Source organism: Eschscholzia californica, unplaced genomic scaffold (genome assembly GCF_041429995.1).
Source record: "Eschscholzia californica isolate CP2 unplaced genomic scaffold, dmEscCali1.0.p SCAF_4, whole genome shotgun sequence".
Lineage (NCBI taxonomy): Eukaryota > Viridiplantae > Streptophyta > Magnoliopsida > Ranunculales > Papaveraceae > Eschscholzia > Eschscholzia californica.
The window spans coordinates 14050122-14119644 of NW_028238461.1; the positions used below are offsets into that span (position 1 = coordinate 14050122).

A 69523-nucleotide genomic window follows, 5' to 3' on the forward strand; every position below is an offset into this window, starting at 1 on the left:
TCATATTTCAAAACTTTTAAGTTCCAGAACATTTTTGTCCCGAGTCTTATAAAAGTTTTGAGAACTTCAACACTACACAACTTTCAAATTCTAGTAAAAAAGTCTTAAAGAATAAGAGGCCCTTAAAGATCTCTAAAATATTAGAGATTCCTGTTGAGGCTTGCATTGGAGATGGATTTTAAAGAGAAATTCTAAAAAATCCTATATGGTACCCTAAGACTCAGAGGGTTGCATTGGAGATGCTCTAACCAACACCTAAGACATCCCAGGTCCAAGGTTGTCTCATCCCTTCTTACGGGATTCTTCTTCGACAACATATGCTTATCTCTTTACAACATTTCACCCACGAAATAACAACAAATGAAGACAGTATTTTATACCTAATCCGCATAAAATAACATCATCAACCAGTCCTTATCAGATCTTAGACTTGCATTTCACTCTTTCAGAATAATGGAAGCTTTCAAGTTTCTACACAACCTGCTCAAGAATATTAAGAAAAAGAAGAAGAGAGACTGAAAAAGCACAAAACTGGCGAACCAGCCCGCCTAAAGAGCGTAAGTTCCTCACCATTTAGTTAATCGATCATCATTCATCAAATTAAGCATGGGAACAGACATTATATTTGATAATTCAAAGACGAAGAAAATAATTCAAATTCTTGATCTAAACATAATTCATTGTCACGGAAATGAGACAGTATTAAAAACAAGGTGAATAAGATGGAGAATATCAGATAGAAGTCAAGAGGAGTGCCCAAAATATAAACTTAATATTCAGAAGAATTAGTCACTACTCACTAAATACTGAAAACAGGATGAATATTTCACTTACTGGAACTCATGCAAAGAAAAATGCTATCAGACGTTCTAGACTAGCATGATTTTGACACTTGAAGAAGTTCTTGTCGAAATCAATAGTTCACTAATACATTCCATCAGGCATGTTCTGGAATGAGGTGATTGAGCCTTGGCAGAAACATAAAGCACCAACTTCTCCAAGACTATGGCATTCTTCATCAAAATTTCCAGAAACACAAGCTCATTCGGGTGTCCTTCAAATCTTCGAATCTCAACAAACTTGAGGTGATAATGAAGGCATTTAGACATCACTTTGGCTACTTCTCTTACCTGAAGAAAATCAGAAAACAGTTGATTAAAATGGCTCTGCTTTTTCTTTCTCTTCCCATGTTGTTAAGTGCGTAAATAAAAATGAAGTGCTCATTCGCTCGATGGTTACCTTATCCTGATATGGACACTCTACCTCTGACTTTGAGCAACTTGGTTTGACTTCCTGGTAATGATCACAAAAACATTAGATGATGATATATTAATGTATACCATGGTGTGTTTTTTAAGGAGAAAAAACATAAACATAGAGACTTGAAACTTGTTACCTTTTCAATTTCTAGATGAAGTGATTCTATTTTAGGAAAGGTCTTGAAAAAGTATGGTACTGAATCAAAATATTTTCTTGAAAGGCATGTTTGCAGCTTCAAATGTCTGAGATTGCAAAACTGAACAGGCTCACTTCCTACTGATCTAGGACACCATGAGATAACCTTGATGACCAAATATAAGAAGATAGAAGAGCAACAGTCACAGTTTATTCTTAAAATCCAAAAATAAAAGATTGACATAGTACGAAAAACTAGGTGCATGGATTACTAGACTGTTGCTAAAAAGAATCATAACGATTCAAACATGTAGTTCCTTTATAATCTCCCCAAAACCGAGTTACTCAAGCAACATATAATGTAAGCATTGGACTGTTAGATGTATCCAAATACTTTACTTTGATATTGAAATGCAAATTGAGATACAAATACCAAGTGGTGAGTGATAAATTCTATAAATTATAGAGAAAAGGAGTGAAATTTACCTCAACTGACAAAGACAACAGTGTTAGAGTTTCAAAATTACGAAGAACTGATTGAAATGTCATCATCCTTCCCACATTGTTGTCTTCTTCAAACTGCTTGATTTCAATATCAGCCTTAACTAATACAACGATGTTCGCCAGAGAATATGCAGACAAGGTACCTCGGCAATAAAAGGATAAGAGATTTGGAGCATATATTTTGATATTATGTCCATCTACAGGGGTAGGAAATTTGATACTATTTCCTATAATCAAGTGCTTGAGACTATGAGAAGATATACAGTAATCATCAATACCGAAATCACCGCCAATTAAACTGAATGTTTCCAAAACAGGGCAACTTGACATAATCTTGCTCATATCAGCACCTAGAAGCCAAAAATTCTCAAGAACTAGGGTTCTAAGTCGAGGTAAATTCATCACATTAGGCATCTTAAAAATAGAAAATGGATCATCAGTGTCCAAGAACTTCAACTCCAAAATTGTCAACGAATTGGAAACGAAGAGGCATTCAGGCAAGTAAGGCAGATTATCATGACTGAGATGAACATAAATCTCTTCAACATTCCTTTTTAGTGCAGCAAGGATCCATCGATTTGTATACATATTAAAGTTGCAGCAGAGACGAAAACTTTTAAGATTCGGGCACTCATGGAGACTCAATACCTTACTTATAAACTTTTTAAAGGGCGTACATGTATCATCACCTCTGAAGTTCAGAAAAGGTAGGGATTTCCAGAAGTTCCTCCATGATTTAGATAAAATACAGGTTTGAACAGAAAGTCTGGTGTCAATGGAAGAGAATATCCGATGAAGAATACTTTCGTGTAAACCACTAAGCCTGTCAACCTTGTCCATCTGAAGATTTTTGCAATTTTATAAAAACTGGAACTAGATTATGTTGGTTGTGCCCTTACCAATATATACAGTGATAATTGCCCCTTGGTCACTCGGCCTTTATAGCAAATTGGGAGCTTTCACTGGAAATTCTATTGAAACAACAAATATACAGAAGGTGTTAGTAATCCTAGATTGATTGTTAGAGTTAAAGAGAAGTTAAAAGTTAAATATGCAAGGAATCAAAGATAGATGTTCAAAGTTCATATACTTGAATTTCTAATCAACCTAAACAAGAAAGTGGTAAATAACGCAATTAAAATTGATGTAAAAAATCTTCCTAATCAAATTTAATCTTTCGGAGTATGATCTGAATCCCATTTGAAGACAACCATACCATTTGTTACTAAATCTTTGTGAAATCAAAAGATTTCTTATCTGAATCCTACGATTCAACTCCAACTACAATCAAGGTCTAACTCATTTACCAGTGTTAGGAAAATGATTCGACAAACATTGCCTAGTAGTACTTTGAAATCCTAACACAAGGTGAAAGTCTGACGATCTTTTCTCTATAAACATAATCTTAGTCATTAATAATGTTAGCATTAGATAGACACATACTGAGAAAAAGAGATACCTGATGCAGAATGCTGGTGATAAAGGATCTGATCCAAGGCGAGGGAGTTGATTGAGAACTCCGCCGCAAAGAAACAATCTTGTAAGGATGGGAAACATGAAACCTAGGTTAATAGAACTAATAGTGAAGGAGGGCAAACCCTAGTTAGCAATCCTACGTGGCAAAAAGAACATGGCATGTGGCATGATTTCACTACTTAATACAATCAATACGGTATACGAACTGCACATAGATACTATATTTAGACAAAGATAGCCAAGTTGTGATATACTTCCTTGTAACCAAATCATAATTCAAACACGAGAAGATTAGGGTGCATTTGGTAACTTTATGAGGACCAGGCTTCTTCTTTGAGACCTTATCCCCTTATTATTATTTCTAAAGAACTTCTGACCAAAATGATGAATATAATGTCTCAACTCTTACCGAAAAAAATGAAATCTTCGAATGACCCCACCATCTGGTAACTTGCTGATGATATCTCTAGAACTCAAAGATAGTATGTTTCTATTTCTCTAGTCTCTACTCATTGGGTTCGAGATAAGTAGCCTCAAAGAGAGATACAAATCAACTTTCAATGAAAGTTAAGACAAAAGATTAAGAAAACATGCAATTTAATTAGTATTAAAATCATAAGGAAGATCGGGCTAATCGGGCAGTCAATATCAGTGTCAAAAAATTCTTACTGCAATAACCTAAATGAACCATCTACAGGTCTGAAAGTGAAGAAAGAGAGAGAGAGAGAGAGAGAGAGAGATAGATACCTGAAATGTACGAGTCTGGGATCGTGGGTTCGATTGGTGGTGGAGGGATCGAGCTGGAGCTTATGAGGAATGAGCATATATGAGAACGTTGAGTGAACATTCTCCAGATGCCTCGTGTTTTGGAGACATAGACCACCGATTCAATGATCAATGCATTTCTTGGATGACCACGGATTATAAATTAGCATACTTGTATTCGTTCTTTAAATAATATTTTGGGCTTTCCAAAAAATGCAAATACTATAACCAAGTGTTCAAAAATAAAAGCAGAAGTAAATTATTGAATTCACAGAGAACTATGGTTATTTTTTTTTTTGGAAATTGACTACGATCTACGATAGTCATTACATTGGCATTGATACATCAAAGATGTGATAAGCATGAAACTGCTGAATTCAAATTCTTACAAAGAACGGGCCTATAGCCCAACTAAACTTGGCCTAAAGCCCAACTAAACTTGGCCTAAAGCCCAACTAAACTTGGCCTAAAGCCCAACAACATTATGTATACCTTAATAACCCAAGTTCAACAAACCATGGAAACCACCTCCTCTAGGAATCGAACCTGGGACCTCCAGAATTTTTGGAGTTTATGTCAACACATTGGACCACTTGGGCAACCAATTGTTGACGAAAACAATGGTTATTGATTTCAGAAGTACCAACAGAATGACAAGATTCTATCACTTGTATACGAAGTAAATAAACAGATCACATAAGGTCCAACTCCTAGATGCTTAAACAACCCATTTACATGAAAAATAAAAGATATCACATATTCACCAAGCTTGTCAACAGGTATCCGAATATTCGACATCCGATCCGCATTCGAATTTTATAAAAATATCCGAAATTTCGGATATCGAATACGGATTCGGATATTCCTTATCGGATACGGATACACTAATATTCGATCCGATAAATATCCGTATCCGATAAGTAGGATAAAATGATGATAAAAATTTAAATTTATTCATAATAATATATAAAATGTATGGTTGAGATTTATTATTTAGATCGAATGGTTGAAAATATAAATAAAAATTTTAAAGTTTTGTTAAAGTTTCGGAATATATCCGATATTCGTTAATAATCGGACTCGGATATTGATTTATAATATCCGTCGGATAATTATCGAATATCGGATAGCTTATCGGATTCAGATACGGATATGCCTATATCCGATCCGCTAAGCTACCGTTTACAGACCTAATATTCACCTAGTAAATCACATACTAATTTTTAACTTTTATGGCATTTAATCTCTAGCCGATTTCTAGCTTTTGCCAAAAATTTCTAATCATTTTCATGTTTTTTGCCATGAAATTTTTAGAACATTTCTTGCCACTAGCTACAAAATTTGCAAATTTACAAGACCGAAGAAGAGTCATAGAAGTTTAAGAATCACTTATCTCCTTGTGATGAAACTTCAACATTGGGTGCCTTTGATTTGTTTGATTTAGTTATCTTCGACCATGGATGCCTTGTGATGAGGTTGTGCTAAGATCTTTTCACACTTTCTTTCTTTAAAATAAAATTTCAAGAAGGAACAAGATAAAAAATGGGTAGGTTGTAATGATTAAGTAGTTTATGGAGGGAAATAGAGAGATGGACTTATTCTGAAATATCATAATCTTAAGGATTGTCAGTTATAAATCAGAAGTGTATTAAACTTGAATTCAACACAATTAATTTTTCGTCCACATAAGATTCTTTAGTCGTTAAGAACATCTCCAATGCAAAACTCAAAAAAATCTTTATTCATCCTATGTGTCAAGTTCCAATTGAGATTCTCACTCCTAGGTGGAGTCAATAGAGATCCTCAAATTTTTTGTGTCTCCAATGCAAAACTCTAAACTTATCTTATTTACTTATGTGTCATGGTTATTTTTGTAAATAAATAATTAGTTATTTTAGAAAATATAGAAGACTCGATTTCTATTGGTTGAAAATCAAATACTGATGAGGTGGACAATTAGAGATAGGCCGCGGCTTTGGGGAATAAAGAAAATTCTCCGGGGAATAAATTCTCGAGGGAATCCAGATTTATTTTAAAATTCTCCGGGGAATAAATTTTTATGGGGAATACAGAATACATTTTTTTGAAAGTTCTCCTCCATCTCATCTGTTCTCTCTGCCACTTCATCTTCTCGCCACCTCATCATCTTCTCCGGCGAAGGTCGCCGGCCGGCGACCTTCTAACATAAAAAAAAATAATAATAACTTTTTTCCTCTCTTCCTCTCTCTCTCTAACACTCCGGCGAAGGGAGACCTAATTATCAGTTATGGATGGGTAAAAAACACTAATTAGTAAGAGCATCAATATCTTCCACCCTGTGATAATTAGTGCTCTTTTTACCCAATCATAAGTTCATAACTGGTAATTTTTTAAGCCATTCTTAAGCGATATTAACCTCACATTCAGCTGAAGAAGCATCAATATCTTCCACCCTGTGAGAAGCTGGATCAATCAATCCATTATTAGTAAGAGCTTTGATGGAAAGTCCGATAATTTCGCGTTTATTTCCATCGAAATCGATAGCTAAGAGTTTCACGATCCCATCCCAGACTTTCTTCGATGAAGATGGTGATGATGATGATGATGAAGTGGAAGAAGTTGCAAGGAGGACCTCCATTTGACTCAGTACTCTCCCTTTCACGTTCTCTCCGAAACATATTAACCCACTTTCTCAAGAAACCCTAGTTTAAGAGAAAAAGATGATTACCTCCCAACAATCACGAAACCAAAGATCCAAATCCTTTCCAAATTCTTAGACAAATCCAACTACCCAGAACATAACTTTTGGTAATCCGAGATGGGCATTTCGAATTCACTCTAGAAATTCAAATACTTGACCAAGATCTGAGCTCACAACCAATAATTGAATAAAAGGCATATCATATCAATCAATTAGGTTACGCACCAAAATCCCTAAGGGTATTTTATACTTACTGAGGAATAGAATTTCTAAAACATAAAAATGAGATTTAAAGGATTTTAGGGTTGAAACAAACCAGTCTGTGGCAGAAGTTCTCGAACTACTTTCGGCATAGGTGTTGCAGGCAAGATTTTTTGCCAATAAATTTCAGATGGATGAGAGAGAAGTTCTCGAACTACCTGTGAAAGGTTGTTCCTCGTTCCCCCTTTTCTGCTAGATGGTTGGAATTTAGAGAGAGAAAGAGTTAGAAGAGATTATGATGGTTGAAAATGGTAGAGAGAAATTAAATTAAAAAATAAACGATTTCAGATCATTAGTGTTTTTTACCCAATCATAACTGATAATTAGTGCTTTTTACACTTTCATGCATGGACAGACCAGACCTCCGGCGAAGGTCTCCCTTCGCCGGAGTGTTAGAGAGAGAGGAAGAGAGAAAAAAAAATTTATGTTTGAAGGTCGCCGGCCGGAAAATTGGCCGGCCGGCGACTTTCGCCGGAGAAGATGATGAGGTGGCGAGAAGATGAGGTGGTAGAGAGAGGTGATGAAATGGAGGAGCCTTCTAAAATTTGTTTTATTTTGAACTCTTAAAATTAGAAGCCCCTTAGCAATAAAAAGAAATATAAAAGTCAATCTTATTTGATTAATTTTAAGAAAAATCTTTATTCCCCGGAGAATTTTCTTTATTCCCCAAAACCGCGGCCTTAGAGATATCTCAAGAGGACACTCTAGAAATAGAGTGTCCTCTTGAGATATCTCTATTTCACCCTCGACACGTCATCTTAGAGATCTAAATAGAGTGTTGCATTGGAGATGATTTTTAAGAAAAAACTCTAAAAATCCTAAGTGGCACTCGGAGTTTCTAAGATTGAGTGTTGCATTGGAGATGCTCTAAGGTTTCTCTTTAAGATTTCGTCCACGTAAGAAATCCTTCTGTCCATATATGGGTGACCAAGTTCAAACCCTAAAACAAACCAGAGAACTTGATATCTGGAACAGAGGACCCTTGATACTAGAATCTCTTTTCTTGCATTCAGTTTACTGAGAAAGAAATTGCCTTTGAATCCCATAGATCCTAAATTCCGAAGTTGACACTCGAATGGTTTGATTCGAACTTCAAATGGGTTCTTTAAGTTTGTTCATTTTTGTTGTTGAGAAGTTGATGATAATGGAACCAGATACTAGTGGAAAATATATGGCTCGAAAGGTTGCAGAGTTTGTAGCTTCTAATAAGTCTCATCCTTTGTAGCACTTAAAACTAAGTTGTGTCAGAGGCATGTACCTTGGAGTGTGCGGCGCCTTTTGAGCTGCAGTTGGGCTCACTTCCAGGAGAAAAATCCAGGTACATGGTGGCGACTAAGCGGGGGATAATATCGCACGCCACTGTGGGGTGGGTTGTCAAACCTGCGAATGGCGGAAAGTAGCATAGTTTAGAAATGTAGATCTACGTGACCTAGATAGAAGATACCAAAAGTGTCTATCGAACATGTACCAGACGTGGTATACAAGAGAATGTAACCAAGCTGAACTATACAAAAGATCTAGCATGCTTTTCTTGTTTGACAAACGACCCAAGAATGGCGTAAAGTATTGAAAGTATGGATGATGAACTTATTTTATGTTAATGTGTTGTCTAGATCTACCAAACATTATAAGATAAACACATGAACTGAAGTACGGTAAGAGAGTGAATGAGTTCATTTGGAGCATTCATGGCAGGAATCAAACTTCTCGAGTTCTCCATAGCTGAAACAAGTTAGGAGAAATACAACAATTTTTTTCTTTTGAAAAGGATAACGATACAACATTTACAGAACAGTTGATACCAAAAGATTCAATTTACAAGGTGATCTTGAAATCAATCCTCGAGATTGGTTTTTATGAAGAAGATGAATGTAGGTTTCCTCTTTCATTCATCTGCCTGATTATCTGTGAGGCATCATCTAATCGGTTCCCTCTTTCATAAATACTAGCAGTGACAAGATGCAGTTCTTTCTTATCAATGTTGGGATCAGAGTTTAGTCTCTCAAAAAGTAACTCGACAGCTTTAAAATCCCCTCTCCAACCATAGAGACTAAGCATTTGAAAGTGTACTTCATCGGGAAAAACACAACCCTCATCCTGCATCTCCTTATAGATAGCCTCCGCTTTCTCGAACTCTCTCAATTTCCCATAAGCATTCAATACTAGTGCTATAACATTAGAATCAGGAAAATACCCAGCTCCTCTCATCTTCTCAAATACTTCGATAACATTTACATGCTTCTTATTTCTAGAGAGAAGATCAATCAAACATCCAAAAACAGAAATATCTTTGACTTCCCCAGCATCAAAAGCCTGGCGAAAAACCCAAGTAGCCTCTTCAACTCGCCCGGCACCTGCCAGAATAGTAATGGCGGTCTCTCTAGGGATGTTATCCGGGCGTTTAAGCTCATGAAGGAGACGTTTGGCATGGGCAACCAAACCTGCTTTTTCATAAGCTACAATCATCGTTTGGTAAAGGACTTGATCGATCTCGACACCTGAACTCCTCAGTTTTTGAAATAGGGTTGCTGCTCTATCCAATTTCCCTGCCTTTCCCCATATTGAGATAATCGTAGAGTAAGTAACAGCATTTGGCTCAATCCCTCTATTTTGCATCTCTTGAACAAGATTAGTAGCTTTTTCATGCTCTAAAGATTTTCCATAAATTTTGATCATTGTGTTATAAGTAACTACATTTTGCTCAATATCCTTCCTCTGCATTAACCTAAATAGATGAATGGCTTCCCCAAACAATTCCGCCTCACCATAAACCCTCAAGAGAGTATTATAACTAACAACATTTGGCTCAATTGCCATTTTCCGCATACTCCAAAACAAACGATCCGCTTCTTTAGCCATATCCAATTGACCATATACATCAATCATAATATTACATGTAGTAAGATCAAGTGGACATTGAACTTCTTTCATTTCAGAGAAAATAGACAACGCTTCAACAAATCGTTTATCTTCAACAAATTTACTAAGAAGAGTAGAATAACTTACAGTATCAGGAGCAACCCCATTAGACCTCATCTCATGAAAAAGTTGTCGAGCTTCTCGGAAAAGCTTAGCCTTACCAAAAACATTAATCATAGAATTGTAAGCAACAAGGTCAGGAACGATACCAGCACGTTTTAATCTAGCGAATAAAGAAATAGCTTTCGAATAATCACGAAGTTTTCTTGATAACTCAATTAAGTTACTATACAAAACAAGATCACCCGAAACTCGATCTTGTTCCATTTGTTGAAGCCAAGATAAAGCAGAATCAAAAAGACCCTCTTTACCAAAATGAGTAATAAGAGTTGAATAAGTAAACCTATCAGGAGAAATAGCTCTTTTACGCATTTCATCGACTAATCCAGATGCAAGTTCCCATTGTTTAGCACGAAGAACATTACGAATTACGACATTATAAGCGAAAACAGAAGGTGAATATGAAGCTTGTTCAATCATCCAATCAAATAAAGCTAATGATCTTTGCCAATCTGATTCACGAGAAAGTAAAGAAACCATAAAACGTAATGAAAATTGTCTACCTTTATATGGTGACATTAGGGCATAAAGTTCTTCTTGAGTTGAGGTTTCATTAATGGTGGAAATTAGGTCATCCATATCAACACTATGATCCAAATATTGTTGTCTTCCCTGAGAACGACGATGATGATTATTTTGATTTGATCTCCTCCATACATGTTTGGTCTCATAATTAGAAGAAGAAGAAGAAGAAGAAGAAGCTGAGATAGTTAAAAGAGGGGAACAAAAGCATCTGAACATTTTTCCATTGGAAGAAATTAGGGTTTGGGAATTAGTTTTTGGGATGATGAACAGGAAATTAGGGTTTTGAACTTGGAGAGTTGAATAGAATGAAGAAGAGTTCATCGTCATGGATTAGGGTCTATGGTTTTGGCTTTTAAAAATCTAAAATTGGGTTTTAGGAGGGAGAAGTTAGGGGTTTAAGGATAAACTCTGAACGATCAATTTTACGAGGGAACGAAGAGCGGCCCGCCAAAACTATCATCTCAGAAGATCAACGGTTATAAGTTGGATTGGATCTGATTTTTGTAGGTTTGATTCCTATTTGGGACTCAATTTGTCTTTACTTACTATTTTGACCCTCATATTTTGATGAACTTCAATTTTGATTCCCAATTTGACACTTCCATTAATTAAGTTTTAATTATTATTTTCTTTTTCCAGTTTTACCCTTTTTTTCTTAGAGAAGATAGGATAGGAAAGAGAGGCAGAGGAAGGAGAGAGAGAGAGAGAGAGAGATTATAGCGATGTTTGGTTGATCAACCTCTCCCTCTAGTATCTTTCTATTCCTCTCTCCTGATGACCTCTTGCCATCATCATCATCCACCACAATCATCTACTTCGGGAACCCTTTTGATAAGGTTCGATCAAACAAATAGAAGTGGAACCAATTTTATAGAAAAAAAAGGCATAAACAATATTTATTCTTTGGAGCTTAACAAACAAGGTAGAAGAATCAACCTCAACGAAACCAGTTTTCCGATCTGACTTAAACTGATATTTTTAAATTTCAGGATTAGCTTATCGATTTTGTAAGAATGAATTTTGTTAAGTCTAAATCATTATATCGATTTCTCTAAAAAGACTAAAGCCATACTCTAGGCAGGTATGTTAAATTTTATTGGGAAGTAATTAAGCTAAGAAAAAGTTATGAGCAAAAGAAATTGATCTTTGAGTGAAGATGAGTAAAGTGTGGAAGAAATTGCTTTAGAAGAAACAAAGTTAGAGTGGGTTTATTTGATTTCATGAGAATGTTTTTAACTACAAACAAAGAAATTGATCTTTGAGTGAAGATGAGTAAAGTGGTGATGGACTTGCTTAAGAAGAACACAAAGAAATAGTATGTTTCTTTGATTTCTATGAGAATGTTTTTAATTTCACATTTACTCTCTAAGTATCATCTTTAATGATTTTGCTCAAAAGAAAAGATATAACAAGGTGGTATTTAATTTTTTTAAAACTTCAGATTTGACTTGTCTCAATGATTGACTCGATTTGATGGTAAAACATTCACTTCTTTATTTGATTTGTCTGAATTATTGTCTCGAATTGATTTTTTTTGTCCATCTAAGTATGACGCAAAATTAGAACGGCATTATCTAATGTTAAATAACTACATTTTACCACTGAAAAAAGACCAAAATAGATGAGGCTCGGACCGATTTAGATAAGTCAGACGCTAACAAGCCATATCTTGACAATATAAAACAAACATCACTTATAAATACTACAAGAGAAAAGCTTATTTTTCTTCCAAAGTAATAGAATCATAATGGATAGATAGTGAATATAGTGACAATATCATGACCACTTTGATCGTTTTACTTGATAAAAAATTATAAGAGTTCCTTACATAATATGTATACTTTAAAGAACATATTTTGGAAATTACAGGTGGATAAACAACAAAACGAAAGACAAGAATAGTACGGCGTTATTTCGTGGATATCTCGATCTGCTTTGGGTTGACGGGTAATTAACACGTCTAGCATTTTTACTAGCCGGAAAGCCCGTACCATTTTCCTTGGAGCAGGCGAAATTGCAACGACTAGAACGAACAACTCTAAGCAAAGCCTTATTTGTTAAAATAAAAACATCTTTCTGATTATCGATTCCCATCGAGAAAACATAACCCAATGTGTAAGGACTTCCATCAGGCGGGCTACATTGTATTGGAGAGTCGTGAGAACAAGTAAAACGAAGCTTAGAACTTGTGAAATTCCCACTGTTTTCGGGCCACTCGGTGCCTTCCCATATAAATCCACCATATAAATCTGTATACAAGTACCTGAAATTCCATTCATAAACAAACTCAGACGTGTCGATAAACATAAAATTTGTTAATATAATCCTGTAATATTAAGATTGAAAAAGGAGATGAACTTACTTGCCATACATGCATGGATCAGTATCAGATCGATAAAAATAACCACCTGTTATGGATGCAGATCCTTCATTTGTATTTACATTGGAGTGGTCATATCCCATTACAGGGGAGATGAGGTTCATGGAGGCGATAGATTTGTCTCCTCGAGGAAGATCTTGGGTGTAAGGAGTGATATCGGGGCCCTCGTAAAATTTCCATCCATAGTTTCCACCCTTTGTGATTATATCCACTTCTTCATAGTGATCCTACAATTTTCTACTTGATATAAGCATCAGATATAGGTAACAAACAAAGGGGGTCTGTTCGGGCTTGGGTATAGGCCCGTTAAGCGTAACGGATGAGGCCTAGGGCGAGTATCGGTTACCAAACCTATGTCATGTTATAGTTCTTGAAATGAAACACATTTAATAAGAATACCATCGATAAAACATTACGGTTTTAGAAAATAATGAGAACGAAAGTAGTCTTTGAACCTGGCCACAATCTCCACAGAGAAAGTAAGACGGTCTTTCTGAATCGAAACTACAACGCCATGGATTTTGAAAGCCCATGGCCCATATTTCGGGCAATAACTCTTTGTCATCAGAATGAGGATTATCCCTTGGAAGAGAATAGTTTCCCCAAAGTTCAAGGTTGTTTATTTCTCTTGCACCTGAAAACATAAAGACAAGGTAATTAACATAATATGTGAATATGCATGATAAGATGGTTAACTTGCTAAACACTTTGGATGTTAATAGAAAAGATTTCGGTAAAATATACTCACTTGGTAAGTTATCTATGTCAAACCTCATAATTTTACCAAGCAAGGATTTCTTATTTTGGGAAAAATTGTATGGATCGGCTCTATCTTCATTATCTCCCATCATGAAGTACAAAAACCCGTCTGGCCCGAAGAGAATCTGCCCTCCATGAGGACCCGAATTCGAAAGGCCCATCGTGAATATCCGTCTCACTTCCAACGGATTAGCTCTTGCTCCCTAACAAAACAAACCAACATTCAAGTTTATCGAAGGAGCTTGGAAAAAAAAAATTCAGATAGTTATGAGAATCGAAAAGATGAGTACCAACGACGGATTTGATGTGGAAAACTCTGAAATAACAGTATGATACCGACATGGAATAACTCCATCACTAGGACGAAGCTTCGAAGGATCACAATTAACATCTGTGTTACATGAACATCTTCCAGAACATCCAGACCATTGATTCCTATCACAAATATAAGAAACAAAAAACCGACCATTTCGAGCGAATTTTGGATGAAAAGCAATACTCATTAATCCAAGACTGGTATCAAGATGAACTATATCAGTTATATCTAAAAATGGATCCGATTCATCAAGCACTAAAGTTCCTCCAGATCCTTGTTCCGGAACAGTTGCTAACCATATCTTACCTTCTTGATTCGCCAAGAAAACACGGTTGGATTTATCAGGATGAGGCTCCATATCAATGAAAGATCCATTGTCGATTTTCTCAAGGCATAATCCATTTGGGGGTTTTAGAGCTTTGCTATTACTCAATGAAGCGGCATTTCCATCGAAACACACTAATCCATTGTCGAAAGACCCACCAAAGGCTTCACAGAAACCAGTTTTTGACTCCCAAAGATCAGTCAGTTTGGAAGTAGTAGAATTAACTGAAATTTTAGCTTTACTTTGTAATGAAATGTCAAATGGGGAATTCGATATCAATACACTTTGGCATGTGTCCCAGATCCTTGAACAAAAGTTTATTGTCGAACCTGTGGGTATGCTCGAATTCGCTGAGACGGTGCACAGAACCGGAACCGTTCGAATACCCAATTCAGTTTTAAACAACTCCGCTGAGAACTGATCACATTTCTGCATATCATCAAAAGCTTGAATTAAGAGATTTTAGTTTCCATTAGGAATATATATAAACAGTACATCTTCATAAGCCAAGAAGGCAAGAAGGAAACAAGAAGATGAAGATATTAACTTTGAGCTAACTTGGATAAGTAAGATTTACCGCGCAAAGTATAGATTTCAAGAGAGAAGCACAAGCAAGATCAGTGATGTTCATAGCCTGAAATGATTTCTGCAACTCCAAGTCCTGGTTGGAATCACAACACACATGATTTCCATTGTTTGGACAAAATACTAGGGGAGAGTCTGGAGTAAAGGGTGCTCCTGCAAAACAAAAACAAGTAACACATTATAGATTTCAACAAAAGAATTGCAAAGAGAGCTCAAGAACACCAAAATAGAAGAGAGAGAGAGAGAGAGAGAGAGAGAGAGAGAGAGAGAGAGAGAAAGACCCACTTGAATCAGTACACAAAGGGTAAGCAGAAGATGGTTGTAACAAGTAAGAAAACAGGAGAACAATAATAATGGTAAGTTTCATATCTTCCATATCTCTCTCTGTCTATTCTATGGAAGAGTTTAAGAAGAAAAGTAGAGTAAAAATTACTACTTTTCAGTGTTGTTATAACAAAGTAAAGAGACCCAATTTTAATACTCAAAGTTCACAACATCTTGATTCTGGGTACTCAAATCTAAAACTATTTACTTCCATAGCAAATAATTTCATACTCTCTCTCCCACAAATCCATGGTCCTTCATTTTGTTTTGAGTTTTCTACAGATACCCATGCAAGTATAGGGAAACTTTTGCTTCACTCAACTTATTTTAAGGAGCGGCTAAAAGCACCCGTTAAAAATGTTGTTAGCCCCCGGTGGTGGAGATAGACCAAGGTCAATCTCTTTTGGCCACAAACATCTGTTGGCACCCGCTGAAATTTTTGTACACGGATTGACCCATCCGAAAATCAGGAAATAGGTTCGGACTGGCCGAATCCGAACCTAGTTCGTGATTAGGGTTCTCGGGAGTATTTTTAATGGTGGTTTTGGATCCAGATTCTTTCTCTCTCTAACACCTTATCATAGATCAAGGTTGGTTTGAAATCAAAGTTCTTCACATAATGGTGTTACTCTCTTTCTCTCTCTAAAACAAAGTTCTTTATCTCTCTAACTCATTGTTGATGGATGATGGTGGTATTGGAAACAAGATTTTTTTCATGAAAAAGTGTTGATTATGATTCCAAGAAAGAGAATAGATGAATAAGAAGAAAGAAAAGAGAGAAAAAAAAAAGAGTTATTTCCTTTTTAGCCCCCCTAATTTCTGACCATCCTCTTTTTAGGCCCCCTGTTTTTCATAAATTAAAAAATGACCCCCTTCGTATAAAACTATCATTTAACGCTAAATGTTCAATATTTTGTCTCCTCAATTACCCTTTCCATAAAAATTAATTGCTTCTTCTTATTATCTCTAATTTTCTTCTTTCTTCCTTATTTCTTCTTCTCTCTAAATTTCTTCTTATTCCTCTTTCCAAAGATACTTGCTTCGTCGACTATAACAGTTTGGTGTGTATGACCATTATTATCAAAAGTGGATCAAATTGTAACACAAGATGGGTTTTTTGAGAATTATCCCTCTCGTCTTCCTCAGTTAAAATCAAAAGCCAAAACAGAAGTTAACCCACCAATTCTTATGCTTTCTTCATTTATTGATGGGCTTAAAAACCCAAAATAAACTCAAATTAGAGATCCCAGACCTTCTCGGGCTACTTATGTTATCTTCAATTCAATTGATTGAATCCAAACTAATTCAACTCAAACCCAACAAAGAAATTCTAACATATAAATAAATTTCAACTTTTTTAGAAAAAATTTCCAAGTACCCTTGTTTCATAAGCAAATCAACCCTCAATTGTAAACCAAAATAATCAATAATTATCAATTCTAGGTCTCAATTGAAATAAAACCTAACCCATCTAACAAAGTAATTCATTTATATATAAGTAACCAAATCAAAACATAACATAACAAAGAAATTCATTCTAATAGCTAATTTCAAGGTGTTTAGGTTTGAAAGTTGTAGAGAAATGAAGAGATTAAGGAAGAAATGTTACAAACTTACAGGTACCCAAGCTAGATAGATCCAAAAAGACAAGAAATTTTTTGTCTTTTTACCTTCTTCTTTGACGAATCCCACATGGGTGGCGAAAAAATAGGGGTTTTGCACTCCATTAATTGAGAGAGAGAGAGGGTCTCAATATGTGTTTCAGAGAGGAAAAGAAGTCCACCAGCCGTGGGTGCAAATGTGCAATGGTTGGACACCCCTTAAGTCCGTCAAGTCGTGAGATCAAGTGGAAGCAGTTTGCTATCAAAATTTATCCCATGTAATTTAGGCTGTAAATAATGTAATAATTTGTCGGGCTTTAAGCCTCTTTGTTATTGGGCTTTTAGGCCTCTTTCATTCTTAGTTTATATTAGGCAGTTATCGTGCTTATTCCATCTCCATGATGTATCAATGCCTCGTAACGACTAACGTAGATCCTGGTTGAATTCAAAAAAGAAAAACAAGAGGAAAAGAATAATAAATTAGAAACTTGAAGTAATTGTTAAATTCACTAATAGACCAAATAACATCCTTCTTGTAACTTCAAGTAGACACCTTGATGAGTGTAGCCCGGAATTAAAAGACTCCACTGGCTTCGGGATCCAACAAGAATTAAACATCTGGAGCAGAATTGAACTCCATTAGAAACCTAGACTGTGTTTTTTAAAACACTTTTTTAATCTTGATCCTTATTTCTTTTTCTTGAATGATAAATTTAGAGAAAGAATAAGAGAAGGCGATGAGAAAGAAAGAAGATGAATAATTTCAGAGAGAAGAAACAAAAAAAGGAATTTAGAAAGGAGAAGAAATAAGGAAGAAATACGAAATTTAGAGAAAAGAAGAAGAAATGATTAAGTTTTATTGAAAGGGTAATTGAGGAATGAAAATATTCAACAGTTAACTGACGATTTTATAAAGATTAAAGAGGAAGTCATGTTTGAATTTACGAAAAATAAGGGGCTAAAGAGGAAGCTGGTCACAAACTAAGGGACCAAAAATTAAAGAACTCAAAAAAAAGGTGGGGCTGGGCAGGTGCATCCCTACTAGGCACCCAGTCCGTACCGGGTGCCTACAGAGGCCTGGGGCTAACAGCACTTTTAGCGAGTGCTTTTTATTTCAACAAAAAAAAGTAGGGATGCAACCTTGGAGCTACAACTTCAAGGATTTAAGAACTTTAAGACATCCCTCAAATAAAAAAAAAAAGAGTATTTTAAGACATAATGAAAGAACAAGAACCCATAAAAATCAAGAATACTAAACATATCCTACAAAATGGAGGCTTCATTATACTTGTATCCACGCCTTAATGCAACGATTAGGGCCTTAGGGGTGTCAATGGATATCTGTTTACTGGAGAACAGGACTGAATCAGAATTTAATTCCTATTAATATATATATACATACACACACACATATATATATAATAAGGTGAATAAACAAGATAAAAGATGTAAGAGTTTGTCACATAATATGTATACTTTTTCAAGAACATATTTTGGAAATTACAGGTGAATAAACAAGAGAAAAAAGATTATTAATAAGACGTTCCTTTGTGAATTTCTTGATCCGCTCTGGGCTGATGGGTAATTAACACGTCTTGCGTTTTTACTAGCCGGAAGGCCCATATCCTTTTCCTTGGAGCAGGCGAAATTGCAACGACTAGAACGAACAACTCTAAGCAAAGCCTTATTTGTTAAAATAAAAACATCTTTCTGATTATCAATTCCCATCGAGAAAACATAACCCAAAGTGTAAGGACTTCCATAAGGTGGGCTACATTGTATTGGAGAGTCATGGGAACAAGTAAAATGAAGCTTAGAACTTGTGAAGTTCCCACTGTTTTCGGGCCACTCGGTGCCTTCCCACATAAATCCACCATATAAATCTGTATGCAAGTACCTGAATTTCCATTCATATTCAAACTCAGTTGACGTATGATAAAGATGGAAATTGTTCATATGATCCTGCCAATATTAAGCTTAAAAAAAGAAATGAACTCACTTGCCGTACATGCATGGATCAGTATTGGATCGATAAAAATAACCACCTGTTATGGATGCAGATCCATCATTTGTCTTTACATCGGAGTGGTCATATCCCATTACAGGGGAGATGAGGTTCATGGAGCCGATAGATTTGTCTCGTCGAGGAAGATCTTGGGTGTAAGGAGTGGTATCGCGGCCCTCGTAAAATTTCCATCCATAGTTTCCACCCTTTGTGATTATATCCACTTCTTCATAGTGATCCTACAATGTTCTACTTGATATAAGCATCAGATATGGTTAACAAACAAAGGGGGTTTGTTCGGGCTTGGGTATAGGCCCATTAAGCATAACGGATGAGGCCTAGGGCGAGTATCGGTTACCAAACCTATGTCATGTTATAGTTCTTAAAATGAAACACATTTAAATAGAATATCATCGATAAAACATTACGGTTTAAAAAAGTAATGAGAACGAAAGTAGTCTTTGAACCTGGCCACAATCTCCACAGAGAAAATAAGACGGTCTTTCTGAATCGAAACTACAACGCCATGGATTGTGAAGGCCCATAGCCCATATTTCAGGCAATAACTCTTTGTCATCAGAATGAGGATTATCCCTTGGAATAGAATAGTTTCCCCAAAGTTCAAGGTTGTTTATTTCTCTTGCACCTGAAAACATAGTGACAAGGTAATGATAACATAATATGTGAATATACATGATAAGACGGTTCACTTGCTAAAAGCTTTCAATGTTAATAGAAAAATTTCGATAAAATGTACTCACTTGGTAAGTTATCTATGTCAAACCTCATAATTTTACCAAGCAGGGATTTCTTATTTTGGGAAAAATTGTATGGATCAGCTCTACCTTCATTATCTCCCATCATGAAGTAAAAAAACCCATCAGGCCCGAAAAGAATCTGCCCTCCATGAGGATCCGAAGACGAAAGGCCCATTGTGAATATCCGTCTCACTTCCAACGGATTAGCTCTTGCTCCCTAACAAAACAAACCAACATTTAAGTTTATCGAAGGAGCTCGGAGGAACAAAAAATTTTAGATAGTTATGAGAATCGAAACGATGTGTACCAACGACGGATTTGATGTGGTAAACTCTGAAATAACAGTATGATACCGACATGGAAGGTCTCCATTACTAGGATGAAGCTTCGAAGGATCACAATTAACATCTGTGTTACATGAACATCTTCCAGAACACCCAGGTCCTTGATTCCTATCACAAATATAAGAAACAAAAAACCGACCATTTCGAGCGAATTTTGGATGAAGAGCAATACTCATTAGTCCAAGACTGGTATCAAGATGAACTATATTAGTTATATCTAAAAATGGATTCGATTTATCAAGCACTAAAGTTCCTCCGGATCCTTGTTCGGGAACAGTTGCTAACCATATCTTACCTTCTTGATTCGCCAAGAAAACACGGTTGGATTTATCAGGATGAGGCTCCATATCAATGAAAGATCCATTGTCGATTTTCTCAAGGCATAATCCCTTTGAGGGTTTTAGAGCTTTACTATTACTCAATGAAACGGATTTTCCATCGAAACATATTAATCCATTGTCGAAAGACCCACCAAAGGCTTCACAGAAATCAGTTTTTGACTCCCAAAGATCTGTCAGTTTGGAAGTAGTAGAATTAACTGAAATTTTAGCTTTACTTTGTAATGAAATGTCAAATGGGGAATTCGATATCAATACACTGTGGCATGTGTCCCAGATCCTTGAACAAAAGTTTCTTGTCGAACCTGTGGGTATGCTCGAATTCGCTGAGACGGTGCACAGAACTGGAACTGTTCGACTACCCGATTCAGTTTTAAACAAATAGGCTGAGAACTGATCACATTTCTGCATATCATCAAAAGCTTGAATTAAGAAATTTTAGTTTCCATTAGGAATATATACAAACAATACATCTTCATAAGCCAAGAAGACAAGAAGGAAACAAGAAGATGAAGATATGAACTTTAAGCTAACTTGGGTAAGTAAGATTTACCGCACAAAGTACAGATTTCAAGAGAGAAGCACAAGCAAGATCAGTGATGTTCATAGACTGAAATGATTTCTGCAACTCCAAGTCCTGGTTGGAATCACAACACACATGATTTCCATTGTTTGGACAAAATACTAGAGGAGAGTCTGGAGTAAAGGGTGCTCCTGCAAAACAAAAACAAGATAACCCATTTTAGATTTCAACAAAAGAATTGCAAAGAAAGCTCAAGAACACCAAAATAGAAGAGATAGAGAGACACACTTGAATCAGTACACAAAGGGTGAGCAGAAGAGGGTTGTAGCAAGTAAGAAAACAGGAGAACAGTAATGATGGTAAGTTGCATATCTTCCAATCTCTCTCTGTCTATTCTATGGAAGAGTTTAAGAAGAAAAGTAGAGTACAAATTGCTACTTTTCAGTGTTGTTATAACAAAGTAAAGAGACTCAATTTTAATACTCAAAGTTCAGAACCTCTTGATTCTGGGTACTCAAATCTAAAACCATCCACTTCCATAGCAAATAATTTCATATTCTCTCTCTCTCTCCCTCTCCTTCTCTCTCTGACTAATATACACAAATCCATGCACCTTCATTTTGTTTTGAGTTTTCTACAGATACCCATGCAAGTGTAAGGAAACTTCTGTTTCACGTAACTTATTTTAAACTATATAAAGTCCCTAGAAGATTGGGCAGAGGAGCTCCAATTGAATCAAATTTTGATTCTTAATTAAACCCTCAAAACATAATAAAGAAAGTACTAAAATGTGGAACTTGGAGGTGGAGACTTGTAGTTATTGGTAAGTAGTTAAGTACGAATGCAACATTGTAGCTACAACTTCAAGGACGATACGTATTTCAAGACATGATGAAAGGACAACAATCAATAAAAATCAAGAATAATAAACATATCCTACAAAATAGAGGCGTCATTATACGTGCATCCACGCCTTTATGTAACAGTTAGGGGTGTCAATGGGTATCTGTTTACTCGAGAACAGGACTGAATCAGAATTTAGTACCTGTTAAGAATATAATATATATATGTATATATATGTATATATATGTGTGTGTGTGTGTGTGTGTGTGTGTGTGTGTGTGTGTGTGTGTTCTTTGGAGTCGGTGATACCCCTGTGGTACTCAGAACTTGATTATTCTATAATTTGAACTCGGGATTTTTGTACTACAATATTTGTTATGATGAAGAACAAGCAAACCAAGAACGCAACAACAAAAGTTAACAATCACACAGAACACAAGAGATTAATGTGGTTCGGTTGGTGAGACCCACTCCACGGCAAATAGTAGCGCGATGATTTTTCATTATAAATGAAAAACAAGATTACAAAGATTTCTTTAAAGGTTTTAGTATTTGCAACTCATCAAAACTCTAGCATTCATAAGACTAGGGCAAACATTAGTAACCGGTTCTCTGGTCGCAACTAGATGTAGACCCACATTCAAGGCACTTTCAACAGGATCAAAATACATACATAGTACAACTGTAACTTTCAATAGGTTATGATTCTGGTTCACAAGATACCCGAAATAGAACCAACCCGTTGACACCCCTAACAATATACTCAGCTCATTGCCGGTACTTTTCCTACTGGACACCCGTTGGAGTACAAGGTCTTGCTTTCAAATTGAACTCAAGCAGATCCACGGCCAAAATGCGCACGCGCCTGCCAAGGCAAGGCCATCACCTAACCCATGCACTAGATACTCTCCAAGACTATGAGGGGTATTACATATAGGCAGCTGTGTGAGTGCATAAGATTACAGATAAGTTCGATACTATTGAATAGATATAACGTCTGAGTAAAGGTGTTGGATTCGAGAATCCAAATGCAGATGCTTCTCATTCAACTATATATCAAGCACAAAAAAAAAACTTACTTCATTTAAAAAGGATTGAGTATATTTTACACGCTAAAATCCAGAAAAAGAAACAAGTAAAACGAAAAGAAGAGCCAAAGCTCATATCTTAAAAATCTAAAACTACTCCCTCTTGAAGGAGAAAGACTCTGTTGTGGGTTCTTATAAGCTGTAAATTTCTCTTTTGGACAGGTAAAGTTACAGCGACTAGGACGAACAACCCTAAGCACACCCTGGTTTATTAGAATATAAACATCCTTCCTATTATCCAAACCCATTGAGTATACAAAACCCAAATTTCCTTCCACAAAGCTACATTTGATTGGAGAATTTCGAGCACATTTGAAAGAAAGCTTATGGGAAGTAAAATTTCCACTGTTTTCTGGGCTTTCGGTGCCCGCCCATATAGCAAAACCGTACAAATCCGTATACAAGTACCTAAAATGCCACCCGTAAACAGAGTTTTAGACAAATTGATTCAAGCATTATACGAAGTTGAGAGAGTTAGTAGAGTTTTTATTGAAGAAAATGAACTCACCTGCCATACAAGCATGGATCAGATTTTGACCGATAGAAATGACCACCTGCTATTGACGATGATCCTACTTTCGTGTTTTGAGCAGAGTGATCATATCCCAGTACAGGTAGAATGGTGTTTTTGAGGCCCACAGATGTATCTCCCTGTGACGAATTTGGTAGATGATGGAAAGGAAAGGTACCCTCATAAAATGGCCATCCGTAGTTTCCTCCTTTCTTGATCACATCGACCTCTTCATATTGATCCTACTTCAAGTAAGCAAAACAGCTTTTTAACAATCTAAACAAACTTTATTTTCTTACCTAACAATCACACTCGGAAATAGTAGCAAAAGACCATAATTTCCAAATCTAGCAGAAAAGCTTATAATACGTGATTTACTTCACAAATTCGATAAATATTCTCAAAATGTTACCGTTGTTAAAAACTTAAAATGAATTTTTAAGAAAGAAAAAGCAGTACGGATATAAACAATAATTAGAATGATAATAATCTAGAAACCTTGCCAGAGTCGCCGCAAAGAAAGTAAGATGGCCTTTCTGCATCAAAACTACAACGCCATGGATTTCTGAATCCCATGGCCCAAATTTCAGGCCGCAATTCCTTGTCATAAGAATATGGATTATCTCTTGGGATTGAATAGTTTCCCCATAGTTCAAGTTTACTTATTTCTGCTGCACCTGAAATTTTATTAGAAGGATTACAAAAGCAAAGAAACATGATATAACAATATAAACAAAGTCGAAGATTATTGCAACTTAAGTCAAAGGTGCTCATTAGATTCGAGTGAAATTATAAACTGTTAGAACTTTGGGTCCGAGATGGTAGCAAGGGACTGAATCATTTCCACATTAATATATTATCATTGCTGTGTGTACCATGAGCATTTTAATATTGAATCATTTTTATGTTGACTGAATTTGTTGATGTTCATCTTTTACTGCAATTCAAAATTGTTTATACAAAAAAGAAACAGATAGAAATGGGGGTTGACCTCCATTAGTAACGAGCCGTTTACGAGCCTAATATTTTGTTTATATTGATTTTTTATTGCTCTTTGCTGTTTTTCTTTTACCATTTACGGCTTTCCATGTAAAATAACCAATGTGCTTGTTTGCTATTTCAATATTTCTTGTTTTGTTTGGTTCCTTTAGTGGCTGTTGACTCGGACGTGGAAGACAATCTTCCCCCTCCACAATAGGACCTAAAAGATTTTAGTAAACTCGAGCTCTGATACCATTTGTCAGTGTCATCTTAGGCCTTTGTCCCCAAGTGCTCTTGGACATCTCTCACCCCCAACAACTAGCTCAAGAGGTTAGGTTTTCCCCCCACACTTATAAAGTGGCCAGCACAACGTCACAGAACCAAGATGGGATTACTCCAACACCTTTTTACTGAAAATTGTCAAAGTTGATGCTACATCGGAGAGACCAGGGTTCAAAATCTTCCCATTTCCAAAAAAAATGCTATTTCTATTAAAAATTGGAACTCCATCCAAATAGTTATGTCATAGAGTACTCACTTGGTAAGTTATCAATGTCAAGCCTCATAATTTTACCAAGCAAAGATTTCTTGTTTTGTGCAAAATTATAAGGATCAACGGCATCTTCACCATCTCCCTTCGTGAAGTATAAGTAACCGTCAGGTCCAAAGATTATCTCCCCTCCTGGAGCATTCGGCATTGTAATTCCCATTGTGAATATCCTTCTCACCTCTAAAGGATTTGCTCTTGCTGCCTAAAAACAGATCAACCTAGTATTCAATTAAACTATCTTAGCAAGATTTAGATTGGTAGTAAAGATCTTACGCTAAGTGTGCAAATACTTACCAAAGAAGGCTGTGAGGTGGTACCATTAGCAGTAAACTCGGAAACAACAAGATGATATTGACATGGAGGAACACCATTAAGAGCATGGAGCTTCGAAGGATCACAATTAACCTCTGTATTACATGCACATCTTCCAGAACAAGCAGGCCATCTAATTCTATCACATTGGTAAGAAACAAAGAAACGACCATTTCGAACAAAATTTGGATGAAAAGCTAAACTCATTATACCAACATTTGGGTTTACTATATCAGATATATCAAGAAAAGGGTTTGCTTCATCGAACTCTAATATGCCAATGGATTCCTCATCCGGTACAGTTGCTAACCATATTATACCTTGCAAACTTGCCAAGAAGACACGGTTCGATCCATCTGGATGAGCAGCCATATCAATATAAGAACTATCCCTAATTTGCTCAAGGCATATTCCATTTGGGGGAGGATTTGGATTTCCCACATTATGTGAAAAAACAGATTCACCATTGAAACATGACTTTCCATCATCAGTAAACCCACCAAATTCTTCACAAAACCCACTTTTCGATTGCCAAAAATCAGTGAATTTGGAATAAGTAGAAGATTCTTTAACATTAGCTTTACTTTGTAATGGAGAAAGAAATGGGGAATTTAATATAGGTATATCATGGCATTTATCCCAGACTTTTTCACAGAAAAAACTTGAAGAACTTCTGGCTGAGGTTGAATAACTTGAGTTTGATGAAATAGTGCAAAGGGTAGGAACTGTTTCAATCCTTAACCCAGATTTAAATAAGTTACCAGAGAACTGATCACATTTCTGCAAACCATAAAAATTTTTGAAACCCTAGGATCAGAATCACATAAAATATTTTTTGAATGGTAAAATCAATCAGTATACATGTATCACAATGACTTACAGCACAGAGTATAGATTTGATGAGAGAAGCACAAGCAGGATCAGAGATATTCATGGCTTGAAATGATTTCTTTAATCCCATGTCCTGGTTAGAATCACAGCAAACCTTCCCATTCTTAGAGCAGAAGAGTAATGGTGTTTTTGGAGTAAAGGGTGGCCCTGCAATAATCAAAATAAGGAAAGTTGTTCATGATTTCAGCAATAACAATTCAAAATGTGTGTGTTTGTGTTTGAGAGAGAGAGAGGAAGAAACCTACTTGAATCAGTACACAAGGAATGAGAAGAGGAAATGAGCAAGGAATTAGAAAAGAACAAAAGAATAGTAATAAAACCATTCATCTCTCTCTATACTTGGGAGGAAGTGGGTTTTAAGATGAAGTTATATCATGATAAGTAAAGCTCTTAATTTGGGTGCATGATTTGATCATTGGAGTTAGATTTTCAACCCACTTCTCCCTCTCCTACCATTCAAGTGACCTTGGAGTTAGATTTGTTAGTGTAATTGTACATCATTGTATTTAGTTTAATATTCAAAGGATATATATATGCCTACACCGTATATGAATTACTTTTCTAAATATAACAATACCCTAGTTTGGGTGCCTACACCGTATATGAATTACTTTTCTAAATATAACAATACCCTAGTTTGGGTGCCACGGTAAATGCATATATTCTGTAATGCGGAGGTCCCAGATTCGATTCCACAGAAATGCAAATTCAGAAATATTGAATTTAAGTATAAATAAAGTAGTTTCTGTTGGCTTTAAGTCATTTAATTTCGTCAGGCTCTAGAGCATCTCTAATGCAAGACTCAAACTCTAAATCTTAGAATGCCACGTAAGATTTTTTTAGAGTTTCTCTTCAAAATTCATCTCCAATGCAACACTTAACTTGGATCTCTAAAGTGAGGTGGCGGTAGTTATTTTACAGATCCTTAAGAGGACACTCTAAATTTAGAGTGTCCTCTTGAGGATCTTTAAGTGCCACATAAGCAAATCCATTATTTTGCACTAAAATATAGATTTTTAGAGTTACTTTTGAGTGGTTGCATTGGAGAAGGTTTTCCAATAGAGTATCTCTAAATAGACAAATAGGAAAGAGACCGTCTAGAGATCCATTTTCACACTTGACACATAGGATTTTTAGAGTCTTTCTTGAGTCTTGCATTAGAGATGCTCTTAGGTCATTTAATATCGTGCTTATCACATCGTATCGATGTATCAATGCCTTTGTAATGACCATTGTAGTCAATACTAAAAAAAAAATTAGGATATCTTGAGCCCTCAATTCTTTACATGTATCAAAGCCAAAACCTACTAAAAATCATTTCTCTTCTTGGGTTTCAGTGTCGTCTTTCTTCCTTTTTTCAAGGTCGATTCAACAACACATCTTTCATCCCTTACTTTTCTTTCTTCTGTCCCAAATACTTCTCAGACAATCATTTTCCTGCTCTCTCTAACATTGCAAATTTGGTTTTCATTCGATTGGATAACACCAACTATTTGTTATGGAAGTCTCTACCCATATTTCACTCTCAAGATCTCTATAAATTTGTCGAAGGTTCACACCCACCCCCAGTTGAGTTTCTTCCCTCATATTCTGAAATTTCTTTACAAGATTTTCAATATATTTTACCCTCTCCTAGCTTTCAATTGACTTGCCAGGTCCACTAAGCTACAGCCTACCGAGCTAGTTTTGCAGGGGCCGAAGCCAAATTAATTAATGACGGTTCGGCTAAATCATTGACTAAAGTAGAAACGGAGCCGGTCAATTCGTCAACCGACTTTGGTTAACCTGATTCAGTTTGACTCGTCTAAGTGTAGATTTGTAATTTAAAACCAATTTTTAAACTATTGTGTATTGGAATCTCTAAAAAAAAACAATTTCTTAGTTTGCAATCCCTATAAAGTATTAATCATTAGTCTACAGTATATAATAGTACTGGTGTTGCTTATCGGTTCGAGTCGGCCCAAGACTAGCCCGCTTTAAGCATACTGACTCGGCTTGCTCGTACTGATGACGGGCCAGTCAACCGGAGTTATATCTGGGACCTGGGTGGGTTTCAATTTGATTATGACGAACTAGTCTGCTCGGTCTGGTAGCGGGATCTTATCAGACCAAAACCCGCAAGGCCGAACCGACCCGATCCACGTCAACTTTTTTTCCATATTCAACCAAAATTTTCAAGTTCAAGAAGAACAAAAACTTTGAAATATACAAAAAAGATCTTTATGAGAGGGCAAGAGAAAAACTCATTAAGGGAGTTCATATAGAAAGAGTAACAAAAAGAGAAGAAATGAAGATAAAAAGTTTATAGGAGGAAACATAAAAGACTAAAGTATAAATAAAGGAAAGAAAATGACAAAGAGACACGCTCAGAAAGTTTGAATTTGACTTTGTAGTTAATGCATCGAAAAGGATAACAGATGGCTATTGCAATATTTGTACTAACTTAATGGACCACGTGGAAAGCTGATCATACTTTAGGAGTCAATTGAAAAATAACCAAATGAAAAAAATATCATTTGAGGGCAAAGGCTTATAGCAGATGTTGGTGTCCCACCCTTTACAATAGAAACAACTTCGACCCAATTTTAAACTTTTTTTGAAGTTAAAAAACAAGTTATTTGTGTTAAAACCTATTTTTTGTATTTTGTTTGGTTAAAAATCAAATATTTGTTGTAAAGGTGTTGCAAATATGTTATAAGGTGTTGCAACGCTGTTGTAAGGGGCTCCAAAGCTGGTGTAAAGCGATTGCAAAGTTGTTGCAAGGGACTCCAAAGTTGTCGCAAGGTGTTGCAAAGTTGTCGCAAAACATTACAAAGCGTTACAAAGTTGTCGCAAGGTGTTGCAAATTAAAAAGATACTCAGCAAGCTGAAGACTAAAAAAAATTAACTGATCATTTTTAACCAAAGTCTAAATTTTTTAGGGAATTTGGTATGGGTCATTGAAATGAATCAATAACTCACATTAAAACACCCAAAATTCTAACAACCACCACTACCAAGTCTTACAAATGACTTCAAAAAAAAAAGCAAAAAAATCTTACAAATAAACACTAATAGATGTGGGACGAAGAAGAAAAAAAAAATCAAACTTTAGTGACAGAAGTGGAGATGAAGTTTGGGAATTTCAATCTTATACCATCCACTCACCATCTCTCTCTCCTTTTTTTCTCTGTTTTGGAGGCCAATAAAAACATAAGAAAAAGTTTCTAAAACTAACCGATTCAGATCTAGAATTATTTTTCCGGGGAATGGTCCTCCCTCCGCCGGAATCATTTTATGATTTCTGTTTTGCCTCTCTTTCCTCCTCCTCTCTCTTTACAATTAAACTGTTGTGATGGTACGAATTGATCACGACAAGATCTGGTGGTAGTGGAGTGCATCGGATCTACTAGTTCCTCTCTAGTTTTAGTCGTGGTGGTGGTGATGTGTACGGGTTGTATGACGAGATCTGGTGGTGCTTGGTGATGGTGATGTTGTGGTAGTGGGGGTTCAGTAGTGGTGTTTTGTGATGATGATGATATGATGGTGGTTATGGAGAAGTGGTGGTGGGACGTTGATGATGAAGCAACCGGATATTTGTGGTGGTGGTATGGTGGTGTTTTGTAATGGTCGTGTGGTGGTGGAGTGAATACTGTGGTGGTGTAAGTGATGGTGGTGGTGTGGTGGTGGTGGTGTGATGGTGGAAAAAGGGTGGTGGTTTAGGGTGGCAGGGAAGCTGGAGTTTGTATAATATTAAAACAGCAGCGGCGACGATTTTTCTGTGATGGAGGCGGTTCTCCGGTGATGCGACGGTTTCTGACGATGAAAACGGTTTTCCGGCGACAATGGTGGTTTTCTGGCGAAATTGGCGATTTCCCGGCGAATGTGAAGGGGATGTGAATTAGTTTATTCTTATTTTGTATTATCTGTTATTTTGGTGACCTTTAGGGTCTTTTCATCCGTGATCTATAGGATCCTTTCATTTTCGACCTTTAGGGTCATTTTCTTGAGTCGTGTCTAGTCCAATTTCTTTCTCATTATGAGGCACTTTGCATTTAAAGGTATGCAACTCTCATGATGTTTGAAGAGAGAAATAATTATGATCATCCATGTATCAATTGTGATTCAATCACGTATGAATGAATATAGTTCGCTTGATTTCAAAAAATAAAAAATCTTATACCATCCACCCAAATTTTATTCAAAATAAAAGGTGGCAGAACAATGGAGGGACCTAAGAAGAAAACATATCTTCAACAAAAAAAAAAAGAAAAACATATCTCTATTTTCCTTTTAGAGTGTTGTCCTTCCAAAACATCCATGAATGATGCTGACGTGGCAGTGCCACATCAACAGACTGCCTGGGCGGAGGAATTAATAAAATTATTGTTTCAAAAAATTAGATATTTCTCCCTAACTATTTAGCATGACAACCTTTGAAAAATATATAAAAATATCTTGGAAATTCACAATGTCTCTTTGTTGTCATGTGCTTGTTAGCAAAGGCAAATACATACATTTATGTTTGCCTTGTCACTTATCCCCAGGCTCTTGTCTCTAGTTTATACTCCTCAATGGCATGCTCACATTTTCATCTTGCTCTTAGAAGTAATGGAATATGGATTTCAAATTGCATGTGGCCCTAATTTTGGAGCAAGGTGAGAGAGAAATGGATTGACCAATTAGAACCAGCCACATCACCATTTGATATGTGGTTGACTCCAAAATTCATACCAAATAACACTGCTCTATGGATTTACTTAACTAGACAAATACACTAGACAAATAAACTAGCCAAGTTTTGGAGTCATAATTCATGTCTAAATCATATGATTGTATGAGTATAATAATTTAATGAGTTAATTCCTATATGGCCCCCTACTTTGTGACCAGCTTCCTTTATGGCCCCCTTTTTTTCGTAAATTCAAATATGGCCCCCTATTTTCAAGTAAATGTCATTACTACCCTTCCTTTAAATCTTTTTTCAAAATTAAAAATAAATATAAAATTATAATTCCACCTCATTTTCTCTCCCACCACACATCTCTCTCCATGTCAACTCTCTCTCTCCACATCACCTCTCTTTCCAACTCACCACTCCTCTCTCTCCAACTCAACTTCATCTTCTCCGATTAAGGTCGCCGGCCGGAAAATTTTCCGGCCGGCGACCTTAATCTGAGAAGATGAAGTTGAGTTGGAGAAAGAGAGGAGTGAGTTGGAGAGAGAGAGAGGTGAATTGGAGAGAGAGAGAGAGGTGAATTGGAGAGAGAGAGAGAGAGGTGAATTGGAGAGAGAGATGAGGTGGAGAGAGAGAGGGGTGAGGTGGAAATAACTTTTTTTTAAATGTTTTAAATTTAGAATTAAGAAGGGTAATAATGACATTTACTTGAAAATAGGGGGCCATATTTGAATTTACGAAAAAAAGGGGGCCATAAAGGAAGCTGGTCACAAAGTAGGGGGCCATATAGGAATTAACTCTAATTTAATGAATACAGAAGATAGTTGAAGGAAATTTGGTAGAACCCTAAGTTCTCATGAAACTAATAAAGAAAAAAAGGTTAAACATGATAACACAATCAAATTACGTGGTTCAGTTAGTTTAGATGGAGGCTCATGGCCGACATCAGAGAAGAAGTCTAGAAGACATAATTATTCACAATTAATAGTGGATTAATGAGTTACAAGTTGAGAGATTCACAATTAATAGTGGATTAGTGAGTTACAAGTTGATCTCTCAACTTAATTGAGTTTGATGGTTTAGATTACATTGAGATGATTGTTGGATATTTTCAAATATTTAAATTCCAATTGGTGGGATGTGTTAGTGAATGGATTTATGAATTTGAATGGGTGTAATTCTTCACCAGCAGTAGACTTGAATTAATGGGCACATCCCACCGTAAGAATGTATCAATTCAAGTGGCATCTTTTGATGATTATAAATAATCATCACCCTACCCATTTGAGACATACAAGCATCCACCAATTTCCAGTCTCTTTCTCTCTGTCTCGTTTTCTTTCACATGTGAAGCAGTTCTTTTGGGTATTTCATTATACAAGTTATTTAGTGAATTTGAAGTCGGTTTCTTGGCATTATCAGTTTACATTTCAGAGTATTCTCGATCTTAGTCAAAGCGTACATACTTTGAACTAAGATAGTTGTTAAGACTTCATCGTATCCTGAAGGCATAGTTCCATACCCGTTGTGTACTCGTGGTTTTACCAGAAGGGAGCGAATTACTGTCTAAAAGAATCGATATAATCGAGCTTTGAAGTTTCGTGTATAACAACATATATTTTCTGTTTTCCATTTCAAACTTGTTAGCAATATTTTCCAACAATGATTCAACAGAAAAAAAAAAAAAAAAAAAAAAAAAATTACATTGAGATCCTCAAAATTATAATGTGAACATTGTGAAGGAATGATTCGTTTCCTTGGGCTTCTATACCTATTAGAAAACTACCAAGATTAACATGGATCTCCAAATATTTGCTAATTAACTACTTGTTACACCCAATAATCTTAGAGGATTCTTTAACTGCAAATATCAACCCATTATATTTTATAATCTATAGTTTTAATATTAGAATATTCTATAAGGAATATCCTTAATTTTCACTATTATTTAAATGATTTTAGTCTGTTCCAATGTCGAAGCCAACTTGTTAGATTTTATAATTGTTTTGAAACTCAATTACGTTGTAAACTTTTTTCGAGGACCAAAAAATCACGTGACCTCTCTCATCCTAAAAACGTCTCTGTCACATTTTTATTTTATCATTTCTTTCGAGAATGCCAAAGTTATAGAATGGAAGCCTTCGGATTAGTAAAAGGTTGTCGATTCTTCTTTTGTTTTCCACGAAATCCATTTACATTTGTAGAAATCAAGGCAAATATAGTGAAAAAAAACAAGTAAAAAACTTGGAAAGGTGTTTCTTTTGAGTTTCGAAACCTTGGAAACCTAGTTGGACATAGAAAACAAAAACAAGGTTTCCCAAATGTATATGAAAACAGGGAAGCATCTCTCTAGGAACATATTATTTTTCAATTTTGTATAAGATACAGAGTTTTTTTTACTCAAATTTACTTTTCAATGAAGAAATTTAATACTTATTCGGTTCAATCCAAAATGAAACTCCTACTTTGCTTTTGTAAAAAATAACAAATTGTTTTATGCTTTTGTTGAGATTATAAAAGAAGCCTTAACTATGCCACCCAGTAGACTAGGTAGAAAATTATAAGAAAAACTCATCATAGTGTAGTTGGATGAAAGGTTTGGAGAAAGTTATGCGTAAGTGGCAACAAAGTTTTAAAAAGTACATTTACGACGGCTTTATACACCGTAGGAAATAGTAGGATTTCATGCCATGCAACCACTATTTCCTACGGTATAATGATAGAGAGCAGTCGGAATAGTCTTTTCCATCAGAAAGGGTTCGTCAAAAAATGTATTTTCTACACCATTATTTCTGACTAACTTCGAGAAGGTTTTTGCCATTGAAAAGGACTTTTTCTACAGTTTACTGAGTTTAGTTCCATGAGATATACTCTTTATTTTGCAGTGAAAACACAAAATATACCAAAATTCGACAACATTAGTCATTACATAACTATCCGAAAACCCACTAAGGTTTACTTTGATAAGTAAGAACGCCATCTTCAGTCACTCACAATATAGGAGCTCCTATAAACTATAAGTTGGCAGCCTACCAACCTCCTTTTCAAAAAAAAAATCCAACCTCCACAAAATGTGATAAATAAGTTTAATAAGAAACCTTCTTAAACTCGTTGAACCACCAAAATCAAACAACAAATTGTTGTTTATGATACTTTGTATTTCTAAAATGTAAAGTGTAAAGCAAATGTAAAACACGAGCATGTAATTTAGAATTGTGGTTGTGACAATTGCCACGACCACACCCCCATTTTGATTTCACTCATTTCTTCAAGTAGAGACAGAGGTAGTATAAGTCGCAAAACATGTAGTGTAAAAGGTTGGACGAGCTTTGTTGTTTTTCATTGTTTTGTCACGAGTAGATAATCATTCGAAAGTGAACTAAAGCCTCTATTCTTGTACTGTTTGTAGAAAATATTTTGCTAATATTTGTTCTTCAAAAACAAGATAACCGCAATATCCTAATTTTATAGTTATTTTAAACACAACACACTACAAAAAAAAAGGTACCCAACAGGGATGGTGCAAAACCGTTTCGAAAACTCAAAACCGTCCTAGATAATCTTTTGGGGAGCGATCCCTCTGCCCCAATTACTTATTTAGGGACAGTTGTGTATTATCTCTATAATTGTCTATTATTTGGGACAGATATTAGCTGTCCCAAAGTATTAGCCAAGAATTTCCTCCCGTATATATATTGCCCTACATGCAGTGGCGAGGCCAGCAAATTTTATGAATGGGGGCACTTTTTTGTTATAGTTAGTGAAAGAATTCCATAGTATACGATCAGGCTAGAATCAAAAAAAAAAATTTCAACAAAATGTTATTTATAGTTTAGATATTCTATGGTAATTTTGATGTACAACAAGTAATAATTTTCTCATCAATATGGTTTGGGGATCTTTCTCCCAACTGCATTCCTAAAAAATATTAAAATAAAAAACAAAGGAAGGGATGAAGAGATATAGTGGTGAAGATTAAGAAAACGATGGTGGAGATGATTAAGAGCAAGTAATCGTAATGGAAAAAAATAAAGATAAATTTTTCTTTCTAATAACATGTTAACTATAACAAACGTGTAAAAAAACAATCTTGAAGTCCAAAATACAAGTCACTGAAAAATCAGACAGAATTAAAATTATGGGAGTTATTTAGAAAATTCATCATCTCTACAAAGTCGTTTTATTAAGTTGGTCACTTTGAGGAGGCCAAAATTGAATTAGTTCAATTAATAAGAACCAATTTAGACCAAACATGCACTTTATAAAGTATTATCAATAAGTAGTCATCTTAAACCAACCAATACTTTCAACTAACTTAAATAGTAGACATTCTACGAAAAAAGTGTAAGTAGTGGAAATTCAAGAAAAAAAATGTGTTTTGTGTGGGTCGATCCCAAGACCTTCACAATGTAATCCAAGCATTACACCACTTGAGCTAAATAAAAATTCTATTTAAAATGTGGAACTATAGGTACATAATATAGTGACATGTGAAATTAAACACATACGAGCCACATTAGGGTCGTGGGGGCACGCGCCCCCACGGGCCCCTATGTGGGCTCGCCCCTGCCTACATGTACAGAGGAGGCTCACGTCCGAGGATAGATAAAAACTCTGAGTTATACTAAAGAACAACTAGTCTCACCTGTAATTCAAAGCAAGGTTCGCCTTCATTACTTGCTACATTTATGTACAAAAACGACTTTTTTTTTTTGTTAAGGAAGTACAAAAACGACTTGATGCTCTCTCTCTCTCTATTTACTAATTTAAGACAGCATAATAAGCAAGGGAGATTTTATAGGCAATTTCCAAAGTTGTTATAGGCAATCTTGTTAAAGACAATTCCTAGTTTTGTTAAAAGCAATGTGTGTTTAAGAGCAAAACCAGTGTGTAGGGGGTTGGGGCTCCCAATTTGAATTTGGGAGCCCCAGCCCCCAGCGCACATCGCCCAATCCGGGAGCCCCATGCTCCCAAATAGGAGCCCGGGTTGGAGGGCTCCCAGCCCCAAATAGGGGATCCACTCCAATACTCCTTCACATCTCTCTCTCAATTTCTTGCAAAATCTTTCAATTTCTTGCAATCTCTCTCTTCCTCAATTCATTTTTCTTTCTTCAATGGATAGTCCAAATCCCAATTTCAATAATTTAGGCTATGTAGAAATGTTAAACTCTGATTTCAATTATGATGAAGTAAATTTATTAATGATGTGGTTGAAGAAAATTTTGATTGTGAAACGCCACCATCGTCGGTTTCCGCTAAGCGTTATACTAATGTAGATGATAATGTGCTCGTTAATGCTTATTTACATATTGCCACCGATGCGATTATTGGCAATGACAAAAAGCGGGTACTTTTTGGAACAAGATTGGAACACTTCAACGAGCGTACAAATCAAAATCGTGTACCAAAGGGTCTTAAATGTCGTTGGAGTGAAATTAATAAGCAATGCGCGAAGTTTTGTGGGTATTTGTCATTTTTGCAAAGGAACCAAAGAAGCGGAGAAAATGATAATGATCGGGTAATTACTCTTATTACATTTTGACAACATTATGATTTATTTTTGACAACATATTTGAACTTAAATTTTTTTTTAATTTTTGTAGTTGAAGTCCGCAAAAGTATTGTTTAAACAAAACAGTGACAACAAAAATTTTAAGTTCGAACATTGTTATAAAATTTTGAAAGACCATCTGAAATGGTCATCAAACTTATCTCAATCTTCGTCAAGCAAAAGAAAAACTTCTTTGGACCAAGACGAAGGATCTCCCTCTACAATCCAACGAAGACCACTTGGAAGAAAAGCAAGCAAGGGGGCTAAAGATAAATCCAAAAGTAGTGAAAGTTGTGCAACGACTGAGTTTTGGAAAGAGAGAAATGCGAATCAAGAGACTAGAGTTAAACTTCTCAATGACACCATGATTATGCAAAAAGAAAGTCAACTCTTTCAAGAAAAAGAATTAGTCGTGAAAGCAAATGAATGAGACGTGCAAATAGATACCAACAACGTTCAACGGATGAAAATAGGGATAGACTTGATGGGCAAAGATACTTCAAACATGAATCCCGAACAACTTGCTCTTCATAGGATATTGATCTCAAATTGGATAAAGGAGAATGGGGGTTATTTTAGTTGTTTTAATTATATATGAATTTTAATTATTTATTAAATTTTAATGAATTTTAATTATTTATTAAATTTTAATGAATTTTAATTATTTATTAAATTTTAATGAATTTTAATTATAATAATTGAATATTTTGAATTTTGGGAGTTCCGGTTGGGAGCCCGACGTTAGAATTGAGAAAAGTCCCGGAGCTCCCAAAATTGGGAGCTCGAGCCCCACACTGGTTTTGCTTTAAGAGGCAATGCCACAACTAAAGTTTGACCAACGACACCGTTCGCCGGCCGGCGACTTTGATTGATTTTTATTTCTCTCTTCTTCCTTCATTCTTCTCCTTACTCCATCTTCTTCTTCTTTTTCTCTACTTTTCATTCCCTCTCATTTTTCTCCTCTCTCTCTCTATTTCCGACAAAGAGGAGGACCCCCTTCATGGGCAGTCAGAACCCCAGATCTAGACAAAGGTAACCGATGACCAGGAATTAAAAAGAGATCTCCAGACTCTCCTCGAATATTAGCAAAAAATCATGTGCCCAAACAATCATGTACCCAACAATCATGTGCCTCTGTATGAATCTCCAAGAAATATGTGTAGTGGTATTGATGAGTAGGCCATTAATTGTTGGGGTCCCTCCTTATAATAAAAGGACTCCTAGTTGGAATAGGATTTCCCTTATTCCTTGTTTGGGGAAAAAATAGAAACTTCTATTTTTTCAAGCCTAAAAAGGAATTCCTATTTCTATTGGTAAACCTCCCTATTTATCATTATAAAAGGGAATGAAAGGGAAGAGATTATTCACAACAACTTCCAGAACAAAGAGAAGTCAGAGAAAGAGAGATTTCTGAAGTGGTTCCTTCAAGAGAGATTGAAAGAAAAGAATATTGGTTTGAAGAAAAGAAGATTATTAATCTTGTGAAGCAATTTAGTTTGTGGTTATCTTCTTCAACCTTTAGTAATCTAGGATTTGTTCAAATCCTAAGGAGTAAGAGATTTCTATTTCTTTGTTTCTTTGTTCAGTTTATCCACCATAGTTTTGGTGAAGAGTTGTCCAAGAGTGTTTCTACACATCTTGAAGAATTGGTTTATCCACCATAGATTTGGTGAATAATTGTGTAACCCATTATTTAATTATAGTGGAAGATTTCTGGACTAAGTCCCGTGGTTTATTACCTTCTATCTTGGAGGGGTTTTTTGCCACGTTAAATAATCTTTGTGTCTCTAATTTTACTTTCGCATCGTTTATCTTCATATTCCTGAACAAGTTAATTAGGTTATTTTTCCTAACATTAACAAGGTAGAAATATATGTAGTGGTATTATTCTCATTTTCATCTTCTTTCTCTCTCTAGAAAGGTATTGCTCTGTCTTCTGCCAAACCTTAGCTTCTTTCTGAAAACACATTGAAACCAACTCTTAAACTCTCAAAGACTCCATGAAAAGGCGCCCAATTCCTCTCGGTCTACATTATTCTCACTGTCTATCTCTCTCTGGAAACTAGTCTTTCATTTCTTATGACCTAATTCCTAATTTTTATTTTTAATTTCTATTAAGAATCGGCTTCTTTAACATTCACTCAAGGTCTAATCTGTAGGGCTTCTTTTGCAAGTTCTGAATTCCGATCTTAATTTACTCGAGTCAATGGCTTTTGGTACTGTCTCATTTGAAAGAAGGAAGGAGAAGAAGATGATGAAGAAGGAAGGAAAAAGATGAAGAAAGTCATTTTTTAAGGCCAGCGCTTTTGGGAAAGCAAAATAGTTTCCGGGGTGTGAAGACTTGGTCAAAAATTGGTCAATTTTGTTTGACAATTTTATTTTATAAGTTGTTAGAGGGAAAAATAAAAAATCCCCCACCTCACCTCTCTCTCTCTCTCTCTCTCCACCTCATCTTCTCTTTCCCCACAATTCTCTCTCTCTCTTCTCCGATTAGGTCGCCGATCGGAAAAGTTTCCGGCCGGCGACCATGAAAAAAAAAACATTTTCACTCTCTCTCTCTAGAAACTCCGGCGAAGGGTTCCCTTCGCCGGAGTTTCTAAAGAGAGAGAGGGAATTTTTTTTTTCTTGGTCCCCGACCGGCGACCTAGTCGGAGAAGAGAGAGAGGTGAGGTGGAGAGAGAGAGAGGTGAGGTGGAGAGAGAGATGTGAGGTGAGGTGGAGAGAGAGAGAGGTGAGGTGGAGGGTTTTTTTTTTATTTTGAACCATATTCTCCATAGAATATGTTTCCCCGGAAACTTTTCAAAATTTTGCATATTCCCTTTAAAATTTCACACCCCTGAAAATTATTTAGCTTTCCCCAAAGCGCTGGCCTTTTTTAATTAAGAACGTGGATCGGAGATAGTCGGTTGGCCACTTTTTGATGGATGGGTGAAATTAACTCTCCAAAAATAGCATTATCTTTAACCAAATTTGGTCATGATGAATTGACCAAGTCAAGTTTACAAAATACATTGTCTTTAACAACAAAAAGCATTGCCTATAAAATCTCTCAATAAGCAATTACCTAATTTTCTCTAAGAACTTCAAACAACATTCAGATGCGTGTAAGTACATAGATAGTGAACTATTATCATTTTAACTGCGGATCTCAAACATGTCTCTAGTAGACTTTTTTTGTAGTGACAAATTTATATCCAGAAACAAATTTAATTAAAATCCTGCACACATGTTTAGCCCCTCATTTTAAGCTTGGGGAATGTTTGCACTTATTTTTTCAGACTATTCCATAATATGCCTCTTTTTTTATTTAAATATCTAATAAAATGATGTCGGATCAAATTTAGGACAGTCGAACGATGATGAAGTGATTTAATGTTTCCCTAGTTATTTCGTCTTTGAACTTCAATATTGAGTGCCCTCATGACAGATTTTTTTCCCGATACGTACAAAATTGCAAAATTGATACTTGTTGAATTTGACATATTAAATAAAGGTCTTTGAGATGAGCCCCTTCGCCGGGATCATGTAAGTCACGTGATTTCTTAAAATCGGAATCCGAAAATTCCAGCGTACTCCACCAGTAGTCTCATAAAAGAGAAAGTATGCCCTACCATAGTCTAAAGAGATCTTTACAAGACATTTGGTAACATGGGTTGCTCATGAAGCCCAAGCAAGAAAGGTCGACAAAGTGTCAGTAAGAAAACACACATAAATCGCGAAGGGTGAAAGGTGAGGCAGAGAACCAGAACCGGTTAAAAGTATGATCATAGTTGAGGCCGAAATAGTAGTGCTAGCGAGAATCGAAGCCCATAACACTTTCAAAAGAGTCGATAAAGTTTTCCATGATCAAGTGACTGGCCCAAAAGAAATAGGATCAAGGCCCCCCTGTATTATCTACGGTCGAAAGGAGAGTCCCTAAGGTAAGAAGTCTGATCCCAACAAAATAAAATACATTCAATCTCTGGAACAAGAACTTTTTTTTTTTTTGTTAAGGACCTGGAACTAGAATCTGGACTCCAAGAAGTAGAGACCCACTGTATGGCCCAAAAAACAGGCCAACTCATGAGAGAGAGTCAAACTTTATACTCTGTTGAACAAAATCTTTCACACCCTTTGAAATGATGTAAAAATAAAATAAAACTATCACTTTTCCTATTAACCATATAAGAGGGACCATAGTTTCAACAAAAAAAAAGACCATACATAAAGGTGTGCACGAGATTTACTTAAAAAAAAAATTCTTAGTTAAAATCTTTAGGCACTATCAGTCTTCAAATATGTTACCACTTATTTAAGGGCACCTTGGTCAGCCCCACATACTAATGTATTGCAAAAGTTTTTTATTCAAAAAAGTAAACCTCTTCTATTCTCATTATTATCAAAATATGTCTATATTATAGATAAAATGTACGAGGGGACATTTGTGTGATAATTCACATATTAAAGGTCAATTAATTTTGATAATAGGAGACACATTTCATAAAATGCACGGCTATGACCCTTGACAGCATTGTCTAGCTAGCAATTACACATTTTATCGACTACTTAATAAAAATGGTGTACTTTTTATGATGCTGTAAGAATTTCCAATGCGTTTTCATATTAGTTCCTACAAGCTTTTTAACATGTTCTCGACCAAAGGGTCGTATTAAGATCTGTTTCTATGGTCGCTTGTTAAAAATTTTGTTATCGGCAAGAAGTCTTGGTAAAACAAATCTTCATAACTAGGCTGATGTGTTCAACTTTGAACCACTAAATCTACCAACCCTTATGATAAAAATTTATAGCACAGACATAATACCAGCACCAAACTACAGTCACCCACTTTGACAAGAGTGTGAAACAATTTTCATGTATTACCATTTATTTGTGGAAAGATGTGTTATATGTGGGCTATGTACCAAATAAGGGAGGAGAATATTTTTTTCAAGAACATACATTCTTCTTTTTCAATTGCCAAGATCAGACTTCCAATTTATCTTCAAATTTATACAAGAATATCTTCATTTTTATTTTCACGAAATCGTGCCTAAATTCAATTGTCTGATTTCTCTTTTTAAATTTCAAAATCTTATAGAATTGGGTGTGTTTGGCGGGCACGAATTATACCCTCGTAGATTGAAAAAGAGAAGTTAAAATTTAACTAGAATTTAGAACTATTGACTTTTTTTCTTTTTCTTAATTAGGCAAATCAAATGACAAATGAGTATGTGTGATGAGATTGTAGAGGAAGTAGTCTTCCGGGTTGCTAGCGCTATTGTTCGTTTTGACAGGCCTCCACGGTTATAAGCTGCGTCAGAGAAAAAAATTGATATTGAATCCACACTTCTTCTCTCACCCGATGTGGGTTGTTTTACAACACACCCTCTCAATATCACATCATAGCAAAGATTATTGTGTTAATAACGTGTTGTACAATTTTGTGGATCGGCCTCTCGAGCTAGTAGCGATACCGTTCGCTTAGGCAAACTTAAGTCTCGCAGTTTTAAAATGTGTCACTAAGAAAAATGGTGTTTATCGACATTCCCCACCCGTGAGATTGATTACAAACCACCCTCTCAACGTCGCATCATAACAGAGACTATTGTGTTGACAACATGTCATAAATGTGTAACCAGGCTTTCCAGGTTGTAGGTTGTTAATGATATTGTTTGTTTAAGCGCACCTAGGTCTGGTAGTTGTTAAAATGTGTCACTCTAAGAAAGAGTCTTTAAACCCATACCAAGAGCACCACACTTCGTCTCAGATGTGGGATTGATTAATAATCATTGAAATGAAGTTTTACAGAGATACTTACTACAAACAAAGGCCTAAAATGTTTTTCTTATTGAGTCTAGGCAATGATTACGTTTAACTAATTTTATCATCCAAAAAACAATCACCTCTAATGGTCCTTAGTACTAGTTAACTCTTCCAATAGTCTAAAAACTTGAGATGCCCCAAACATATGGGTCAACCAAACTTGTTAAACATGAGTGAATAAAACCTTCATGATCTATATGTGAATGATGGATTGATCATTGACTCCAAATCCCAAAATATGGAACTTTGGTACCCAAAAAAAAAAAAAGTAATGGAAACCCATGGACCATTCACAGTTTCACACACTGACCAACAGCCTGCCTTAACTACACACCCACACACACACTCTCTCCTCTCTAAAAGTTATAACCTTCCCACACACCAGCCTATTTATATCCACACAAACCAGTCCCTAAAAACCATCAAAGTAAAACTCCATTTTAGGATCAAGAAAAAAACCAGTAACAAAAAAAATCTCATTGTTAGCTATGGCAGGAGAAGATGTGAAGCTTTTAGGAGGATGGCCAAGTCCATTTGTGATGCGTCCAAGAATTGCATTAAACATAAAATCAGTTCCATATGAATTTCTTGAAGAAAAATTTGGTGCTAAAAGTGATCTTCTTCTTAAATCAAACCCTGTTTATAAGAAAATACCAGTTATGATTCATGGTGACAAACCCATCTCTGAATCACTCATAATTGTTCAATATATTGATGAAGTTTGGTCATCTGGATCTTCAATTATTCCTTCTGATCCTTATGAACGTTCTGTTGCCAGATTTTGGGCTACTTATATTGATGACAAGGTAAAAGCTTATAGTACTAATTATTATCTCCTTATTTTATTCTTGTTTTCTAATACTATAATTTTTGTAGTCAGATATGAATTAGATTTTTAACAACTCAATTTGGTTGAGGGGTGGACAAAATATATTTTTAATCACTTTTACTTTTAAGATCTATATAGAGATGATCTTAGGCTTGGGTTAGTGTTTGTTTGTTTTTGTTTTTAAGTTAGATATGAAATCTGATTCGAGATCTGAAGTGACTTAGTCAAATTTAGAATGTTTGTTTATGTTTAGCTTTAAATTTTAAGGCTTGGGTAGTGTTTGTTTTTTGTAAGTCGGGTATGAAATTTGGGTTGCAGATCTGACTTGAGTCCGAATTTAGAATGTTTGTTTAGGTTTGACTCGTGATGTCTAAAATAACTGATTTGGGTTGGTTTCGGGTCGATTTGGGTTAGACTCTTCAGACAAGTCAGATTTAGATAAAAAGATAAAAACAAAGACCATCTTAGGCATATGAGTCTCATGAGAATCACTTGATGGTAAACAACATTCTCCAAAAGCTCAAAAATGAAAAAGAAACCAGTTAAATCTTGTAAAGTTGTACCAATCTGCTAAACTTGTAGTGATTGTTGTTCTTGTTGTTGAATTAGTGGTTTCCGGGGCTATCAGGGATAGCGAAGAGCAAGACAGAAGAAGATAAGAAAGCAGCAATTGAACAAGTAATGACAGGTCTAGGGTTGTTGGAAGAAGCTTTCCAAAAATGCAGTCAAGGGAAAGGATTCTTTGGTGGAGAGAAGATTGGGTATCTTGATATTGCATTAGGTTGTTACTTAGGATGGCTCAGAGTTACTGAGAAGATGAATGGGATGAAGCTTCTCGACGAGGCGAAAGTGCCAGGCCTTACCGGATGGGCGGATAAGTTTTGTGCCGATCCTTCTGTGAAAGAAGTGATGCCTGAAACTGATAAGCTAATGGAGTTCGCTAAGATGCTTTTCTCTGCCATGGCCAAGGGAGCTCCTCCTGCTGCTGCCAACTGAATCTAATCAAATGAAGTTAGATTAGAAGATCATCATCATCTGAGTGATCTTAAATTAATGGCATTTGGTGTTCATCTTTCTGTAGTGATCTCTTTTATCATCATCTATAATAAATTATAAACATAGTAGTGTTTTTCATGAAATGAATGTGGTGAATTCGTATAGTACAAAGTTTCAGCTTATGTGAGACTCCCCCAAGTCTTAGCAGTCAACGATATTGTCCCTGCTTTGGCACCCCAGGCCCAAGCTCAGATGTACGAGCCACGGCCCACCAAAAACCTCGACATTGGTAAAGACACGATTCACCCTACCATTAGGGTACAAGCACGACCAGAGTCGCACGTTGATTGGCTCGGGCTTGGGGAGAGTATGACCCAATCTGTAGTCGAACCTCAGACTTATGGGTTAGGCACATAACTAGGGTGATCCAGCCGGAGTCACTCGTGGATTAGATTTAGCTCTGGCTGGGGGGAGAGCATGACCCTATCTATGGGCGAACCTCAGAGTTAGTGGTTTGGCATGTAACTAGGGTGATTTAAACAACAATATTCATGAAAAAATCGATATGAATGCCACTAATATCGTAAACAAATCAATAAATAAACAACCCAAATTGTTTGATCACAATAAAGAAATTCTCATAAGAAAACACAACATAGACTATCAAAGGGGAGCTTCATCTCAACCCCCAAACTATATAACATACCTCTCAGATTTCTACTGTCTGGTAGAATGTTGAAGTCTTCCATATATAACTTGCTTATAAAACCTTCTTGTCCTAAAGAACAATCCCAATGCAATAAGAAACCCCAATAGACTCACAGTTGCCATTATCAGAAAAGATAACATGAAGCAGTGAGGACCCCGGCAAGTCCTTCCATCACCGGCTGAAGCTGCTTCTTTATCGTAGATAAACCCTACTACCCTAACAGACATAATATAAGATCCAATCGGACTCGCTACCGATATTGTATTGAATATCGTTCCCATATGAGCTACCCCGAAAATCTCGGAAGTTATGGTAGGCATCAATGACCATTGTGAGCCATAACAAACACCAACAACTATCGATCCTGCATAAAGAGCTCCAGGCAAACCAGAAGCAATCACTAAATGACCGAGGCTCATTGTTGCTAGAGTAATGGCCATGAAGATTGGTCTTGGCCATCCTTTCAGGTGCAAGAAATAGTCAGAGACATAACCAGCTCCAAACCGACCGAGAAAATTCCAAATGCTCCATAGAGAAACTAAAGTACTTGTTTCAACATGAGTATAACCAAGAGATCCTCCTATTTGACTAATATTATTTACAGTAGCTAGTCCAGAACCCATTCCACATGCCATGGATAAGAAAAGGAACCAGAAATTGGCCATCTTCATCGCCTGTAAAAGATTTGCATCTTCTCCTCTTAGAATTATTCGCTTATCATGGGCTGACAGGGTTGTTTCGGCTTCGAGATGGGTAGTAGTAGGATGTTGTTTCCTGTAAAAGGTTTCAGATTCGAGTTGGTTTTGGTTATCTAGTAATGGGGTCCTCTCAAGTGGTGAAGGAATGTTCCTTAAATGAGCTCGAATTGCGACAGTTAATGGGGAAACAAGTGCCACCAAAAGTATCACAAATGATATAATTCGTACTGGTAATTCCAAAGTTGAGACATTTTCGAAGATAATTATAACCATAAGATATGCAGCAATTATTATAGCAATGAGTGAGAAACCATTGAGGTATTTCTTTTCGTCACGTACATTGGTGCGTTGAGTTCTTACCAGGAACATGAGAGAGAGAGGAACTATGGTAGGTAAAAGTGCAAGCATCAGAAGGAAAGAGCTTGGGTCGTCCTCGAATATCGTTTGATATACTTGAATTAGTATTGCTCCACTCAAACCGAGAAATCCCTGGATAAGAACAGATCAGTCCCCATATAGCCCATGAAAACATATGCATAAAGTTCAAATTCAAACATGTCAAAAAGATAGCTCTAATATTTTACATATATATATATATATATATGTATATATCTGATTTTCATACTCCTATGGGTGCAAATAGAGAAATCACTCTGCAAGGGATCGAGAAACTTCAAGACAATTGATAGAATTTATGAAGAGAATCAAATGTGTTAGAAGATCTGTGTAATGAAATAAGAAGCAAAAGAAAAATATCCTTAAACCGGTCTAAATATGAGGATGGACAAACACTTCATATGGATATTGTTTCTAAAAGCTAAGTGACTCTCCGACCTATAAAAAGCCAATGTTGTGTGGACCGTGTGGAGAAGTAGTGAACAGCCAAAAATGATAGTCTTCCCGGCACCTTGGCGGGCAGAATCCCCACCGTCATAGGTGGACTAGCACGATTCAGAAAGAGAATTGAGATCCATTTATCTCTCTAAATCATGCTCATTCACTTAAACCGGTTGGGATTACACCGCCCTAGATGTTGGGTAGACTATCACTAGCAGTAAACAAAAGTTTTAATTGGAAAGTTGAAATTTAAGTTAACTTAGGATTTTATATGATCAAGAGTCTTTCTAAACATACGTCTCTTCACCTAAAAACCTAAAGAAAGCCTCGACTGGATCCCCTTTACACACCTATATGAAGAGAAGAGCTATCTTTGATTTGTTTCATGCATATAGATAACCAATATGCTTCTAAGTTCTATGTCATTGACTTCGGGATACATGCTCTACGTATTCAGTCAAAAAATAAACCTAAAATCACAAAATATAACAGTAAATGATCAGTATCTACTTGGGTGCTAATACCATGACTAACAACAACGAGAAACCGTGAAAGAATAATTCACTTGGTGATCTCATTACAAGGAGTACAAAATGAAATATTATGCGAGAATGAATTACAACCTAGTAGGGTAACACAAAAATGCTTGGAACATGCATTCACAAACAAGTTGCTATATCGATAGCTTAAATCACATTCTTTAAGAACAAAACAATTCAAAATTACTCGAAGGAGGAGATGATATTAGTAATTTACTAGGTATCTAGATTCTAGAAACCACAATTTAAGTCTTCCAAAATATCTCATTTAATAATTAATCATTCAACCACAACAACAATAACAACTTATCAACTTTCAATCCCAACTTAATCATAACATATTACCATGAACTCATTTAATCCACCCAATTGAACAAATCAATTCATCAAAATTAGAATCAAATAAACAAAACCCAAATAAAAAAACAACAAATAAGAAAATGGGGAGTAAGTAAAAAATCAAAATACCTTCATAATACCCACAATTGTGCCACTATAATTAGGGAAATTCTGGACAGCAGTAACAACATTAGCAGTATTATAAAAAGTTTGAGCATGAGCAGCAAGAAACATGAACAAACACATAACCGGAACTGGAGGCCGAGAAATTACTCCGGTAACAGCAAGCCACATAAAAAAGTAACCGATAAAACATTGAATAGCGCCGGCGGTATGAACAACCCATGGTCCACCATACCTAGAAACCCAATAAGAAGAAGATGATGAAGAAGGAAGTGTAACGGCGGTGTAAAGAAGACCAGAAAGAAGACCGGCGTTAGCACCAATATCTTTAAAGACGGCGATTGAATCAAGAGTTGATTGATCATAATTCTGAGTTGATTTAAGAACAGGGGAGTAAATACCAAAAGCATAAGATGAACCACTACTAGACTGAATCCATATACTTGAAACAGTAGCTACCCATTTACTATTGATTATACTACTAGTACTTGTACTGATTTCCATTTCTTAATTTGAAGATTTTTTAAATACCCATGGTTGATTTCGACTTTGTTCTTTGAGTTTGTCTCAAAATTCAAACTTGGATTATTTGGGTAAGCCAGAGTTTGTTCTTTTAACACCTATCGATGTGACCAAATCCTAAATCCTATCTCTCTCTCCAATTATGGTAACCACGTGGTTTTGTTTGGCATGCTGAAATACGGGTCACACCTCACAGGTAAGCCTATGGACGCAACCGCGATGCAATATGTTCAGACAGGAAACCCCTTCCAATCTCCAACGAATCTCGGCCTTGCTGACGTGTAGGGCAAAATTTAGAAAGAGAAATTCATTCAATTTATCTCTCTAGATCCTGACCCGACACGACACGTCATCCCGCCGAGATTCAACGAATGGGACTCACGTAGGACAATATTGTACGGGTGAGTAGTAGTGGTTGCAGATTATTTTGGATCAGACTAAAATCAAACTAATCAATAAGTGTTTGATTAATTTATCAAGGGAAGTCGAGTCAATCAAATGACTCATTTCGACTTTTTTTCGTTTGACACGACTTAATTCGGTTGGTCAGATCAGCTGAATTTAATCGACCAAGAATGTTCAAAAGTTTTACACTTTTACTTTACATTTTAACTTAAAAGGTCAAAAACTTAGTAAATTCGAATTTATGTCAATTTAAAAATATTCTAGATATAATCTCGAAAGAAATCTTTACTAATTTACAATCCCTATGATGAGGTTTCCAACTAACCCGAAAAATGGTCGATTCGATTCCAAAATTGAATAATTCGATTAGGCTGGGTTCAGCCTGGTCGGTTGGCCAACTGTTACTCACCCATTCTGTTAAGTTTAGGTATCAAATCGTAGTGAAAAGGAATGCTCAAAATTAGTCCTATATAAACAAAATAAAATAAAGGTAAGAATTAGACCACCGCTTTAGAGAAAGCAAAAAAAATTTCGGGGAAGACGGTGGAAAACTAAAAAAACACGATCCAAACACACCTTATCTCTCAACTGTCTCTTCTCCGACCACCGGCGGCCGGCCGGCGGTCTATCTCTCCTCTTTTTCTTCTCTCTCTCTCTTCTCTGCATCTCTCTTCTCCCTCTATCTTTCTAAGTTCCGGCGAAGGGAATGGTCCCTTCGCCAGAACCCTTCGTCTAGATTTGGAGTCCAGATCTAGGCGAGCTTCGCCTGGTTCTACCAGACGAGGGTTCCGGCGAAGGGGACTTCCCGTCGACGAAATTTTGAGAAAAAAAGAGAGGAAAAAGATAGGAAAGAGAGAGAATAGATAGGAAAGAGAACAGAGGGATGAAGAGATAGAGAGGGAGATGGGTGTAACGCTCCAAGCCTTAGCAGTTGCTGATATTGTTCCCGCTTTAACCACCTCACACAGGTACGGGGTTTTGTCCTTGGCGAAGGCACCACAAGCCTACCCAAAAGGCCTCGATATGGGCGACGACACACGATTCGCCCGACCATCAGAGTACGCAGCGACAACGTGGACCCCCCACATACACGATTTTGTCCTCACTTAGCCACCACTCAGCGTGGTGTGAGGTTTTGTCTCGGCGAAGGCACCACGGACCCTCCCAAGAGGCCTCGGTACTTACTAAGCTTGAGCTTACACATATAGCCCAGTCTCTGGACACTCTTGTGAGCAATGTGGGACTATTACAATCCCCCACCCTCAGCGAAGAGCCGTCCTCGGCTCTGATACCACTTTGTAACACCCCAAATCCAGATTTTCACGTCGGCCGCCATGAAAACCTAAACTTGAAGCATTTCTCCGCGGAACAGTAAACATATACGATATACTGATCAAGAAGACAAATAGTATCGAACATGAAGCTCAAAAAGTAACAGTAAATCATCTAATAAAATTTTACCAAGTTTCTCAAAACTCACAGGATGTCTCTAAATCATCGACACAAATGTCGGACAAGATAAAACATAAATAACACCAAGTGTTTAGGAGATACAACTCCAAATAACTACCTAAAGAAAGAGAGAAAAAAACCACTAAAGAAACTCCTCCAAGGCTAACTATGACTCAAGCAGGTAGCACTTCCCGATTTCCTTGTCCTGAAAAATAAAAGGTTGGGTCAGACCCCAACAAGTAAATTTCGAAACCTCTAAAGCCTCAATAGACAGTTTCAAGAGCTACCAAAACAAATAGACAACCACATATCATGTAAAGATGTCCAAGTATAGTATCCGAGTTGTGACCATTAGAAATAAAGTGTACCACATATGTAACAAACAACAAAAAGCGACATGACGAGTTGGTGTCCACCTTATGTAAGAGTGTGGTCCACAAGGTCATCCATTGTGTTAGCGCCGACCCCATACGCTCCATACCTATATCACATCCGGTAGAGAGGGTCGAACCAACCACAAAACTCTTACAACCCTTCACCAACTCCATCACGTCACACATACATAATATCACACCATTTGTAATAAACAACCAAAAGCAATATGACAAGTTGGTATCCACGTTGTATGAGAGTGTGGTCCACAAGGTCATCCATTGTGTTAGCGCCGACCCCATACGCTCCATACCAATATCACATCCGGTAGAGAGGGTCGAACCAACCACAAAGCTCTCACAACTCTCCACCAACTCCATCACATCACACACATATAATAGCATCACACCACAACATACATAAATCAAAATCATATTCGATAGCATATTACGACATACGAGTTTCACATATATAATATTTGCAAGTGATGAATCAATGATGATAATAGCCTAAAATTCGCATATCATGTTGACTTATAGAACATGTCCATGTATCTATATAAAGAGTATTGTCCAGTAGTGAGAGGCATCTAATTATAAGAGTTATATACTAAAATCATGGCAAATAAAGAGGTTTAACCCTAAATATCATTGTAATACATGAATCTAGCATGAAAATGTAAATGAAGATTGTGTGGTTCATCAAGTAGGTCATTATAGCAAATATCCTCAAAAATCTAACACATAGATGAGATTCAAAATGACCTAGAAATAAGTTTGTAGGAATATAAATCTACTAATTATAGTGTATATATATTTGTGTCAAGAACCCTAATCTATGTTAAAGTAATACTAAAATCTAGGGTTAGTAGTGAGATCTAATTTGTCTAGGTTTTCTATAAAAATGACTATTCAAGCCCTAGAGAGATAGAAATCTACCCTAGATCCAAAGCAAACCAAGCTCCACACCAAGAACAACAAAGAAAATCACCAAACTTTGATCCCTCCTTCTCCTTCACTTTGCCCTAGTTTTCTCTCTCTAGAATCAAAATCTCTATCTCTATCTCTAGCACTTGTTGTTAAAAAAAAGAAGAGGAATGAAGGGAAGTAAAGTAGTAGTGGTAGGGTTAAAAGGATTAATATGGGGTTTGAGGCAATATGGGAGGGAAGCAACTCATCTTCCCATTTTCTCACCCTAGTGGGCAACCACAAACTCACGGCAGCAAGAGGAATGGAAGTGAGGGATGATGGTCTAGGGTTTTTATTTTATTTTATTTCAAGTGATCCTACTACAGGCAGCCCAAGATATTACTAGGGGCACTACAATCTCCCCTCCTAAAAAGAAATTTCGTCCTCGAAATTGAACGTACCTGATGAGAGAAAAAGATGAGGATAACGAAGTCGCATATCATCCTCGCGCTCCCAAGTAACTTCTCTATCGTTGTGATGATTTCACTGAACTTTGACCATGGGAATAGTCTTTCGGCGAAGCACATGCTCTCTACGATCCACGGTGCGAACTGGTTCCTCTTCATATGATGTATTTGGTTAGAGCTCAAAATCATGGTAGTCGACCACCGAATGTTGATCCTCATCTCTCACATGCTTCCGAAGCATCGATACATGAAATACGTTGTGCACTCCTGCCAAACTTGCAGGCAAGTCAAGACGATAAGCTACTTTTCCCACCTTTGCCACTATCCTGAAAGGTCCAATGTATCTGGGAGCCAACTTTCCTTTCTTACCGAACCGTAAAACACCCTTCATAGGTGACACCTTCAATAAAACTTCTTCTCCAACGATAAACTCCAAATCCCTACGTCGCTTGTCGGCATAACTCTTCTGACGACTTTGAGCTGCTTGGAGTCTACTCCGAATTAATGCAATCTTTTCAGAAGTGTCTTGAACCACCTCTGGTCCTTCTAGTTTAGCATCTCCTATCTCTGTCCAACATAATGGTGATCGACAAGGCCTCCCATATAATGCCTCGAAAGGAGCCATGCCAATGCTAGATTGGTAACTATTATTATATGCGAACTCTACCAAAGGCAAGTGATCTTGCCAACTACCACCAAGATCTAGTATCGAGCACCGTAACATATCCTCGAGTACTTTGTTGACTCTCTCTGTCTGCCCATCCGTCTGAGGGTGAAAGGTTGTACTAAAGTGTAATGATGTTCCCATAGAAGCTTGAAAACTCTTCCAGAACCGAGAAGTAAAGGATGAATCTCTATCTGACACAATAGACACTGGAACTCCATGCAACCTGACAATCTCCTTAATGTAAAATTGTGTCAGTCGATCTCCACTATCTGTCATCTTCACTGGTAAGAAGTGAGCCGACTTAGTCAGCCTATCAACTATCACCCAAATGACATCAAAGCCTCGACTCGAACGCGATAAACCTGCGATGAAGTCCATCGATATGTTCTCCCATTTCCACTCTGGAATAGGCAACGGTTCTAGAAGTCCCAATGGATGTCGATTTTCTGCTTTCACCATCTGACACACCTCACACTTCCTCACATGTTCAGCAACATCTTTCTTCATTCCGGACCACCAATATTGCCTCTTCAAGTCTTTGTACATCTTGTTACCACCAGGATGAACAATGTACTTACTCCGATGTGCCTCGTCTAATATAACCCGTCTCAAGATCGGATCTGCCGGTACAATTAACTTCCCTCGGAATCTCAATCCTCCGTTTTTCTCCTGTACTGACCTTAGTTTCAGTTTCTTGCATTAACGAAACCTGTTTCTGGCACAACTCATCGTTAACTTGTGCATCCACAATACGATTCAGTAAGGATGGTCTAACAACCATACTACCCAGAAATAACGAGTCAACTCCTGACCCAACCATATCAATGTCATATGTTGCCACATCCTCCAACATCTTCCACTGATTCATCAATGCGGCTATGATACCCCTTGGTTGTCGACTTAATGCATCAGCTACTACATTAGCTTTACCCGGGTGGTATTGTAGCGAGAAGTCATAGTCTTTCATCAACTCTAACCATCGGCGTTGGCGCATGTTCAACTCCTTTTGCGAGAATAGATACTTGAGGCTCTTATGGTCGGTAAAGAGATCAAACTTTTCACCGAACAAATAATGTCTCCAAATCTTCAAAGCAAACACTATAGCTGCCAACTCTAAGTCATGAGTTGGATAATTCCGCTCATGCGGTCTCAACTGCCTCGAAGCATAGGCGACCACCTTATCACTCTGCATAAGAACACAACCCAAACCCTGAATTGAAGCATCAGTGTAAATCACTAACCGAACACCACCCTCAGGAATGGTCAAAACTGGTGCAGTAGTTAATCTCGTCTTTAGTTCTTGAAATGCCAAGTCACACTCTGTAGACCATCGAAACGGAACTTCCTTCTTAGTTAGGTTCGTCAAAGGACCTGCAATACTCGAGAACCCCTTGATAAACCGCTTGTAATATCCAGCCAATCCCAGAAAACTACGAACCTCCGTCGCAGATGTGGGTTGCTTCCAATTAAGCACTGCCTCGACCTTAGAAGGGTCGACTGATACTCCGATGCTAGAAATAACATGACCCAAAAACTTTACTTCTTCTTGCCAAAATTCACACTTCTCGAATTTAGCATATAACTGATGTTCCATCAGTCTCTCTAGTACTTGTCGCAAGTGACCCTCATGATCTTCCTTAGTTCTAGAGTAGATAAGGATATCATCAATAAATACGATGACAAACTTATCTAAGAAATCTCGAAATACCCGATTCATCAAATCCATGAAAACTGCTGGAGCATTAGTCAAACCGAAAGGCATAACCAAAAACTCATAAGAACCATAACGTGTCACAAATGCAGTCTTAGGAATGTCTTCTTCTCTAACCCGTAACTGATGATACCCTGATCTCAAGTCAATCTTCGAACACCACTTGGATCCTCTCAGTTGATCGAATAAGTCATCGATCCTCGGTAAAGGGTACTTATTCCTCACAGTAACCTTATTCAACTCCCTATAATCAATACACAACCTCATCGACCCGTCTTTCTTTTTAACAAAAAGAACAGGCGCACCCCACGGGGAGCTACTCTGGCGTATGAAACCCAAGTCAAGTAACTGTTGAATCTGGTCCTTGAGCTCACGTAGTTCAACTGGAGCCATTCGGTAATGAGTTTTAGCTATCGGTACAGTACCCGGTTCCAACTCTATGCAGAAGTCAACCTCTCTGCGTGGTGGCAACCCTGGTATATCGCTGAACACCCCATGGTACTCACATACCACATCAATCATCTCTAGCGTACCCATCACCGGATGCTCTATCAGTTCCACGTTACCCAAATGCATCTCCCTCATCTGTCTCGTAAGTCCAGACACAACCAACACCTCTTCACTCGGAAGAAAAAATGTGACCGTCTTGGCAAAACAGTCCACAAGTGCATGATATGAAGCAAGCCAATCCATGCCTAGGATGACATCATAGTAAACTAACTGAAGTACAAATAGGTCTGAAGCAAACTCTCGTTCACCTAACTTAATAATGCACCCCTGACAAATGTGGTCTATCACTATAGACCCACCCCAAGGTGACGATACAACAAAAGGGCTCACACATCGATCTAACACAATAGGCAAAGTGCGTACAAACGAAGTAGAAATAAATGTACCCATGGCACCAGGATCAAATAATACTCTTCCCAGATTACTATGAATAAGAAATGTACCTTCAACCACCTCAGCAGGTGCTCCAACATCCCTAGGAACTACGGCATTCAGCTGCAGCTGCTGACCCCGTCCCTGCAACCTCCCTTGTTGATTATGATCATGTTGTCGCCCTTGATTACCAATTCGAGTCTCATTCTTCTTAGGACAATCAATTGCTTTATGACCCTGCCCATGACAAGTGTAACAAGTTCCCTGGAAAGCTCTCTGTCTTCCCCAGTTGCCATTCAGTGGTTCTGGTTGTCCACCAGTTGCTACCACTGCTCTATCATCCCGATCTGTACGAGGCCTCTTGCCATCACGTTGTCCATGATAGCGGTCACTTCGATTCTTACCACCGTTCTTGTTGTTATTACCACTCCATTTCTGGTTATGTCCCATCTCTCCCTTGACACTTTTCTGCTTCCTCATCTCTTGAATGTAGTCATCTTGTGCCTTAGCACATGTCACCACTTTCTGATAAGTGTCAAAACTAGGTTGCCGAATGATTTGTCTCGCAATGTTAGGGAGCAACCCATTCACGAACCTCTCAATCTTATACTGTTCAGTAGGGATCAAGTGAGTTGCAAACAATGACAGTCGATGAAACTCCTGCTCATACTCTAAGACTGTCTGATTCTCTCCCTGCTTCAAATTTTGAAATTCTCTTGATACTTTCTGTTGTGTTGAATATGGAAAGTAATTTGCCTTGAATACATCCTTAAACTGTGTCCATGTCATAGCCATAGGATCTACTAACCGAGCCTCTGTATCCCACCAAGAAGCGGCATTTCCTTCCAACTGAAACACTGCCATTCTCTGCTTATACACATCTGAGCAATCGAGATTCTGCAAAATCTTATCCATCTTCTGGCACCATGCATGTTCTCCTAAAGGTCCCGCGGTTCCATCAAATACAGGTGGCCCCATCTTCGTGAAATGGTGATAATGTTGCACCCAAGTCATCTCAGTCGGTGGTCTCTGATTCACCACCGGTACCACAAGACCTCTTGTTTCCCGTGTTGGAACCTGAACCCGATCTCGCTCCCGCATTTTAGCCTCCGCTGCAATGTTAATCAAATCTTGCAATGCAGTTGCGTCAATGGTCACCGTTGCCCCTCCATTCGGATTTTGAACTGGAGTTTCACTGCTCTCAGCATGCGCCGTTGTACCCACAGTTCCTGTTGATCCTCTTTCCTCGTCAAGGACTCCTCGACCTATCGCCTTGCCTGCACCTCGGCCTGTCCCCCTACCTATACCTCGGCCTGTACCTCGACCTCGGATGCGAGCACTACGACGTCCCCTACCAATAACTCCATCTCCGTCCATGAATCTAATGAAGAGAAGAATAAGGAGATAAACTAAATTAATGTCACGCACAACAACCAAGAAAAGATTAAAGTGCCACTACTGCTTCTAACTGTCTAATAGCCCTAGACACAACCCCTAGGATTTATGAACCTAGAGCTCTGATACCACTTTGTAACGCCCCAAGCCTTAGCAGTTGCCGATATTGTCCCCGCTTTAACCACCTCACACAGGTACGGGGTTTTGTCCTTGGCGAAGGCACCACAAGCCTACCCAAAAGGCCTCGGTATGGGCGACGACACACGATTCGCCCGACCATCAGAGTACGCAGCGACAACGTGGACCCCCCACATACACGATTTTGTCCTCACTTAGCCACCACTCAGCGTGGTGTGAGGTTTTGTCTTGGCGAAGGCACCACGGACCCTCCCAAGAGGCCTCGGTACTTACTAAGCTTGAGCTTACACATATAGCCCAGTCTCTGGACACTCTTATGAGCAATGTGGGACTATTACAATGGGTGACCGGAGTTGTTGTCGCCGGAAATAATGGTCGCCGAAAATTGTTTCCACCCAAAACTTATTGCCCCGAAAACTTTGCTTCTTTCCCCAAAACACCGGCCAAGAATTAATAGGCTTTCAATTGCCTTGGGATGACTTTAAAGATCTAGAAGATATCTTAGTGATGACGGTTATAATGTTGTTTTTTTTTATACGTTCAATTCATGTTATATTCATTTTATACGTTCTTAGTGTATTTATACCGTGTGTGACGATTAACTTGATATCTCATGTCAAAAAAAAAAAATCTAAGTCTTAATTTCGACTTTTTCACCTTTTCAGAACCTATTGGCCAAGTTTCTTTTCCTTCTATCTAAGCTACCGTATAGGTTATGTTTGTGACACATATGTTTATTTTCTATTGCAAAGGTCACGTATGCTTGCTTTCAATGAAAACTTTCCGCACTTCAACAAAAAAGAGAAAACCTTCCCCTTTCGAATATATTGACATAGAAATTTTTAAGAGTTCTGGCTTGTTTGGAGGGCTAAAAACTCTATTGAAAATCAACTCTAAGTTGCAATAAAATAGATAGACTTTATAGGGGCCACCCATTTTTGTTAAAAGGGTTCCTCTTTTAAAAGCGCCCCCCAAATCTCTCATTTTGGTTGGAAGGGTCCCCCCAGAAACTTCCTTCTCTAGTTTGATCGAAGGGTAAAGTTAACGTCGTTAAGTGGAAATTATTCAAACCAAGAAAAAAGTCCCTTAACTGATCAAAAGCCCCACCCCTCTTTCATCTTCCTCATAAACTTTGTTTCATCTTGTTTTTCAGTTTATCTTCTCTCTCTCTGTAAAATTTATCACCTCTATCACTCCCGCCATTTTCATCTTCATTTCTCCCTTATTCTCTCTCGGTTTCTCTCTCGTTCTCTCTTTCTTTCTCCCTCTTTTAATCTTCATTTCTTCTACTTTCATCTTCCTCATAACCTTAGGTTTAGTTTTTTTTTATTTTTTGAAACTACATTGGTTGAATACTTGAATCTCCTGGTTAGCAACACAAGGAAGAAGATTTGCGGACCTTATTTGGAAGCATTTCGTCTAGAAGTGAGTGAAATCAAGAGAGGAAAAAAACCTCTAAGTGAGCTTTCCGGTCGCACCAGACCGAAAAGCTACTGGTGACAAATACGGTGGGCTCGAGCCGTAAATGTTGCATAATTCGGCCTGAACCCACCGAAAATTGGGCAAGTAGAACTAGTATTTGTTGGACCAATTTTCAGTGGGATCGGACCAAATTATGTAACATTTTACGGTAGGCTCGGGATCGAATTATGTAACATTTTACGTTGGGTTCAGGCCGAATTATGCAACATTTTACGGTGGGCTCGATCCATAAATATTACATAATTCGGTCTGAGCCCACCAAAAATTGGGCAGTAGATCCGTTTCATCTTCTTCTTCTGTTTATCTTCTCTCTTTCTGTAAAATCACCTCTATCACTACCGCCATTTTGATCTTCAGCTCTCCCTCATTCTCTCTCGGTTTCTCTCTGATTCTCTCTCCATCTTTTCATCTTCATCTCTTCCTCTTTAATCTTCCTCAAACCCTAGGTTTAGTTTTTTGAAAGTTTTGTTATCACCGAAGTGGGAGAATATGAATGTTTAGGGTTGAAATATTTAGATTGTTAATGTGGGTGATATACACCCTTAAAGTTGGTTTTTTTAATGATTGCATTGGGGGCCTTTAACCAAACAAGGTCAATGGCTATTTACCAAGTCAATGAACTCATGGGGAGACCTTTTAACAAAAATAGGAGGGCTCTACAAAACTTTCCAATAAAATATTAGAGAAACAACAATAAGTTGCAAATTTTGAATACATAAATAAAATGTTAGCGGAAGTTAAGTTAAAGCTAAAAGAAAAAATTAAGTTTCACCCGTATTTGGCGAAGAAGCAATAACACTATTGTCGAAACATAAATAAGTGGCAAATTGACACTTATAGGCTAGTTTCGTTTTCCCAATTTGTGACCATTGTGCCTTGTGTCTAGATTGTTGTTTCAACTCCTAATTATTTATGGACTTCTGTTTGGTCCCCAATCTGTATCCATTGTCTGATGAGTGATTTGCTCGAACTCCTTTTCCAAAACTTTTTTGGTTAAAACAGTTCACGAGGTCTTGGCATCGAGTCCCAAGATTTATACCATGTAATTTAAGCACTAAATAAAAATAGATGTTGTCGGGCTTTAGGCTCTTTGTTGTCAGACTTTAGGCTCTTTGTTCTCGGGTTTTAAGCCACTTTAATTATTGATTTAACTTAGGCGGTTATCGTGCTCATCACATCTTAATGATGTATCAATGCCGACTAACGTAGATCGTAGTCGATTTCTCAAAAAAAATCCAGTTCAATCAATTTTCCTTTAGTCAAAACTCCATGGGGCATTCTGGTAAATACCATTTAGAAATAGTATTCTCGTTTCACCACATTTCCTTCAAATATTTTTTCTTCTCCTTCACTTCTCTAATGAGAACAAACCCCAGTAATCTCTCTTTCTAATTGATCTATTTCTCACTACATGATCTCTTTTTCTGTAAGGCTCACTCTAATATCTCTTTCGACTTCATTTACACAAACTGAAATAAAACCCATAACCAAGTAATGAGATCTTACAACGAAAGCTGCAACATTAATCTCAAAAACTTAAAATTCCAAAAATAATAGTGAAGAAAAAAACAAACATTGAGTTTTAGTCAGAAAGACGATTAACATCTTTGTACCAGGGATGAATTTTTCTGGGTCATTTCAAGATATGATTGATGAAATTGAAAGAGAGAGAAATATATTATAGAGAGTGGAACATATTTTTAGTGAGTTAGCTAATAGATTAAGTTTTTCAGTTTCCTTAGAGCATCTCCAATGCAAATCTCAATCTTAGAAATTCGGAGTGCCACGTAGTACTTTTAGAGTTTTTATCTCAAAATTCATCTCCAATGCAAAACTCAATTAAAATCTCCAAGATGACGTGTCGAGGGTGGAATGGAGATATCTCGAGAGGACACTCCATTTCTAGAGTGTCCTCTTGAGACATCCCTAAATGTCAACTCAACATTTTCATATATTTTAATGAAAAAAATGCCACATAAGCAATTTTTGGAGTTTTAGAGTGTTGCATTGGAGAAGTCCTTCAAATAAAGGATCTCAATCTTGACAAATAGAAAAGGGAAAAAAATTAGAGATTGACATTTGAATCTCGACAAATAAGATTTTTAGAGTTTCTTTTGAGTTTTGCATTGGAGATGCTCTTAGAACATCTCCGATGCAACACTCAATCTTAGAAACTCTGAGTTCCTTTAGAGTTTTTAGTAAAAAACTCTCTCCAATGCAACACTCTATTTGGACAGATCTCTAAGATGACGTGTCAAGGTGTGGACTAGAGATATCTCAAGAGGGCACTCTATTTTTAGAGTGTCTTCTTGAGATATCTCTAATTGTCCACGTCATCGATATTTGATTTCCAACCAATAGAAATAGAATCTTCTATATTTTCTAAATAACTAATTATTCATTTACAAAAATAACTATGCCACATAAGTAAATAAGATAAGTATATAGCTTTGCACTGGAGATAAAAAAAAAATTAAAGATCTATATTTCTGTCACCTAGGAGTGAGAATCTCAATTGAAATTTGACACATAGGATGAATAGAGAATTTTTTGAGTTTTGCATTGGAGATGCTCTTATGCTGAATCTCATATAGATAGATGGTGAGGATTTCATTTCTAGTTACAGTTTTAAGATGAAGATAATGTGTGTTTTTCATAAGATGCCTCAGTGATAAGATCAATCTGATTATTGGTTGTCGCATATGCAAACCATTTCCTAAAATCTTTGTAATTGGTTGCAGTATGTTTTAACTAGTTTGCAGTAGGGATGCAGTGCGTTGTATTGCACTAGTTATACCATAGTCACTTAAAAAAGAATATGTTGATGTGGCGTGAAAGTTACAAAACATTTTTGAAAATTTCTGAACAAAACACAGTTTGCTTTCAACAATGTTGTATTTGCTCTTAACAATTTTGTAAATGTATGAACAAATTTGTTTTTGTTCACACATAATTATATATACTGTCACAGTTTCAAAAGTGTTGCCAACAGTTTAAAAATTGAGTTTTTTTACATTATTATTCCCAAGTGGGTTCTTTTCGTATTTGGGCCAAAATCTTGGGCTTTTCTTACATAGTTTATTTCCAAATTGATGAGAAAGGCAAGAATGTATTGAAGGCACCCGGGAATAATAAAACACAATTTGATTTCAACAATTTTGTATTTGTTTTCAACATAGTTTATTTCCAATCTTGGGCTTTTCTGAACAAAACACAGTTTTCTTTCAACAATTTTGTTTTTGCTCTCAACAATTTTGTAAATGCATGAACAAATTTGTTTTTGTTCACACATAATTATATATGTTGTCACAGTTTCAAAACTGTTGCCAACAGTTTAAAAATTGAATTTTTTTTTTTTTTTACATTATTATTCCCGAGTGGGTTTTTCTTCGTATTCGTATTTGGGCCCAAATCTTGGCCTTTTCTTACGAAACCAGAGAGCAAGAGAAATAAAAGGGAAACCAAAAAAGAACCAAGGGAAGCTTCCTTGTCGGGCCACGGAACAGCAGCACGGCCGAGGTGCTATTGTTCCTGTCCAGCTACAAAGTAGAGCAGTACTAACATACTTCAGAGCTTGGACTCTAAGATCCCGTTAAATTTGGCGAATACCCCATTTAAACTCGGCGAGAACCCCAGTTCACTTACTGACTTTAGATGGAGCCCATATTCCATAATCAGTTAGATTCAACTGAAATTTAGAGGAATAAATAGACCCAACTCACTGAACTGGGTCTAGAAATGATTTTTTTTATTCCTTTTCTTGCTACCATATTTAAAATCTTTCAAGTATTTTCCAACACTTCATTAGATGAATTATTGATATCTCCTAATTTAGTAAGTCGAAACACCCACACCCTCCTGTAAATGAACAAACACCAATGAGTGATCAGACTCAACGTGAAACAAACTGTGTCGTAATTTCAGATGGACCTTTTAAACGGGTCATGGTGGGACATTTTGGGCGACCATGATTCGTTTTGAATTACTCGATAGACAAAAGACCCGTGTTATCGCAACAAGAGCAGCAAAAGCCAACAGCTAACACATCAAGTAATGGTATTTGCATACAATGTCTGAAAATCAGGTTAATATATCTCTGCCTTGGAAAGACTGTCAGTAAGAAATTCTGAACAAAATCAACGTATTAGGAACTGACATTATAATCTGCCCTAATAGGAAGAACAAAGTTTTCTTCATGTACTTAACATGCTAAATAGCCAATCTCCCATGAATAAATTTCGATTACTAAATACGAATGGATCAAGAAAGATCATTGTCTAATACTACTGTTCAAATAGATAACTTATATATATTCGGTTCATGACAAAATTGCAAACTGGCTCCGTGAAGGATTGGAAGATACCTGAGAGCAGCTATAGTAAGTGCATTCGATCTACACATGGCTGGAGCAACCATCTATTGAGAGATTCTCCGCTACTCACGAAGCAACCTGAATTACCATTTTCTGTAAAAAATGGGAACTGGAACATATCAAGCAACTCATACACAGACTGTCTAACCAGAGAAGATCCAGTGATTCTACTTCTCCGACCCCAACCTGTAACGATATCGATTCTGCTTGGTCCAACACCTGAAGCTAGCATATTCTTACGAAACCAAGCAAGAGTTCTTGATAATGCCGTTACTGCTGTTCCATTTGACATAATGTGAAGGTTTATAAGCCAATACGAAGAACTCTTCTCTCTTACTGCATCAGGGTAAACATTCTTTAATGCCGCCACTTCCCAGACGGAACCTGCTTCCTCTTTAAGACCAGATTTATGAAGGAAATCCACCACAGCATCAACAAACCCTCTTTTACTTTCTCTGTCTTCACTGTGCATCTTGTCAAAGAAGTTGTTTGCATGGTCTCTAACATTCTGCCCATCTGGTCCGGAATCTGGCATCGACTCGAGGAATGAATGAGCAGGATGGCGAGTAACTTTCATTAGTTCCCAGCAAAAACCCGTGTCGGTATTAGACATGATATCATTAGAGTTGCTGAGTAATAGAGTATAAGTTTGGAGGGATGGGTCTAGACCGAATTTTAACATGCTTTGAAGTATGTCATAGGCATCAGAGAATCGATGCATTCGGAGGAATGCACTGAGCAAAGAATTGCATGTAGGGACATTTGGTCGAAGACCTGCATCAAGCATAGCTTGATACCAGCGTCGAGCCTTGTCAACATTTCCAGCCTTCCCCCATAAGTCAACTAGAAGACCATAAACCGGTTCATCAGGAACCCAATTTTTCCGCTTCATTTCTGCAAACAGCGCTTCTGCTTCATCCAGATATCCACAGAACCCAAGAACTTCCATGACGATACTGTATGTAACTTTGTCAGGTTGAAATCCCGCAGTTTGCATGTCGCGATAAAGTTTTAAAGCACAATCATAGTTTCTTGCCTTGGCTTGAAGAGCAATCATTATATTGTACGTGACCAAGTTCGGTGCACAACCTAGAGCAACCATCTCACAGAAGAGCTTGTAAGCAGCTGCTAAGTGCCCAGCTTTCCCAAGACAATTAATTATAACACTATATGTGAAGGTATCAGGAGATAGACTGGCTTGTTGCATCTTTTGGTACATCTCCATAGCAACATCAAGGTACCCGGCTTTTGCATGGATATCTATAAGAGTGCAATATGTGACTCGGTCGGGCTCAATACCTGCTTCTTGCATTCGATGAAAAACACTTATTGCATCATCCAAGTAATTTGCCCGACCATAGCTATGAATCAGACGGTTATATGTTACCACATTTGGGAAGCACCCATCTCTGATCATTTCATCAAGTAGCCTATCTATATACCCAAACTTCCTTGCACGCCCGAGAATGCCTACCATTGTGGTGTAAGTATGCCCATCATGCTTAAACCCAGGCCTGTGTTTCAACCAGTAAAAAAAACTCAGAGCATCTGAATGATCTTGAAGTTGTTTAAGAACTTGGTTAGCTTGATACGCATCTAATGAACAATTAAGATTTTGTAAAGACTCTTCCACAGCAGGACCCCATTTTGAGTGTTGTAAAATGTAAGAAAATCGTTCCACAGCATGCCCAGTGTTAATAGTATGCCTAGCCAAAGGAACAAATCCTGTTGGAATTCTAGCATATCTTGAAGACTTCTGAACATTATCTGTAGTTCTAGTGCCTTCAGAGGTATCTGCAAAAGTTGTCGGTCTTAAAGCTTGTGAAGATTTGGACTTTGAATCAGAACGATATGAAGTAGGTTTTGATTTCTGTGACACATATTGCTTCTGGGCTCGTGTACCAGACGGTATATTACGAGTGCCTGATGAATCCCTGTAAACCTTACTAGGAACTTCCCCCGTAACTTTTATTGGAGCATGCTTTTCTGCTTTACTTTTGGGACCATGGGACTGAACATTGGAATTTGATTCTTTCCCTATCTGAACAGATGGATCTCTATTCACCACGGAGAAACTCTCTCTTGGTTGAGGCTTCAAAGTTGATGTTCTTATGCCGGTGACAGACCTTGTAGGGTTAACCATGCAATTTGGGGTGTTGTGAAGTACCCCATTCCCATCTGAGACTGGAATCTTGTAATTTACCAAGTCAGACAAAAAACTAACTGCTGTAATCCCAGCTTTCACAAAGTGGTCAGAAACATGAACATCTGATGAAGCATAGACATCGTCACGTAAAGAACTCGCACCGACTGATCTCAATGAAGAGTTGGTAGTAGATACAACATGAGGAACAGAAGCCGGATAAACCCTGTTTTCAGTTTTTTTAGAACTAGTAGCTCCAACTGAATCTCCATAAAGTAATGTTCCTGCTTTTGCACAAGACTTGGAGACTAGGGTTGGATCCTTTTGTGCAAGTAAAAATTCATTATTTCGATGCTGTTTTTTCGGAACACAAGTTTCGTCATCGGTTACGGCACATGAATTTCCATCAGACGTGCTACCTCGAGATCCACCAACAAAAAAGGATCTGGCACATTGGGAGAGAGGACCAATCTGCTTCGTTCGCAACATTATGTGCAACTATGTCGATCTTTGACAATAAGAAATGAATGGAAGTGTCCAAAAATCACTCTGTATGAAATAAACAGAACACAAGTGGCTCCTATGGAAGATATGATTTCAGCTCTACGTTAACGGATTTGATACCATTCTTTCACCTCGTAGATGTTGTGCCGATATACGTTTCTATTTAGAAAACAATACTCCTCTTCATTGCTGCAGCCAGGTTGATGGGCCCTCGTTCCACAATTTCAATCATTTGGGATATTGAATATCATATAGGAGCCTACATTCGGATACTGAAAGATACCTGACATATCAGCAAAAAAATACTTCAATTATTAAACAGAGAAAATATAACAGGTTGAGCAAATCCAACGGAAGAAAACAAAAGAACTAAAAATGTACATTAATAAAACTCACCACGCTGAATTTACTGGCTAACTGTAGGAATATGCATGGAATTATAGAAAATAAGATAGCAGAGATTTGAAGCAAACAACAAGGGGCATAGTTTCCAAACAACCCAGACTTGTAAAAACCTTTGTTGATTGTCTATTGGCATTGTCATGCAGATGACACGAGAACAACTTGGGAGCTAAACTATTTCTCTATGATCCGTAGACAACACTCAAATTCTTTAACTAGAAAATTGTTAATAAGAAGATTAGACAATAATAATACCGTGAAGTGAAGGGCTCTAAATGTTACCACAGCACTAGTTTAGTTGAAGAAATGTAACTAAACGAGGGTTGTAAAAGCTGAAACGACACGAGAATGACTTGAAACCCACATTATTTTCTCTTTAATCCATGGACACCCCTTGCATTCATTAACTCCAAAATATTTAGTTAATTAGAAGGTTAGACATAATATATATATATATATATATATATATATATATATATATATAGATCATTCCTCGTGAAAAGAAAGGATCCGAATGTTCCGAGACCGAGAGCACAAAGTTTTCTTGAAGGAATATAACTAAACGAGGGTTGTAAAAGCTAACATCACACGGTGCCACACTGTTTTCTCTGATATCCATAGACAACACTCTAATTCATTGACTACAAAATTGTTAATAAGAAGATAACACATAATAATAAATCAATTCCTCACGAAGAGAAACGTTCCAAAGCTTCGGGAGTGCCAAATTTTCTTCAATGATGTAAACAAATCTCTACTTTTAGTTGTTCAGAAAGATTTAAATTATCATTCCTGATAGAGTAGCTCGTCGTAGTAATCAGAAAACATAAGTATCATGACAGTATAATCTAAAGTCCATCTGTTTATCAATTCTTTTGCCCACTAACATGATAAGATTGAGGTTAAGAAAGAAGCATATATCCCAATTTAACAAACCCACCTCAATAACAAATAAAGGTCTAAATTAAGGTATAAATTGTTGAATTCCTCATCTAGCCAATAGCATAATCTACATTTTCGACCCCCCCTTTCGTGACACAGAGAGCTCTTTCCACTGTTCAACCTCTTCAGTCTCCAGACTCTCTACAACTCAAACCCTAGTTTCTTCATGAAAGTCAACTCCTTAAACTAAATCAGTACTCAATGTTGATTATGAATAAACCCTAACTAACTCTGCCACTAAATCAGTTCTATATTAATTTCAAACATTACAAAATTAAAGAAAAAAGACAAATACCCTAAATGAGTAATGGGTTTTCCTAAACATAACTCATCTTAATCATACAATTTTACAAATCAACTATATTACTGAAATCTAATTAAGAAGTTCAGAAACATACACAAGTTACAAAGAGAAAGTATATACAGAGAGAGAGAGAGAGAGACCTTGGGTTTGTGGGTTTGAGGTTGAAGAAGCAATCTTGAGGAAGAAGAAAGTGGAAGGAGAAAGACTGAGGCGGCTCTGACGAGACAGAGCCTCAACCATGAGTTGTTTCCAAGCAAGTTGGGAACTTGGAAACTTTGTGGTGAAAATAAAAAATAAAAATATTTAATACCAAAAAAGGTGAAGAATTGTTCGCCCTACTACCTTTTTACCTTTTATGCCCCTGACAATTTCTCTGCTCTATCCTTTTTTTCTTTTCTTTTTTTGTTTAATTTTGTTTTTGTGAAAGAAACAAAATATATTTTATTTAATTTTTGGCTTTCGAACCATCTGGTCATCATCTTCCCTTTGGACTACCTCAATATCGGTCGTTGATAGACATTTTCGTCTGAATTGGTTTCTAAGATTATATCAAACTACCGATGGAAAATTTGAAAATCTTCGATCGATCATTTTTGTTTAAGGGATTAGTTGGAAAAGTTAATGCGCATTTCCATTTGAACTAATTAACTTAGTTTTGAAAAAAAAAAGAGGTCAGTCACTTTATAACGGTTGAAGGAGGTAAATCGAATTACCAGTGCAAGATCAAATAATCTTCAAATGATGATGTCAAAGGAACTAGATAGAAAAGTCATTTTTTCTTTGAAACAATAAGATTATGAGTTCAGTTCGTTGTTAGGGAAAAATAGATACCTCACATTTAGAGTAGTGTTAATTCCCTTCTTCTGGTTGTGTCATTATCAGGTAATCCACTTGGCGGGTCGTCTCTAACCAATTAAGAACGATTATCTTTATGACCAAATAAAGATCAGCCAAAGGATCACAATCCTACCAGAAGGATCTTATAACTTTATAACAATACTTCACGAAACTCATAAATATATTAATAACTTGTGGGATGTTTATACATATACAACAAGATATTTGATACATCAATTATGTATTTGATATCTCAATCCAATATTTATTTTCTAAAATATACATTTGATGTGCAAATAGGGCTAAAAATGACAATTCTTTTAGATGATTTTTTTTTTTTCTAAAACAAGCTATTGATGTGCTTACTGTCCATATCAATTGAGAGGTGTTGCAACAAAAAAAAAATATCAATTGAGACTTTTTTTTTTTGTTGAGAATCAATTGAGACTTGAGAGGTGATCAAATAGACCAATTGAGTTTGCTTAAGGTTTATTAAAGCTTATACGTAGTAATCTTCATCTCCACTCAGTGGTACAATTTTTGTTGTTAGTTGAGGTGAGGAAACCTCAACCACTAACTTAATACTACTTCTTTCAACAACAAAAAAAAAAAATCTTAATACTACTTAAAGACACCTTTCCTATGAACAAAAAAAAAACTTAAAGATACCTTTCAAAAAAAAAATACTACTTAAAAAGATTTTATATGCTTTGATGGGTGGGGGCGTGGGGGAATAGGAATGCCACCAATCTCATATAGAATTTCTAAAGGCACCTAACATTATTGTTTTTGGCGCCCTTTTTATGCTTCAAATGTTGGAAAAAATTCCAACATATGTGGGCTCACATATGTATAGACATGTGTATGGCTATCTCAGTAAATTGTCAAGTCGTAAAGTGGTCTAATATGGATTGACTTGACCAGTAGGTATCAAAGTGTCATGGAATAAACGTGTAGAGACCATTAAGTAATTTCTACTTTGATGAGGGGCCAAATTAGAAATAAAAGTCTATAAATAGGGGTTATGGTCCCCATTTGGTCTTCTTCCCTAATCTCTATAATTTTGGTTAAGTGTGAAATCCCTTCATCACACGAGACATTCTAAAGAGAAGAAGAACCAAGTAGAAGATCAACCCATCACACCAAATACAAGTTATGGATCAAGGTACGCTTCCGTGATTAAGTTTAATCTCTTTGAATCTTGTGGAGAGCATGTCTAGTTTATATTATACATGGCATATTACATGGTGGTTTTGTATTTGACTATATGCATGTATAAGGTTAAATATTATAATATAAAACACCCCCCAAATTTTGGGAGTATACGCGCACTAAGACCCAAAATGTGGAGCGCCTCTAGAAGCACTGGGATGTCCGAGACGTGTACGTCTCGGACTACAGCGAGGTCCAGACCAGGATAGACTCCTGGTCCGACCTTTCCGTGTCTCGAGACATATCCCGAGATGTGCGGGAACCGGCCAGACGCGGCCTGGCCCGTTGGATCGGGCAGTTTCTAAATTTTTTTGGAAACTGTCGTTCTCACCTTCTTCTTCCTCGTTTTTAGGGTTCAAAAACTGCTGTTTTTGTGCTAAAAACACCAAAAACTCATGTTTTAAATTACTTTTTCAAAGATTCACAAGTCATTAAACCAGTTTTCGAAACTATTTTCATAAAACTTTAAATCTAATGTTTATATGTTTTGAAATAGCTTTAAAATCCTATTTGATTACGTCTAAATCACATTCAAACTAATCAAATATGTGTCTGAATCTATATTCAAACTTATCTATCTAACTAAACAAGTCTGAATCTAATTCGAGTAACCAAAACTAGTTAACATGCAAGAGGCTCGTGATGCCATTGTAAGGTTTCGTATGTCTCTAAGACTACCTAATGTTGTTAGCGGAATCTCAAACATCTATATGTTTAACACTAGGTTTCCAGGATCTAATACATGAACTAGTAATGAGTTAATTACGGAAAGAAGAACATTTTATTCGCTTTCCTCGAATTGGATTCCACTGCCTTTTCGGATGATCAAGAGCTTCAAAGTAGTAGCTCCTCTACTTGAGACACGGAGTAGGTTGACTTGGACCCCCTCCATTTAAGTCAGCTAGAACCTTGATGAAGGTTGAGATGAAGAACTCCTTCTTCTTGACTAGTTAGAAAGAACTGAGAGCTTTTCTTTAAAATCATCTCTCTGTCAGATGTGTGAGAGAGTTAATTTTCTCGTGAGAAAATTCCACACTTTTCTATTTGTCTAACTGGTCCATATATAGACTAACCTTAATAGGACTCCTATTCACTTTAAGATTTAATCCAGACCACAAAAAAGATTTAATCAGACTTAAGGTCTAATGTGGCTGGCCAAAGTAGCCCACTAATGGGCTTGGATTGGTCGGCCTACTCCTTTGTTATGGCCGGTTAGATCTCAACCCTTAAGTGGGCTTGATCTACCC

At 36.9% G+C, this 69523-nt stretch overlaps 8 protein-coding genes across 19 annotated transcripts; 1 reads left to right on the top strand and 7 right to left on the bottom strand.

Annotated features, from left to right (window-relative positions):
• Positions 1 to 649: 649 nt before the first annotated feature.
• LOC147542953 (F-box/LRR-repeat protein At3g58900-like) lies at positions 650 to 8458 on the bottom strand. 5 transcript variants are annotated; one of them, XM_086633996.1, is made up of 8 exons: positions 8340 to 8458; positions 4123 to 4280; positions 3785 to 3929; positions 3359 to 3436; positions 1882 to 2870; positions 1397 to 1561; positions 1240 to 1293; positions 650 to 1130 (listed from the first exon to the last, which is right to left on the bottom strand). In XM_086633996.1, the coding sequence occupies exons 5-8, from the start codon at positions 2737 to 2739 to the stop codon at positions 870 to 872; spliced, it is 1338 nt and encodes a 445-aa protein (XP_086490122.1). In that variant the 5' UTR covers positions 2740 to 2870; positions 3359 to 3436; positions 3785 to 3929; positions 4123 to 4280; positions 8340 to 8458; the 3' UTR covers positions 650 to 869. The 5 variants fall into 5 exon arrangements, with proteins under 5 accessions (XP_086490122.1, XP_086490120.1, XP_086490119.1 ...); XM_086633994.1 differs by lacking the exon at positions 8340 to 8458 and adding an exon at positions 4607 to 5807 and having other exon boundaries at positions 3359 to 4562; XM_086633993.1 differs by lacking the exon at positions 8340 to 8458 and adding an exon at positions 4585 to 5120 and having other exon boundaries at positions 3359 to 4540.
• Positions 8370 to 11113, bottom strand: LOC147542954 (Tetratricopeptide repeat (TPR)-like superfamily protein). 2 transcript variants are annotated; one of them, XM_086633991.1, is made up of 2 exons: positions 8901 to 11113; positions 8370 to 8461 (listed from the first exon to the last, which is right to left on the bottom strand). In XM_086633991.1, the coding sequence occupies exon 1, from the start codon at positions 10970 to 10972 to the stop codon at positions 8936 to 8938; it is 2037 nt and encodes a 678-aa protein (XP_086490117.1). In that variant the 5' UTR covers positions 10973 to 11113; the 3' UTR covers positions 8370 to 8461; positions 8901 to 8935. The 2 variants fall into 2 exon arrangements, 1 of the variants encoding a protein (XP_086490117.1); XR_015223320.1 differs by having other exon boundaries at positions 8392 to 8461; positions 8884 to 11113.
• A 1252-nt stretch (positions 11114 to 12365) lies between these two features.
• LOC147542955 (HIPL1 protein-like) lies at positions 12366 to 17763 on the bottom strand. Of its 6 annotated transcripts, none has more exons than XM_086633989.1 (8): positions 17446 to 17763; positions 17005 to 17082; positions 15003 to 15163; positions 14075 to 14854; positions 13774 to 13987; positions 13481 to 13659; positions 13008 to 13252; positions 12366 to 12908 (listed from the first exon to the last, which is right to left on the bottom strand). In XM_086633989.1, the coding sequence occupies exons 3-8, from the start codon at positions 15054 to 15056 to the stop codon at positions 12509 to 12511; spliced, it is 1872 nt and encodes a 623-aa protein (XP_086490115.1). In that variant the 5' UTR covers positions 15057 to 15163; positions 17005 to 17082; positions 17446 to 17763; the 3' UTR covers positions 12366 to 12508. The 6 variants fall into 6 exon arrangements, with proteins under 6 accessions (XP_086490115.1, XP_086490114.1, XP_086490110.1 ...); XM_086633988.1 differs by having other exon boundaries at positions 16952 to 17082; positions 17446 to 17713; XM_086633984.1 differs by lacking the exon at positions 17446 to 17763 and having other exon boundaries at positions 17005 to 17203.
• A 627-nt stretch (positions 17764 to 18390) lies between these two features.
• On the bottom strand, positions 18391 to 21301 carry LOC147542956 (HIPL1 protein-like). Its single transcript, XM_086634401.1, has 7 exons — positions 21192 to 21301; positions 20934 to 21094; positions 20006 to 20785; positions 19702 to 19915; positions 19408 to 19586; positions 18935 to 19179; positions 18391 to 18832 (listed from the first exon to the last, which is right to left on the bottom strand). The coding sequence occupies exons 1-7, from the start codon at positions 21271 to 21273 to the stop codon at positions 18436 to 18438; spliced, it is 2058 nt and encodes a 685-aa protein (XP_086490527.1). The 5' UTR covers positions 21274 to 21301; the 3' UTR covers positions 18391 to 18435.
• Positions 21302 to 22802: 1501 nt separating this feature from the next.
• On the bottom strand, positions 22803 to 26592 carry LOC147542957 (HIPL1 protein-like). Of its 2 annotated transcripts, none has more exons than XR_015223361.1 (7): positions 26325 to 26592; positions 26069 to 26226; positions 25171 to 25968; positions 24865 to 25078; positions 23844 to 24022; positions 23343 to 23590; positions 22803 to 23242 (listed from the first exon to the last, which is right to left on the bottom strand). XR_015223361.1 is itself a non-coding variant. In XM_086634400.1 (7 exons), the coding sequence occupies exons 1-7, from the start codon at positions 26404 to 26406 to the stop codon at positions 22852 to 22854; spliced, it is 2067 nt and encodes a 688-aa protein (XP_086490526.1). In that variant the 5' UTR covers positions 26407 to 26592; the 3' UTR covers positions 22803 to 22851. The 2 variants fall into 2 exon arrangements, 1 of the variants encoding a protein (XP_086490526.1); XM_086634400.1 differs by having other exon boundaries at positions 23343 to 23587.
• Positions 26593 to 42294: 15702 nt separating this feature from the next.
• LOC147542958 (glutathione S-transferase U17-like) lies at positions 42295 to 44057 on the top strand. Its single transcript, XM_086633497.1, has 2 exons — positions 42295 to 42895; positions 43528 to 44057. The coding sequence occupies exons 1-2, from the start codon at positions 42578 to 42580 to the stop codon at positions 43912 to 43914; spliced, it is 705 nt and encodes a 234-aa protein (XP_086489623.1). The 5' UTR covers positions 42295 to 42577; the 3' UTR covers positions 43915 to 44057.
• A 405-nt stretch (positions 44058 to 44462) lies between these two features.
• On the bottom strand, positions 44463 to 47873 carry LOC147542959 (protein NUCLEAR FUSION DEFECTIVE 4-like). The gene is made up of 2 exons (XM_086633496.1): positions 47166 to 47873; positions 44463 to 45810 (listed from the first exon to the last, which is right to left on the bottom strand). The coding sequence occupies exons 1-2, from the start codon at positions 47661 to 47663 to the stop codon at positions 44632 to 44634; spliced, it is 1677 nt and encodes a 558-aa protein (XP_086489622.1). The 5' UTR covers positions 47664 to 47873; the 3' UTR covers positions 44463 to 44631.
• A 13814-nt stretch (positions 47874 to 61687) lies between these two features.
• LOC147542960 (pentatricopeptide repeat-containing protein At1g18900-like) lies at positions 61688 to 66647 on the bottom strand. Its single transcript, XM_086632951.1, has 2 exons — positions 66368 to 66647; positions 61688 to 64862 (listed from the first exon to the last, which is right to left on the bottom strand). The coding sequence occupies exon 2, from the start codon at positions 64562 to 64564 to the stop codon at positions 61934 to 61936; it is 2631 nt and encodes an 876-aa protein (XP_086489077.1). The 5' UTR covers positions 64565 to 64862; positions 66368 to 66647; the 3' UTR covers positions 61688 to 61933.
• Between the last annotated feature and the right edge of the window lie 2876 nt (positions 66648 to 69523).

What these genes read in the sequence shown, in the direction of transcription:
- LOC147542956 (XM_086634401.1), bottom strand. Translation starts at nt 21,273, where the DNA reads ATGCAACTTACCATCATTACTGTTCTCCTGTTTTCTTACTTGCTACAA. An exon ending in CCCTTTGTGTACTGATTCAA is followed by an intron (nt 21,095 to 21,191) that starts GTGTGTCTCTCT and finishes TTTGTTTTGCAG; the next exon opens with GAGCACCCTTTACTCCAGAC. An exon ending in TGACATAGATAACTTACCAA is followed by an intron (nt 19,587 to 19,701) that starts GTGAGTACATTT and finishes CTATGTTTTCAG; the next exon opens with GTGCAAGAGAAATAAACAAC.
- LOC147542955 (XM_086633983.1), bottom strand. Translation starts at nt 15,386, where the DNA reads ATGGAAGATATGAAACTTACCATTATTATTGTTCTCCTGTTTTCTTAC. An exon ending in CCCTTTGTGTACTGATTCAA is followed by an intron (nt 15,164 to 15,295) that starts GTGGGTCTTTCT and finishes TTTGTTTTGCAG; the next exon opens with GAGCACCCTTTACTCCAGAC. An exon ending in TGAAATCTATACTTTGCGCG is followed by an intron (nt 14,855 to 15,002) that starts GTAAATCTTACT and finishes GATGATATGCAG; the next exon opens with AAATGTGATCAGTTCTCAGC.
- LOC147542957 (XM_086634400.1), bottom strand. Translation starts at nt 26,406, where the DNA reads ATGAATGGTTTTATTACTATTCTTTTGTTCTTTTCTAATTCCTTGCTC. An exon ending in TTCCTTGTGTACTGATTCAA is followed by an intron (nt 26,227 to 26,324) that starts GTAGGTTTCTTC and finishes TGATTATTGCAG; the next exon opens with GGCCACCCTTTACTCCAAAA. An exon ending in GATCCATGCTTGTATGGCAG is followed by an intron (nt 23,243 to 23,342) that starts GTGAGTTCATTT and finishes GTGGCATTTTAG; the next exon opens with GTACTTGTATACGGATTTGT.
- LOC147542954 (XM_086633991.1), bottom strand. Translation starts at nt 10,972, where the DNA reads ATGACGATGAACTCTTCTTCATTCTATTCAACTCTCCAAGTTCAAAAC.
- LOC147542953 (XM_086633996.1), bottom strand. Translation starts at nt 2,739, where the DNA reads ATGGACAAGGTTGACAGGCTTAGTGGTTTACACGAAAGTATTCTTCAT. An exon ending in TTCATCTAGAAATTGAAAAG is followed by an intron (nt 1,294 to 1,396) that starts GTAACAAGTTTC and finishes GATCATTACCAG; the next exon opens with GAAGTCAAACCAAGTTGCTC. An exon ending in AGTGTCCATATCAGGATAAG is followed by an intron (nt 1,131 to 1,239) that starts GTAACCATCGAG and finishes GATTTTCTTCAG; the next exon opens with GTAAGAGAAGTAGCCAAAGT.
- LOC147542960 (XM_086632951.1), bottom strand. Translation starts at nt 64,564, where the DNA reads ATGTTGCGAACGAAGCAGATTGGTCCTCTCTCCCAATGTGCCAGATCC.
- LOC147542959 (XM_086633496.1), bottom strand. Translation starts at nt 47,663, where the DNA reads ATGGAAATCAGTACAAGTACTAGTAGTATAATCAATAGTAAATGGGTA. An exon ending in CAATTGTGGGTATTATGAAG is followed by an intron (nt 45,811 to 47,165) that starts GTATTTTGATTT and finishes GTTCTTATCCAG; the next exon opens with GGATTTCTCGGTTTGAGTGG.
- LOC147542958 (XM_086633497.1), top strand. Translation starts at nt 42,578, where the DNA reads ATGGCAGGAGAAGATGTGAAGCTTTTAGGAGGATGGCCAAGTCCATTT. An exon ending in CTACTTATATTGATGACAAG is followed by an intron (nt 42,896 to 43,527) that starts GTAAAAGCTTAT and finishes TTGTTGAATTAG; the next exon opens with TGGTTTCCGGGGCTATCAGG.